The following is a 71,969-nucleotide window of genomic DNA, read 5'->3' on the forward strand; positions in this document are numbered from 1 at the left end:
GTCATCGTAACCTTAAGCGTGCGGACCCTACGGGTTCGAGAACAATGTAGACATGACCGAGACACGTCTCCGGTCAATAACCAATAGCGGGACCTGGATGCCCATATTGGCTCCTACATATTCTACGAAGATCTTTATCGGTCAGACCGCATAACAACATACGTTGTTCCCTTTGTCATCGGTATGTTACTTGCCCGAGATTCGATCGTCGGTATCCAATACTTAGTTCAATCTCGTTACCGGCAAGTCTCTTTACTCGTTCCGTAATACATCATCTCATAACTAACATATTAGTTGTAATGCTTGCAAGGCTTATGTGATGTGTATTACCGAGAGGGCCCAGAGATACCTCTCCGACAATCGGAGTGACAAATCCTAATCTTGAAATACGCCAACCCAACATCGACCATTGGAGACACCTGTAGTACTCCTTTATAATCACCCAGTTACGTTGTGACGTTTGGTAGTACCCAAAGTGTTCCTCCGGTAAACGGGAGTTGCATAATCTCATAGTCATAGGAACATGTATAAGTCATGAAGAAAGCAATAGCAACATACTAAACGATCGGGTGCTAAGCTAATGGAATGGGTCATGTCAATCAGATCATTCTACTAATGATGTGACCTCGTTAATCAAATAACAACTCATTGTTCATGGTTAGGAAACATAACCATCTTTGATTAACGAGCTAGTCAAGTAGAGGCATACTAGTGACACTTTGTTTGTCTATGTATTCACACATGTATTATGTTTCCGGTTAATACAATTCTAGCATGAATAATAAACATTTATCATGAAATAAGGAAATAAATAATAACTTTATTATTGTCTCTAGGGCATATTTCCTTCACCGGCCACCTCTCCTAGTCCTAATAGGACTAGGGGAAGGGGGGGCGCGCAGCCCATCTAGGGCAGCCCCTTCTCTTTTCCACTAAGGCCCACTATGGCCCAAATAGCTCCCGGGGGGTTCCGGTAACCCTCCCGGTATTCCGGTAAAATCCCGATTTCACCCGGAACACTTCCGATATCCAAATATAGGCTTCCAATATATCAATCTTTACGTCTCGACCATTTCGAGACTCCTCGTCATGTCCGTGATCACATCCGGGACTCCGAACAACCTTCGGTACATCAAAATGCATAAACTCATAATATAACTGTCATCGTAACCTTAAGCGTGCGGACCCTACGGGTTCGAGAACAATGTAGACATGACCGAGACACGTCTCTGGTCAATAACCAATAGCGGGACCTGGATGCCCATATTGGCTCCTACATATTCTACGAAGATCTTTATCGGTCAGACCGCATAACAACATACATTGTTCCCTTTGTCATCGGTATGTTACTTGCCCGAGATTCGATCGTCGGTATCCAATACCTAGTTCAATCTCGTTACCGGCAAGTCTCTTTACTCGTTCCGTAATACATCATCTCACAACTAACATATTAGTTGCAGTGCTTGCAAGGCTTATGTGATGTGCATTACCGAGAGGGCCCAGAGATACCTCTCCGACAATCGGAGTGACAAATCCTAATCTCGAAATACGCCAACCCAACATCTACCTTTGGAGACACCTGTAATGCTCCTTTATAATCACCCAGTTACGTTGTGACGTTTGGTAGCACCCAAAGTGTTCCTCCGGCAAACGAGAGTTGCATAATCTCATAGTCATAGGAACATGTATAAGTCATGAAGAAAGCAATAGCAACATACTAAACGATCAGGTGCTAAGCTAATGGAATGGGTCATGTCAATCAGATCATTCAACTAATGATGTGACCTCGTTAATCAAATAACAACTCATTGTTCATGGTCAGGAAACATAACCATCTTTGATTAACGAGCTAGTCAAGTAGAGGCATACTAGTGACACTCTGTTTGTCTATGTATTCACACATGTATTATGTTTCCGGTTAATACAATTCTAGCATGAATAATAAACATTTATCATGATATAAGGAAATAAATAATAACTTTATTATTGCCTCTAGGGCATATTTCCTTCACGTACGTGTACGAGAGAAACGCACATTGCTCGGCCCCTGACCACCCACCGTAACCGGGAACTCCCCAAAAATTTCCTTGTCCTCGCTTCTACCATGGTTTTTTCCATCATGGACGGCCCAAAGAATGTCATGCAGCTGCGTCTCCGGCCCTCCCAGGACGAAAAGCCCATTTTCTGTCATGCTTTTTTGTCATAGAAGTAGGAGCCCACCACATCTATGATGATACCGGGTTTTGTCACAATTATCGTCGTAGAAGTGTCATAAGTATGACAGAAAAAATTTCGTTCGGCCCAAAATGTCACGGATGTGTCTTTTTTTTGTAGTGATTGCGGGGCCCACAACACCACGCGGGCGCGCATTCGGCGTCGTTCCTAGAAACATGTGGACGACAATCCTTTTTACATGAGGGGCTTCCCCTCCCAAAATGCTCTTACAACCTCTAGGGACGCGCCCGAGTTTCTCTACACAGGATAAATAATAGGGGGATACAAGATCAATCGGACATGTCGCTCATCGCATCCTCTTGGTTGCCTCCAGAGGCATCACTGGCGCCGCTGTCGCTGTCACTGACATCACCATCACCGTCATCAACGCCATCTTCACCATCGTTCACCACATCACCTTCATCCGCAGCAACTACCAGCCCGTCATCATCAGAAGCGAAGGCCCTGACAAGTGCATCCACGTTGTCCTCCACCCACCGTGCCAGGTCGCCTCGAATGACCACGGGCACCGGAGCAATGATGGCGTCGAAGTTGAAGTGGGGATCTCTATCCTGAAGATGGCTGAAGACACAGGAGAATGCACGCCCAAGCAGGCCGCGGCTCCTCTCCTCGACAAGTTGGCGAGCTCTCTCAGAGCGATTCTCCAGATGCGTCACCTCGTCAGTGAAGAACTGGAGATGACCGGCATAGTTGGTCACATGGGGTTGCAGAGCGGTTGCATCGCAGATATTGCCCAGGGCCGTGTTGGCCCTGTCCCTGAGCGCTTGGAGCATGGGGCCATGCATATGCTCCAGCGTCTGCTGCTGGAGAATTTCTTCTCTGTTCTGCCGCACAACGGACTCAGCACCATCAGCACGCCGTTGGAGAAGAAGTAGCCCGGCGTGGGAGGAGGCCAACTCAGTCTGCGCCGAGACCAGGGCGGCTGCGGTGGCCTCCGCGCACTGCGTCGCTTCGGTTAGCTTGGACCTGAGGGTAGCAGTCCTGCCTGCAGCCTCGGCTTCAATCAGCTCCAGTCTCTCGTTGTACTCACGCTCAAGACCCGCACAAACTTCCGCCACGCGGCAGTCGACCTCTTCTTGGATTCGGGCCTCCCGCACACCCACGTCGTCCTCCGCCTAGGTAACCTGGCGCTCCCCCGTCTCCAACCGCTCAAGGTCGAGATTGCGCTCAGCGGCTTCCAGCGTCAGCGCTTCTTCACGCCTCCGGAGCTCCTCCTCCTCGACGGGCGTCCCCTTCAGCGACACAAGGGCGGCCTAGCGCAACTCCACTTGTTGCTCCAGGGAAGTGCTCCAGGCTTGGAGCTCCCACGCGCGTTTCGCCGCGGTCTCGTGCCGTCGGTCTGCTTCCCGAGCCTCCTCAATAGCTCGGGAGCAGGCCTTTCGCGAGGCCACGAGGGATGCTTCGGCCTTCGTGTTGTCAAGCTCGCGCTGATGACGCGCGAGGTTGACTGCCACCTTCAGCTTGCGCCGCTCCTCAACCATCCACTGGCCTTCAGCTTCCAGGCATGCGTCCACGTCCGCGAGCTCTCCACCGAGCTGGCCCATCGCGTCCATCGCTTTTCGAACGAACTCTTGGCAAACGGCGCTGCGCTCCCGCGCTCGCTTGAGCAAGTCATCAATATCACCCTCTACCACCGGTGCTGGAGGAGGGCCCTGAAGCGACGCGCCCCCTCTCAGCGGGGGGCTGGGGGCTGGCGCCCCCACAATCGCTGGGCGGGTTCCGCAAGGGACCCTGGCCGGCACGGATCCATCCCCGGAAGAAGAGCCAAGGATCAACTTCAACCATTCGCTGTCCATGAATAGAGAGGGAGCCCGGGGCAGGCTGGTCATGCCCCGGGCGAGGTTGTGAAGGAAAAGCGGCAAGAGCATGGACTCGAGGCACCGTGCGGGCCGGCTTGCCTCTCTGGCCGAACTTGCTTCAGGGGCAGCACACAAGCTCGGGACACCCAAGGCCAGCGATGGAGGCGAGGCCGGAGGAAGTAGCTTCTCAGCAGACTCCGCGAGCTTGGCAGGAGGGATCCTGAAGGGCCACAGTCAGGAAAGGGTCCGGTGATAGAGGAATTACAAGAATGAGGTACTTACTCGTCCATTGTGAAGTACTTCCTGTGCTTCAACGGTCGACAGGGGCGCTCATTGCCACTCGAAGACTCCTTCCTCTTGCGGAGGGCGTCAAAGTCTATGCGGAACCGACCTAGGCCCTCAACGTGAGGGCCGACGTGTGGCACAGACGAATAAGCGCCTAGGCAGCCTGCCTCAGGGACGCCAAGCTGAGAGAAGCGGTCGGGCACCGCTTCTTGGTGGCCTGCCGAGGCCTCAGGGGCTTCGGCCTCGGGAGCCGCAGGTTGCGCCCCCTCATCAACGACCACCTCAGGGCGGGCTTCGCAAGCTCCGGAGGACGATGCCTTGGGAGCTCTGCGCGACATCGGCATCTCGACACCAGATCCCCCGGCCTCCAGCGATGCTTGCCTCCCTGCACCCCCTCCCGAGGGAAGATCGGTGTTGGCAACGGGGAAGGGAGCCACAACGATGGGATTCTCGTGAGGCCCCACGAGGCCAGCCGGGCGCAGCCCCCATTCTTCAAAGTGAGGCATCTGCCTCGCGAACTCGGCTCCACCCGAGCAGAGATATAGGAGGCTGCCCCCATGTTGGATATCGCCCGGTGAGGGTCGCCTGTCAAGACCTCCAACACCTTCCTCGGCATTTCAGGCGCCAGCTCCATATCCTGGAGCCTCATACGGTCCTGATGCCCAGCCAGGGTCCACATTGGTCGAGAATGGCGCTGGAGAGGAGCAACACGACACTGGAGGAACTCCTTCACCACCTGGGGAGCAGTCACGCCGAGCGCTCTCAACCTCCCCAGCCGACGCCAGACGAAGGAAAGCCGGGGGCTCACGAGCCTCTCGTGGCCCCAGCCCGGATTGGGGACAGTACGCAATGTTGGATGCAAGAGCAGGGGGCTGGGCACTCCGACATCCACATATAGCCACCGCGTCCGGAACCCATTCATAGAAGGTAAGAGGCTAAAATCAATCCCGAGGCGGCCGTCTCTGCCACGGCCTGGAAGCTCACGCACCCCGAGCACTGCAATGGGTCGGTCAGGCGCAAGGAGAAGAAGTGACGCAAGAGGGCAACGGAAGGGGCAATGCCCACCATGGCTTCGCAGACGAAGGTGAAGACAGCAAGAAGAGTAATGGATTGAGAATCAAGATGCATCATATGGATCTAGTAGTGGGAAAGCACCACATTGAAGAAAGCAGAGAAAGGGGGGACCAGGCCAGCCCACAGGGCGTCGACGGAGAATCAAACCTCTGTGACAATCCTGTCGACGGAGGCATGGGATGCAGGCCAAACTGTCGTCCTTCCGCACTCATTAAAGCTGGAGGCGAGTGCGGGGCGGATCTTCTCCAAGGCCTCTAGATTGAGCACCAGCGACCGGCCGACGGCGGGCTTGATTACCGGATATGAGCTGGATGAGGACACGGGCTTCTTCCCCTTCTCTTTGCTAGTTGGCACCATAGCGATGGAGGGGACAGAGCTCAAGTCAGATTGGATGCGGGAGCAGAGGTTCGAGGAAGAAAGGGGAACAGGAAGCACGCGGGTAGCAAGGAGGGAATAACTGTGTAAAGCTTCATGTCCGCCTAGCCAGGTGGATATTGGGGAGCGTGGGGAAGCGGAGACGCCCACATCCAATCAACCGCCACACGACGACCAAGGCCGCAGGCTGTTGGGGCCCATGGCGCTCCGCACTTGCCCTTTGGCTTCGCTGCTAAGCCAAGTCCGAGCGCGCCTTGGGCCCGGGGGCTACTGTCGGTGTTCTGGGAACATGGGTCCCCAGACTTGCCTGCCTGCGGCCTGCGGCATGGCTCAGGCAGCGGCCCAGTACGGCCCGTCTTCATCAACCCAAGTTCAAGACCCTCGTGAGGGGCCAAGCCTCACGGGGCGGACAATGCAAGGCTTCCCCAGGGGCGGCCTCGCCAGGCAGGCTCGCGAGGAGGCAGAGAGATCAAGGAAAGGAGTACCTCGCGAGGTGCTCGTGATGCAAGCCATGACAATCAAGACCAGGCGGGCGCCAGCCAGCGCAGTGTCCTCATTTCCTCTTTGGTGCAAAGGGGGCAAGCGCAGGCGCGGAGTACCGAGGCATCAATCAAAGGTTTCCCTATCGGTGCAAAGAGACCAAGACCAACACGACGGCAGGATGGGGATCACCGTGGAGCCCAGGATGGCATCATCGCCAGTGCCTTTGGCAGTCGAAGACCAACTTTAGTCAGGATAGCTTGTACTAGTTGTCCCCCTTTAAAATGGCTATTGTTGGCACCCTTCCCGCCCAATATTTGGGAAGAGGACCAGGGCCTCTATAAATAGAGATAGCCACCACAGTAGAAAGGGATCAAATCCTTCCCTAGCAGAACACCGCACCAGCTCAAGAACACCCCTCGCGAGGCTGTTCTTCCTCTGTACTGTTCATCATCAGCCCCAGAGGCAACCCACCACACCACACACTGGATTAGGGTATTACACCACAATGGTGGCCCAAACCAGTATAAATCTTGTGTCCCTTGTGTTGTTCATCGTGTAGCTTAGATTCGCAGCGAGGTTTTGGGGTGTGGATCGATAGGGAGAAGATCTTCGTGTGCACCCCAGAGTTTGAACCTTAAGGGTTTTGCCGAAACCCGACATCCGACACTATGCCAACCCAACAAACACCTTCAAAGGCACTTGTAGAGCACCTTTATAATCACCCATTTACTTTGTGATGTTTGGTAGCACACAAAGTGTTCCTCCGGTATTCTGGAGTTGCATAATCTCATAGTCTGAGGAACTTGTATAAGTCATGAAGAAAGCAGTAGCAATGAAACTGATACGATCATAATGCTAAGCTAACGGATGGGTCATGTCCATCACATCATTCTCCTAATGATGTGATCCCGTTCATCAAATTACAACACATGTCTATGGTTAGGAAACATAACCATCTTTGATAATGAGCTAGTCGAGCAGAGGCATACTAGTGACTATATGTTTTGTCTATGTATCCACACATGTACTAAGTTTCTGGTTAATACAATTCTAGCATGAATAATAAACATTTATCATGAATTAAGGAAATAAATAATAACTTTATTATTGCCTCTAGGACATATTTCCTTCATGGCCACTGTTCAGCTGCATTGGATTATTCTGATATCCTGACTGCTGCTACTGGTTACCCTGACCAGACAGTTGGTTATAAGCCCCCTGGTTACCTTGTCCTTGATATCCAGAACTTGAGCCACCGGCTCCAAAGCCGAGCCCATGTGAGCTGGGTCCTGATCCACCGTGTGGGCCATTGTTGTTATTATGATTCTGATTAAACCCGGAATTCTTGTATTCCTTCATAATAAAACAATCCTTCCATAAATGACCCGCCAGCTTATTCGAAAGACTGTGCTTCATGCAAGGCTCATTCAACATCGCCTCAAGGTTAAATCTCGGTCCTCCAAACTATTGGCTTACCCTTACGACGCTAATTGTTATGCTGGGCATTGGTGTTAGCCACAAAATCCGACCCGCCATCGGCTGATTTGTGCTTACCATCGTTGCCCTGACTATGAGCATTTTATGACTTGTCGCATTCTGCTGCTGACCTTTACCATTGCTGCCTTTCTTCCCCTTATTGGATTTTTCATCATCAGATCTGGGGTCTTTGGTGTTGTCTGAATCAGCATACTTGATAAGAGCCGCCATAAGCTCCCCCATGTCATTGCAGTGACATTTAAGCCGCCCTAGCTTCTGCTTGAGGGGTACAGAGTGGCAATTCTTCTCCAGAATGAGCACAGCGGAGCCTCCCGCAATGCTATCCGATGAGTGGATAATAGCCGAAACCCGACGGACCCAATGGTGAGCCGATTCATCCTCACGCTGCACACAGTTGTCCATGTCAATGATTGACTGAGGCTGCTTACATGTTCCTTTAAAATTTTGAATAAAGCGTGCCCTCAACTCATCCCATGAGTTAATGGAATTGGCAGGTACTCCTTTCAACCAGGTTGGAGCCGACCCATCCAACATCATGGTGAAGCATTTGGCACATACGGCATCGTTAACATCTAACATCTCCATAGCGAGCTTGTAGCTCTCAAGTGGAAGATCTTCGATGTAGTTAGGCACCTTACGAGGGCCCTTGAAATCCTTAGGCAGACGCTCATTGCGCAGAGCCGGCACTAAACACGGCACTCCAACTGACTGATACATCTCCGTCGTATCTACAATTTTTGATTGTTTCATGCCAATATTATACAACTTTTACATACTTTTGGCAACTTTTTATATGATTTATTTGGACTAACTTACTTATCCAGTGCCCAGTGCTAGTTCCTGTTTGTTGCATGTTTTTGTTTCGCAGAAAATCCATATCAAACAGAGTCCAAATGCAATAAGAATCTACGGAGAATTATTTTGGAATATTTGTGAATTTTAGGAGGTGGAATCAACATAAACGGAGGCCCGAAGCCTCCACAACCCACCAGGGCACGCCACCAGGGCCTAGGCGCGCCCTGGTGTATCGTGCCCTCCTCGAATGTCTATTGGAGCCCTTCTTCTGGCTCCAGAAAGATAATTTATGAAAAAAATCATGCAAAAATCTCAACGCAATCGGAGTTACGGATCTCCCATAATTTAAGAAACCGTGAAGGGCCAGATCTGGGGAACGCGAAATAGAAGAGAACAGAGAGGGAGATCCAATCTTGGAGGGGCTCCCACCTCTCCGCCGCCATGGAGGCCATGGACCAGAGGGGGAACTCTCCTCCCATCTAGGGGGGAGGCCAAGGAAGAAGAAGGAGGAGGGGGCTCTCTCCCCCTCTCTCCATGTGGCGCCGGAACACCGCAGGGGCTAGGATCGTGACGGCGATCTACATCAACAATATTGCTACCGTCAATACCAACTCTCTCCCCCTCTATGTTGTGGTGTAACACCCCTTCTCCCCATTGTAATCTCTACTTAAACATGGTGCTCAACTCCATATATATATATTCCCAATGATCTATGGTTATCCTATGATGTTTGAGTAGATCTGTTTTGTCCTATGGGTTAACTGTGATCTTGGTTTGTATGATTGTATATTTTATTTATGGTGTTGTCCTATGGTGCCCTACGTCTCGTGCAAATGTGAGGGGGCCCCGTTGTAGGGTGTTGCAATGTGTTCATGATTTGTTTATTGTCAGTGTTGCGGGGGATGACAGCAGCCTATACGCAGATTAGTGGGTCATGGCGTATGGGAGTAAAGAGGACTTGATACTTAATGCTATAGTTGGGTTTCACGACCTTAATGATCCTTAGTAGTTGCAGATGCTTGCTAGAGTTCCAATCATAAGTGCATATGATCCAAGTAGAGAAAGTATGTTAGCTCATGCCTCTCCCTCATATAAAATTACAAGAATGATTACCGGTACTTGTTATCGATTGCCTAGGGACAAATGACTTTCTTATTGACAAAAGCTACCTACTTTTATTACCTTGCAATTTATTCGTAGTTTTATTCTCGCAAAATACTCATAGCTTTATTCTTGCAAAGTAGTTTCATACTTGTTTTAGGTAAAGCAAATGTCCAGTGTGCGTAGAGTTGTATCGGTGGTCGATAGAACTTGAGGGAATATTTGTTCTACCTTTAGCTCCTCGTTGGGTTCGACACTATTGTTTATAGAAGAAGGCTACAAACAATCCCCTATACTTGTGGGTTATCACTGACCTGGAGGTCATCCCAGCTTCCATAGACACAGAAGGATTAAACTGAAACTGCTATTGAGCCCCCAATTGAGCTGCCAATTCTGCCTCGCGACGCACTCTAGCTTGATCCACTAGGGCCTGAGAAACATTATGATCGTGGGGCGGGCTATGTCCATGCGGCAGGTTATCAGTTCGAGGCGGGTTACGATGCCGCTCACTGCTGGAAACCGCCGGTGATTCGATACATCAGCTATAGCTGCGACTCTGACGAGGCGTTGAATGAATACTATCGCGGCTGTATGAATAAGCCGCCTGTTATCTGACCACTGTTTGAAGGAGCTCAACCGCATTATGGGTCTCCACAGCAGCCGGTGACTCTCCTTCAATAGGAATTGATGTCAATCGACTGGCTACCGCTAACATGTTGTCCACTGGATTCGAGTAATGGCCAGAAGGTGTTGGTACTCATTGAGGCGGGGTTAGATTATAATGGGGCGGGTCTGGCATATGAGGTTGATCCGCCGTCCCGGTCACAGGTGCCTCAGCAGCCCAGGTCACGCCGGGCGGGTTACTCGGTCCAGCTCCAAGTGTATGACAAAGGTTCCACCCCTTAAATTGTGAAGGTAAACGGCTATGGTGCCTCCTTCGAAGGACAACATTTGATATGTTTTGATCCAGATCTAGACAAAAAGCCTCTGCCCTTATCCGCTACGTCTCAGCATCCAAGGCGGCTCGCTCTATGACCATCCTGACATTCTCTGCCTCAAGGTCCTCCCGGGCCTTGGCCACCTCTTCCCGCAGCTTTGCAACCTCCCTATTACGTTGCACTTGATTCGCCAGAGTCACCTCCGTGACTAGCAAAGTTGCCAAAGCATCCAAGAGCTCAGATAAAACTTGAGTCGGCAGACGTGCAGGGCCGCTCGCCCCAGTCGTTGCGGCAGCAGTTGAAGAGTTTAACACCGGCTGTGTACTAGCCATGAAAATAGCGGCCCTGGTCGGTGGCTCATAGGGCTCTACAATACTCTCGCCGTTGGAATAGCCCCCAAGCCCGCCGTCTTGCAGTTGATAGATTGACTCGGTTTCGCTGGTTGAGGAGTCATCACTTGAATAGATGGTTGTCTCTCCACCAGACATAGACCCTTCCTCAAGATCCGCCCCGTGAACAAAGACAACGAAAGCATGCTTCCGGGAGGGTTGGACCTTGGTGGATCTCGCGCGCCGAGCCGTCTCAATGATGTTGGTGCGGGCGTCCGGCTCAGGCTCTGACTCGCCGATCTTGCCGATGAAGACGTGAATTCCCCCAAAGGGGACCCAGTACCCGTACTCGGTTGAGTCGGCCTCGGGACCCCAGCCAGCATCGTTGATGTAGATCTTGCCGCGCGACTCTTGGTCATCCGGCCCACGGCGTATCCTTCGATCCCTGAGAAGCTTCCCTTCAAGAACTCGAAACCACCATGCGCTGGCCCCACGATGGGCGCCAACTGTCATGGTTTTGTCACGGCAGATGCCCTTGTGAAAGGACTTAGGTGTGGAGACATTGCGATGTAGGTTAGCTCGAAGGGGTTGAACAGGACAAAAGACACAAAGGATTTACCCTGGTTTGGCCCCTCACAACGAGGTAAAAGCTACGTCCTGCTTCTAGTTGTATTGCTTGAGTTCCGATTACAAGGGAGCGAATATGCTTGACCCAGCTCTTGATTGATTGATTCTTAAGTTAACCAGCCGCCAGGTCTCGCCTTTATATACACAGGTCGAGGTCCGGCGGTTTACAAGATTCCAGGTCATATTACACATCGTAACCGACCCTATCCCTAAATTACCTTGCCTTGTTAGACAAGCTATCATCAGGCGGCTCACGCCTTCGGGTCCTGAGTCGCCTCTGGGTCACAGCCTTCAATAAGCCCACTTGTAAGCCTTACTGGGCCTTTAATTATAAGTCGCAGACGATATGACTCGGCCCCTCCTGGGCGGTCCATAGCACGGGGTTATATCCCCAACAGCCAGCGAGGGACAGAGATCTTCGTCATGGCATTGAGTAGCTGCGTGAACATGATTTGAGGCATATGTTAGTGGAGCAGTAGTTCGGGGATAGAAGGGATGAGGCTGGTAGAGTGGATTGGCAGAGTAAAGGCAAAAGTATGGCCCGGGGTGGTGATGGGAGATATGCTGCGGAGGAGGGCCGGGCAGTCCATCATGGGGAGGGTGGACTGCATGGTTTGCATGGTAGGCGAAGGGATATGTACAGGCGGCAGCATACGGATGATTTGGACAGACGCCCATGTCACGAGCCACTTGATAGGTTTGCTGGAGACAATAGGAAAAGGAGGCCGAAGCAAGTGTGGGTGGCTAAAGGGGAGCAGGATGCGTTCATTCACAAAACAAGGCAGAAGACTTCCTCGGTGTTTGGCCGTATTTTCAAGAAGCAAGAACATTCATCGGCGGACCCTGGGGCCTAGGGCCGCTGGGACCAATGAATCTTTTGGCCTGGAACTGTCAAGGCTTGGGGTTGGACTCGACAGTTGGCGAGCTGCATGACCTGATACGGTCCCATAACCCAGCGGTGGTGTTTTTGTCTGAAACAAAGAAGAAAGCAAGGGCAATGGATAAGTTGAAGTGGAATCTAGGGTTCTGATGTGTTGTGGTTGTGGATTGTCAAGGGCAAAGTGGGGGTTTGGCTCTATGGTGGAGGGATTATATCGATGTTTCAGTGAGGCCCTTCTACCGGTACTTTATTGATGCGGAGATGGTGTATGATGGGAAAATCCTTAGATTCATTGGTTTCTATGGGCAACCACGTACGGAGTTGCGAAAGAAGTCTTGGGATGCCATTAGATACTTGAGAGCCCAGGATGATCTACCTTGGATTTGTGCGGGAGATTTTAATGAAGCTTTATTCCAGTCTGATCAGCTAGGAGGGAATCTGAGGAGTTTTGGGCAAATGAAAGACTTCAGAGACTACTTGCATGATTGTGGTCTTGCTGATTTGGGCTTTTCGGGTTACCAATACACATGGGATAATAAGCGGGAGGGAGTGGATAACATCCAAGCTCGGCTGGATAGGGTGACATGCAATGATAGCTTCTGGTCCTTTTTTCCTCACACTTATGTGGAACATGTGATGACGGAGGAGTCGGATCACCAGGCTCTATTGGTTCACGCATTGGAGACGGCTACGCGTGCTGACCGCCAAGGACTGAGGCCCTTCTTCTTTGAGGAAGCTTGAACCCGCCATGCTTAGTATGATGGAATGGTGGAGACCGCTGCTACCTCTTGAGCATGTGTTGGTTTTCCCTTGAAGAGGAAAGGGTGATGCAGCAAAGTAGCCTAGGTATTTCCCTGAGTTTTTGAGAACCAAGGTATCAATCCAGTAGGAGGCTACACTCAAATGCCTCGTACCTGCACAAACAAATAAGAACCTTGCAACCAACGCGATAAAGGGGGTTGTCAATCCCTTCACGGCCACTTGCAAAAGTGAGATCTGATAGAGATAATAAGATAATTTTTTTGGTATTTTTATGACATAGATTGGAAAGTAAAGATTGCAAAATAAAATAGATCGGAAACTTATATGATGGAAAATTGACCTGGGGGCCATAGGTTTCACTAGTGGCTTCTCTCAAGATAGCATAAGTATTACGGTGAAATTACTGTCGAGCAGTTGATAGAAAAGTGCATAGTTATGAGAATATCTAGGCATGATCATGTATATAGGCATCACGTCCACGACAAGTAGATCGAAACGATTCTGCATCTACTACTATTACTCCACACATCGACCGCTATCCAGCATGCATCTAGAGTATTAAGTTCATAAGAACAGAGTAACGCATTAGGCAAGATGACATGATGTAGAGGGATAAACTCAAGCAATACGATATAAACCCCATCTTTTTATCCTCGATGGCAACAATACAATACGTGCCTTGCTGCCCCTGCTGCCACTGGGAAAGGACACCGCAAGATTGAACCCAAAGCTATGAAGGAAATATGCCCTAGACGAAATAATAAAGTTATTATATATTTCCTTATTTCATGATAAATGTTTATTATTCATGCTAGAATAGTATTAACCGGAAACTTAGTACATGTGTGAATACATAGACAAACATAATGTCACTAGTATGCCTCTACTTGACTAGCTCGTTGAATCAAAGATGGTTAAGTTTCCTAGCCATAGACATGAGTTGTCATTTGATTAACGAGATCACATCATTAGAGAATGATGTGATTGACTTGACCCATTTCGTTAGCTTAGCACTTGATCGTTTAGTATGTTGCCATTGCTTTCTCCATGACTTATACATGTTCCTATGACTATGAGATTATGCAACTCCCATTTACTGGAGGAACACTTTGTGTGCTACCAAACGTCACAACATAACTGGGTGATTATAAAGGTGCTCTACAGGTGTCTTTGAAGGTACTTGTTGAGTTCGCGTATTTCAAGATTAGTATTTGTCACTCTGATTGTCGGAGAGGTATCTCTGGGCCCTCTCGGTAATGTACATCACTATAAGCCTTGCAAGCAATGTGACTAATGAGTTAGTTGCGGGATGATGCATTACATAACGAGTGAAGAGACTTGCCGGTAACGAGATTGAACTAGGTATTGAGATACCGACGATCGAATCTTCGGCAAGTAACATACTGATGACAAATGGAACAACGTATGTTGTTATGCGGTTTGACCGATAAAGATCTTCGTAGAATATGTAGGAGCCAATATGAGCATCCAGGTTCCGCCATTGGTTATTTACCGGAGACATGTCTCGGTCATGTCTACATAGTTCTCGAACCCGTAGGGTCCGCACGCTTAACATTTAGTGACGATTTATATTATGAGTTTATGTGCTTTGATGTACCGAAGGTAGTTCGGAGTACCGGATGAGATCGGGGAGATGATGAGGAGTCTCAAAATGGTCTAGACGTAAAGACCGATATATTGGACGACTATATTCGAACATCGGAAAGGTTCCGAGTGATTCAGGTATTTTCGGAGTACCGGGGAGTTACGGGAATTCTCCGGGAGAAGTATTGAGCCTTATTGGGCCATACGGGAATAGAGGAGAGAGGCCAAAAGGAAGGAGGCGCCCCCCCCCTCTGGTCCGAATTGGACAAGGGGTGCAGCCCCCTTTTCCTTCTCCCTCTCCCCCTCTTTCCTTCTCTCCTACTCCAGAAAGGAAAGATGAATCCTACTAGGACTTGGGAGTCCTAGTAGGACTCCCCACACTTGGTGCGCCCCCTCTAGGGCCGGCCTCTCCCTCCCTCCTTTATATACGGGGGCAGGGGGCACCTCTAGACACAACAATTGATCATTGATCTCTTAGTCGTGTGTGGTGCCCCACTCCACCATATTCCACCTCAGTAATATCGTAGCGGTGCTTAGGCGAAGCCCTGCGTCGGTAGCATCATCAACACCGTCATCACGCTGTCGTGCTGACGGAACTCTCCCACAAAGCTCTGCTGGATCGGAGTTCATGGGACGTCATCGAGCTGAACATGTGCTGAACTCGGGGGTGTTGTACATTCTGTACTTGGATCGGTCGGATCATGAAGACGTACGACTACATCAACCGCGTTGTGCTAACGCTTCCGCTTTTGGTCTACGAGGGTACGTGGACAACACTCTCCCCTCTCGTTGCTATGCATCACCATGATCTTGCGTGTGCGTAGGAAATCTTTTGAAATTACTACATTCCCCAACAGTGGCATCTGAGCCTGGTTTTATGCGTAGATGTTATATGCACGAGTAGAACACAAGTGAGCTGTGGGCGATACAAGTCATACTGCTTACCAGCATGTCATACTTTGGTTCAGCGATATTGTTGGATGAAGCGGCCCGGACCAACATTACGTGTACGCTTATGCGAGACTGGTTCTACCGATGTGCTTTGCACATAGGTGGCTGGCGGGTGTCAGTTTCTCCAACTTTAGTTGAATCAAGTGTGGCTACGCCCGGTCCTTGAGAAGGTTAAAACAGCACTAACTTGATGAACTATCATTGTGGTTTTGATGTGTAGGTAAGAACGGTTCTTGCTCAGCCTGTAGCAGCCACGTAAAACTTGCAACAACAAAGTAGAGGACGTCTAACTTGTTTTTGCAGGGCATGTTGTGATGTGATATGGTCAAGACATGATGCTAAATTTTATTCTATGAAATGATCATGTTTTGTAACAGAGTTATCGGCAACTGGCAGGAGCCATATGGTTGTCGCTTTATTGTATGCAATGCAGTCGCACTGTAATTGCTTTACTTTATCACTAAGCGGTAGCGATAGTCGTAGAAGCAATAGTTGGTGAGACGACAACGATGCTACGATGGAGATCAAGGTGTCGCGCCGATGACAATGGTGATCATGACGGTGCTTTGGAGATGGAGATCACAAGCACAAGATGATGATGGCCATATCATATCACTTATATTGATTGCATGTGATGTTTATCCTTTATGCATCTTATTTTGCTTTGATTTACGGTAGCATTATAAGATGATCTCTTACTAAATTTCAAGGTATAAGTGTTCTCCCAGAGTATGCACCATTGGGAAAGTTCTTCGTGCTGAGACACCACGTGATGATCGAGTGTGATAGGCTCTACGTTCAAATACAACGGGAGCAAAACAGTTGCACATGCAGAATACTCAGGTTAAACTTGATGAGCCTAGCATATACAGATATGGCCTCGGAACACTAAGACCGAAAGGTCGAGCGTGAATCATATAGTAGATATGATCAACATAGTGATGTTCACCATTGAAAACTACTCCATCTCACGTGATGATCAGACATGGTTTAGTTGATTTGGATCACGTGATCACTTAGATGATTAAAGGGATGTATATCTAAGTGGGAGTTCTTAAGTAATATGATTAATTGAACTTTAATTTATCATGAACTTAGTCTTGATAGTATTTTGCAAATTATGTTGTAGATCAATAGCTCACGTTGTTGCTTCCCTATGTTTATTTTTTATATGTTCCTAGAGAAAAACTATGTTGAAAGATATTAGTAGCAATGATGCGGATTAGATCCGTGATCTGAGGTTTATTCTCATTGCTGCGCAGAAGAATTATGTCCTTAATGAACCGCTAGGTGACAGACGTATTGCAGGAGCAGATGCAGACGTTATGAATGTTTGGCTAGCTCAATATGATGACTACTTGATAGTTTAGTGCACCATGCTTAACGGCTTAGAATCAGGACTTCAAAGATGTTTTGAACGTCATGGACCATATGAGATGTTCCAGGAGTTGAAGTTAATATTATAAGCAAATACCAGAGTTGACATATATGAAGTCTCCAACAAGTTCTATTGCTAAAAGATGGAGGAGAATTGCTCAACTAGTGAGCATGTGCTCAGATTGTCTGGGTACTACAATCGCTTGAATCAAGTGGGATTTAATCTTCCAGATAAGATAGTGATTGACAGAGTTCTCTAGTCACCATCACCAAGTTACTAGAACTTCATGATGAACTATAGTATGCAAGGGATGAGAAAACGATTCTCGAGATCTTCGTGATGTTGAAATCAACGAAGGTAGAAATCAAGAAAAGAGCATCAAGTGTTGATGATTGACAAGACCAATAGTTTCAAGAAAAGTGCAAAGGGAAAGAAATGGAACTTCAAGTAGAATGACAAGCAAGTTGTCACTCCCGCGAAGATTCCCAAAGCTGGACCAAAGCCTGAAACTGAGTGCTTACACTGCAAAGGAAATGGTCATTGGAAGTGGAAATGCCCTGAATATTTGGTTGATAAGAAGGATGGCAAAGTGAACAAGGGTATATTTGATATACAGGTTATTGATGTGTGCCTTACTAGTGTTTATAGTAGCCCCTAAGTATTTTATACTTGTTCGGTTTCTAAGATTAGTAACTCAAAACAGGAGTTACAAAATAAACAGAGACTAGTTGAAGGAGAAGTGACGATGAGTGTTGGAAGTAGTTCCAAGATTGATATGATCATCATCACACACTCCCTATACTTTCGGGATTAGTGTTAAACCTAAATAAATGTTATTTGGCATTTGCGTTGAGCATGAATATGATTTGATCATTTTATTGCAATACAATTATTAATTTAAAGTCAGAGAATAATTGTTGTTCTGTTTACATGAATAAAACCTTCAATGGTCATACACCCAATGAAAATAGTTTGTTGGATCTCGATCATAGTGATACACATATTCATAATATTGATGCCAAAAGATGCAAAGTTAATAATGATAGTGCAACTTATTTGTGGCACTGCGTTTGGGTCATATCAGTGTAAAGCGCATGAAGAAACTCCATAAAGATGGATTTTCTGAATCACTTGGTTATGAATCATTTGATGCTTGCAAACTGTGCCTTTTGGGCAAGATGACTAAAACTCCGTTCCCCGGAACAATGGAACGAGCTACTGACTTGTTGGAAATAATACATACTGATGTATGCAGACCAATGAGTATTAAGGCTCATGGCGGGTATCGTTATTTTCTGACCTTCACACATGATTTGAGCATATATGGGTATATCTACTTGATGAAACATAAGTCTGAAACAGTTGAAAGGTTCAAAGAATTTCAGAGTGAAGTGGAAAATCATCGTAACAAAAAATAAAGTTTCTACGATCTGATCGTGGAGATGAATATTTGAGTTACGAGTTTGGCCTTCAGTTAAAATAATTATGAATAGTTTCACAAACTCATGCCACCTGGAACACCACGGCGTAACGGTGTGTCCGAACGTCATAACCGCACTTTATTTGATATGGTGCTATCAATGATGTCTCTTACCGATTTACCAATATCGTTTTGGGGTTATGCATTAGACATAGCTGCATTCATGTTAAAATAGGGCACCATCTAAATCCGTTGAGACGACACCATATGAACTATGGTTTAGCAATAAACCTAAGCTGTCGTTTCTTAAAGTTTGGAGTTGCGATGCTTATGTGAAAAAGTTTCACCTGATAAGCTCGAACCCAAATCGGAGAAATGTGTCTTCATAGGATTCCCAAAGGAGACTGTTGGGTACACCTTCTAATCACATATCCGAAGGCAAAATATTCATTGCTAAGAATGGATCCATTCTAGAGAAGGAGTTTTTCTCGAAAGAAGTGAGTGGGAGAAAAGTAGAACTTGATGAGGTAATAGTACCTTCTCCCGAATTGGAAAATAGTTCATCACTGAAATAATTTCCAGTGATGCCTACGCCAATTAGTGAGGAAGCTAATGATGATGATCATGAAACTTCAAATCAAGTTACTACAGAACCTCGTAGGTCTTCCAGAGTACGGTCTGCACCAGAGTGGTATGGTAATCCTATTCTAGAAGTCATGTTACTGGACCATGATAAACCTACGAACTATCAGGAAGCGATGATGAGCCCAGATTCCGCTTAATGGTTTGAGGCCATGAAATCTGAGATGGGATCCATGTATGAGAACAAAGTGTGGACTTTGGTGGACTTGCCCGATGATCGGTAAGCCATAGATAATAAATGGATCTTCAAGAGGAAGACGGACACTGATAGTAGTGTTACTATATACAAAGCTCGACTTGTTGCGAAAGGTTTTCGACAAGTTCAAGGGGTTGACTACAATGAGACCTTCTCACCCGTAGCGATTAGTCTCTCCGAATCATGTTAGCAATTGCCGCATTTTATGATTATGAAATTTGGAAAATGGATGTCAAAATTGCATTCCTGAATGGATTTCTGGAAGAAGAGTTGTATATGATGCAACCAGAAGGTTTTGTCGATCCGAAAGGTGCTAACAAAGTGTGCAAGCTCCAGCGATCCATTTATGGACTGGTGCAAGCCTCTCGGAGTTGGAATAAACACTTTGATAGTGTGATCAAAGCATATGGTTTTATACAGACTTCTGGAGAAGCCTGTATTTACAAGAAAGTGGGTGGGAGCTCTGTAGCATTTCTGATATTATATGTGGACGACATATTGTTGATTGGAAATGATATATAATTTCTGGATAGCATAAAAGGATACTTGAATAAAAGTTTTTCAATGAAAGACCTCGGTGAAGCTGCTTACACATTGAGCATCAAGATCTATAGAGATAGATCAAGACGCTTGATAAGATTTTTCAATGAGTACATACCTTGATAAGTTTTTGAAGTAGTTCAAAATGGAACAGTCAAAGAAGAAGTTCTTGCCTGTGTTGCGAGGTGTGAAGTTGAGTAAGACTCAACACCCGACCATGGCAGAAAATAGAAAGAGAATGGAAAGTCATTCCATATGCCTCAGTCATAGGTTCTATAAAGTATGCTATGCTGTGTACCAAACCCATTGTATACTTTGTTCTGAGTTTCGCAAGGGAGTGCAATTTTGATGTAAGAGTAGATCACTAGACAGCGGTCAAGAATATCCTTAGTGAGGACTAAGGAAATATTTCTCGATTGCGGAGGTGATAAAAGAGCCCATCGTAGAGAGTTACATCGTTGTAAACTTTTACACCGATCTAGATGACTCTAAGTCTCAGTCTGGATACATATTGAAAGTGGGAGCAATTAGCTAGAGTAGCTCCGTGCAGAGCATTGTAGACATAGAATATTTACAAAATACATACGGCTCTAAATGTGACAGACCCGTTGACTAAACTTCTCTCACGAGCAAAACATGATCATACCTTAGTACTCTTTGGTGTTAATCACATAGCGATGTGAACTAGATTATTGACTCTAGTAAACCCTTTGGGTGTTGATCACACGACGATGTGAACTATGGGTATTAATCACATACAGATGTGAATATTGGTGTTAAATCACATGGTGATGTGAACTAGATTATTGACTCTAGTGTAGTGGGAGACTGAAGGAAATATGCCCTAGAGGGAATAATAAAGTTATTATTTATTTCCTTATTTCATGATAAATGTTTATTATTCATGCTAGAATTGTATTAACTGGAAACTTAGTACATGTGTGAATACATAGACAAACATAATGTCACTAGTATGCCTCTACTTGACTAGCTCGTTGAATCAAGGATGGTTAAGTTTCCTAGCCATAGACATGAGTTGTCATTTGATTAACAGGATCACATCATTAGAGAATGATGTGATTGACTTGACCCATTCAGTTAGCTTAGCACTTGATCATTTAGTATGTTGCTATTGCTTTCTTCATGACTTATACATGTTCCTATGACTATGAGATTATGCAACTCCCATTTACCGGAGTTACACTTTGTGTGCTACCAAACGTCACAACGTAACTGGGTGATTATAAAGGTGCTCTACAGGTGTCTCTGAAGGTACTTGTTGAGTTGGCGTATTTCAAGATTAGGATTTGTCACTCCGATTGTCGGAGAGGTATCTCTGGGCCCTCTCGGTAATGTACATCACTATAAGCCTTGCAAGCAATGTGACTAATGAGTTAGTTGCGGGATGATGCATTACAAAACGAGTAAAGAGACTTGCCGGTAACGAGATTGAACTAGGTATTGAGATACCGACGATCGAATCTCGGGCAAGTAATATACCGATGACAAAGGGAACAACGTATGTTGTTATGCGGTTTGACCGATAAAGATCTTCGTAGAATATGTAGGAGCCAATATGAACATCCAGGTTCCGCTATTGGTTATTGACCAGAGACGTGTCTCGGTCATGTCTACATAGTTCTCGAATCCGTAGGGTCCGCACGCTTAACGTTTGGTGACGATCTATATTATAAGTTTATGTGTTTTCATGTAGCGAAGATAGTTCAGAGTCCCGGATGAGATCGGGGACATGACGAGGAGTCTCAAAATGGTCGAGACGTAAAGATCTATATATTGGACGACTATATTCGGACATCGAAAAGGTTCTGAGTGATTCGGGTATTTTCGGAGTACCGAGGAGTTACGGGAATTCAGCAGGAGAAGTATTGGGCCTTATTGGGCCATACGGGAATAGAGGAGAGAGGCCAAAAGGAAGGAGGCGCGCGCCCCCCCCTCTGGTACGAATTGGACAAGGGGTGCATCCCCCTTTTCCTTCTCCCTCTCCCCCTCTTTCCTTCTCTCCTACTCCGGAAAGGAAAGGGGAATCCTACTAGGACTTGGGAGTCCTAGTAGGACTCCCCACAATTGGCGCGCCCCCTCTAGGGCTGGCCTCTCCCTCCCTCCTTTATATATGGGGGTAGGGGGGCACCTCTAGACACAATAATTGATCATCAATCTCTTAGTCATGTGTGGTGCCCCCCTCCACCATATTCCACCTCGGTAATATCATAGTGGTGCTTAGGCGAAGCCCTGCGTCGGTAGCATCATCAACACCATCATCACGCCGTCGTGCTGACGGAACTCTCCTGCAAAGCTCTGCTGGATCGGAGTTCGTGGGAAGTCATCGAGCTGAACGTGTGCTGAACTCGGAGGTGTCATACGTTCGATACTTGGATCGGTCGGATTGTGAAGACGTACGACTACATCAACCGCATTGTGCTAATGCTTCCGCTTTCAGTCTACGAGGGTACGTGGACAACACTCTCCCCTCTCGTTGCTATGCATCACCATGATCTTGCGTGTGCGTAGGAATTTTTTTGAAATTACTACGTTCCCCAACAAGCTAAGCACTTCTCCCATTGCAAGAAAGATCAATCTTGTAGGCCAAACCAAACTGATAATTCGAAGAGACTTGCAAAGATAACAAATCATACATAAAGGAATTTAGAAGAGACTCAAATATTGTTCATAGATAATCTTGATCATAAACCCACAATTCATCGGATCTCGACAAACACACCGCAAAAAGTAATATCAAATAGATCTCCAAGAAGATCGAGGAGAACTTTGTATTGAGAACAAAACAGAGAGAAGAAGCCATCTAGCTAATAACTATGGACCCGAAGGTCTGAGGTAAATTACTCACACTTCATCGGAGAGGCTATGGTGTTGATGTAGAAGCCCTTCGTAATCGATTCCCCCTCCAGTGGAGCACCGGAAAAGGCCCCAAGATGGGATCTCACGGGTACAGAAGGTTGCAGTGGTGGAAATAGAGTTTCGTCGTGCTCTTGGATGTTTTTAGGGTGTATGAGTATATATATAGGCGAAAGAAGTCGGTCAGGGGAGCCACGAGGGGCCCACGAGGGTGGGGGCGCGTCTACCCCCTGGGCGCGCCTCCCTACCTCGTGGCCGCCTCGTTGCTTCCTTGACGTCCACTCCAAGTCTCCTGGATTGTGTTTGTTCCAAAACGACTCTCCCGAAGGTTTCATTCCGTTTGGACTCCGTTTGATATTCCTTTTCTACGAAACACTGAAATAGGCAAAAAAAACAGCAATTTGGACTGGGCCTCCAGTTAATAGGCTAGTCCCAAAAATAGTATAAAAGTGTATAATAAAGCCCATTAAACATCCAAAACAGATAATATAATAGCATGGAGCAATCAAAAATTATAGATATGTTGGAGACGTATCAAGCATCCCCAAGCTTAATTTCTGCTCGTCCTCGAGTAGGTAAATGATAAAAACAGAATTTTTGATGTGGAATGCCCCCTACCATAATTCTCAATGTAATTTTCTTTATTGTGGTATCAATGTTCAGATCCGAAATATTCAAGACAAAAGTTTAATATTGACATAAGAGTACTAATACTTCAAGCATACTAACAAAGTAATCATGTCTTCTCAAAATAACATGACCAAAGAAAGTTATCCCTACAAAATCATATAGTCTGGCTATGTTCTATCTTCATCACACAAAATATTTAAATCATGCACAACCCCAGTTTTAGCCAAGCAATTGTTTCATACTTTAGTATTCTCAAACTTTTCAATCTTCACGCAATACATGAGCGTGAGCCATGGACATAGCACTATAGGTGGAATAGGATGGTGGTTGTGGAGAATACAAAAAGGAGAAGATAGTCTCACATTAACTAGGCGTATCAATGGTCTCTGGAGATGCCCATTAATAAATATCAATGTGAGTGAGTAGGTATTGTCATGCAACGGATGCACTAGAGCTATAAGTGTATAAAAGCTCATCAAAAGAAACTAAGTGGGTGTGCATCCAACTTTCTTGCTCACGAAAACCTAGGGCAATTGGAGGAAGCCCATCATTGGAATATACAAGCCAAGTTCTATAATTAAGAATTCCCACTAGCATATGAAGGTGACAACATAGGAGACTCTCTATCATGAAGATCATGGTGCTACTTTGAAGCACAAGTGTGGTAAAAGGATAGTAACATTGTCCCTTCTCTCTTTTTCTCTCTTTTTTTGGTGGGCTTCTTTGGCCTCTTTTTTATTTGGGCTTCTTTGGCCTCTTTTCTTTTTCATAAAGTCTGGAGACTCATCCCAACTTGTGAGGGAATCATTGCTTCCATCATCCTTTCCTCACATGGGACAATGCTCTAATAATGAAGATCATCACACTTTTATCTACTTACAACTCAAGAATCTTAGAACAAAATATGACTCTATGTGGATGCCTCCGACGGTGTACCGGGATAATGAATCAAGAGTGGCATGTATGAAAGAATTATGGATGGTGGCTTTGCCACAAATACGATGTCAACTACATGATCATGCAAAGCAATATGACAATGGTGGAACGTGTCATAATAAACGTAATGGTGGAAAGTTGCATGGCAATATATCTCGGAATGGCTATGGAAATGTCATAATAGGTAGGTATGGTGGCTGTTTTGAGGAAGGTATATGGTGGGTGTATGATACCGGCGAAAGTTGCGCGGCACAAGAGAGGCTAGCAACGATGGAAGGGTGAGAGTGCTTATAATCCATGGACTCAACATTAGTCATGAAGAACTCACATACTTACTGCAAAAATCACAAGTTATCAAAACAAAGTACTACACGCATGCTCCAAGGGGAGGGTTGGTAGGAGTTAACCATCGCGCGATCCCGACCTCCACACATAAGGAAGACAATCAATAAATAAATCATGCTCCAACTTCATCACATAACGGTTCACCATACGTGCATGCTACGGGAATCACAAACATTTAACACAAGTATTCCTCAAATTCAAAACTACTCCACTAGCATGACCCTAATATTACCATCCTCATATCTCAAAACAATGATCAAGTATCAAACTTCTCATAGTATTCAATGCACTTTATATGATAGTTTTCATTATACCTATCTTGGATGCTCATCATATTAGGACTAAAATTTTAACCAAAGAAATTGCCATGCTGTTCTAACGGACTCTGAAAATAATATAAGTGAAGCATGATAGATCAATAATTTCTATAAAATAAAACCATTGCCATGCTCTAAAAAGATATAGGTGAAGTACTAGAGCAAAATTATCTAGCTCAAAAGATATAAGTGAAGCACATAGAGTATTCTAATAAATTCCGATTCATGTGTGTATCTCCAAAAAGGTGTGTACATCAAGGATGATTGTGGTAAACTAAAAAGTAAAGACACAAATCATACAAGACGCTCCAAGCAAAACACATATCATGTGGTGAATAAAAATATAGCATCTAGTAAAGTTACCGATGGACGAAGACGAAAGAGGGGATGCCTTCCGGGGCATCCCCAAGCTTAGGCTTTTGGTTGTCCTTGAATTTTACCTTGGGGTGCCTTGGGTATCCCCAAACTTAGGCTCTTTCCACTCCTTATTCCATAATCCATCAAATCTTTACCCAAAAACTTGAAAACTTCACAACACAAAACTCAACAGAAAATCTCATGAGCTCCGGTAGCGAAATAAAACAAACCACCACTTTAAGGTACTGTAATGAACTCATTATTTATTTATATTGGTGTTAAACCTACTGTATTACAACTTCTGTATGGTTCATACCCCCCCCCCCCGATACTAGCCATAGATTCATCAAAATAAGCAAACAACACACGAAAAACAGAATCTGTCAAAAACAGAATAGCCTGTAGCAATCTATAACTTTCGAATACTTCTGGAACCCCAACAATTCTACCAAAATAGGAAGTCCTAAATAATTTGTTTATTAATCTTCTACAAAAAGAATCGACTGGTAATCACGTTTCTGTGATTCATGAAAATTATTCTTGTGCGTGCAAAAGTTTTTGTTTTTCAGCAAGATCAAATTAACTATCACCCAAGAAGATCCTACAGGTTTTACTTGGCACAAACACTAATTAAAACATAAAACCACATCTAACCAGAGTCTAGATTATTTATTTATTACGAAACAGGAACAAAAATCAAAGAACAAAAATAAAATTGGGTTGTCTCCCAACAAGCGCTATCGTTTAACGCCCCTAGCTAGGCATTGAGATTTCGATGATGCTCACATGAAAGACAAGAACTAAAGAGCAAAGAGAGCATCATGAAACATGTGGTGAACACATCTAATTCTAACATACTTCCTATGCATAGGCATCTTATAGGCAAATAAATTATCATTGCAAGCAAAAACTAGCATATGTAAAGAAGCGGAAAGAAACAATAGCAATCTCAACATAACGAGAGGTAATTTAGTAGCATGAAAATTTTCACAACCATATTTTCCTCTCTCATAATAATTACATGTGGGATCATAAGCAAATTCAAAAAAATAGCTATCAGATAAAATATTCTCAACACGATCCACATGCATGCAAAGTTGACACTCTTCCAAAATAGTGGGATTAACATTAACTAAAGTCATGATCTCTCCAAACCCACTTTTCTCAAAAATTTCATAAGATTGAACATTCTCCAAATATGTGGGATCTAAAGTTGACACACTTCCAAACCCACTTTCAATAGTATTGCAAACACTATTATCAATCTCATATTCATCATGGGCCTTAAATAAATTTTCAAGATCATAAAAAGAGTCATACCAATCATCATCATTGCAACAAATAGTAGACATAGAAAAACTAGCAACCCCAAGCTTAGGGTTTTTCATATTACTAGCACAATTCACATTAATAAAATTTATAATAACATCATTGCAATTATGCTTTTCATCGAAGGAACTACCAAGTTTGGGTGCAATAGCAACAATCTCATGTTTAACATGAGGGACTATAGCAAATTCATCTTCATAAATATTGGCATCATGGCCACAAGAATAGCAAGCATCATGTTCATCAAGGGATATTTCAATCAAATCATCAAAATCATAATTATCTATAGATTCATGCATATCATTATTTTCTTCCAAAGCAACGGGCATTCTCTCAATAAATTCTTTGACATGGACATTATGAGCATAGTTTTCATAGCAATATTTAAGTATGCCAAAATTTTCAGATTTGTAGAAAGTAATATCATACTTTTCAATCAAAGAAGCAACTTCATAAGCACCCTTAAAAGCAACGAATTCTTCAATTAGTTCGATATCATAGTAACTATAAACACCCTTTGCATAAGAAGATAAGATTTCATTATCATTAAACTCACATAGGTAGGGAAGGTGTTTTTTAGGGTTCTTAGAGCAACAAGTAAAATCATAAATTTCACAAAGATTGCAAGCATAACACAGCAATTTGTTTATTTGATCCCATAAGAGTCTCCCCTTTTTAGACAAACGGTGACGCACAAAATGAGCATGCTCATCTAAATAATTACCATCAACTAGGCTAGTTGGGGTTTCAGCACGAGCGCACAAGGAACGAAGATGATCCAAGTAGAACACTTTAAGTGGATCCATATCAATAGATTTTTAGCAAGCAAAGATGCAAGAAAATAGAAGGCACATGGAAAAACAAACAAACATACATACGGGAAGAAGGCGAAGAAAAGGTAAAGGTGAAGTGGGGGAGAGGAAAACGAGAGGCAAATGGCAAATAATGTAATGTGAGGGATAAGAGTTTGTGATGGGTACTTGGTATGTCTTGACTTGTGCGTAGACTCCCCGGCAACGGCGCCAAAAATCCTTCTTGCTACCTCTTGAGCATGTGTTGGTTTTCCCTTGAAGAGTAAAGGGTGATGCGGCAAAGTAGCGTAAGTATTTCCCTGAGTTTTTGAGAACCAAGGTATCAATCCACTAGTAGGCTACACTCAAATCCCTCGTACCTGCACAAACAAATAAGAATCTTGCAACCAAAGGGATAAAGGGGTTGTCAATCCCTTCATGGCCACATGCAAAAGTGAGATCTGATAGAGATAATAAGATAAATATTTTTGGTATTTTTATGATATAGATTGGAAAGTAAAGATTGCAAAATAAGATAGATCAGAAACTTATATGATGGAAAATAGACCCGGGGGCCATAGGTTTCACTAGTGGCTTCTCTCAAGATAGCATAAGTATTACGGTGGGTGAACAAATTACTGTCGAGCAATTGATAGAAAAGTGCATAGTTATGAGAATATCTAGGCATGATCATGTATATAGGCATCACGTCCGCGACAAATAGATTGAAACGATTCTGCATCTACTACTATTACTCCACACATCGACCGCTATCTAGCATGCATCTAGAGTATTAAGTTCATAAGAACATAGTAACGCATTAGGCAAGATGACATGATGTAGAGGGATAAACCCAAGCAATATGATATAAACCCCATCTTTTTATCCTCGATGACAACAATACAGTACGTGCCTTGCTGCCCCTGCTGCCACTGGGAAAGGACAACGCAAGATTGAACCCAAAGCAAAGCACTTCTCCCATTGCAAGAAAGATTAATCTAGTAGGCCAAACCAAACTGATAATTCGAAGAGACTTGCAAAGATAACAAATCATACATAAAAGAATTCAGAGGAGACTCAAATATTGTTCATAGATAATCTTGATCGTAAACCCATAATTCATCGGATCTCGACAAACACACCGCAAAAAGTATTACATCGAATATATCTCCAAGAAGATCAAGGAGAACTTTGTATTGAGATCAAAACAGAGAGAAGAAGCCATCTAGCTAATAACTATGGACCCGAAGGTCTGAGGTAAACTACTCACACTTCAATGGAGAGGCTATGGTGTTGATGTAGAAGTCCTTCGTGATCGATTCCCCCTCCGATGGAGCGCCGGAAAAGGCCCCAAGATGGGATCTCGCGGGTACAGAAGGTTGCAGCGGTGGAAATAGGGTTTCGTCTTGCTCTCGGATGTTTTCACGGTGTATGAGTATCTATAGGCGAAAGAAGTCGGTCAGGGGAGCCACGAGGGTGGGGGCGCTCCTACCCCCCTAGGCGCGCCTCCCTGCCTCGTGGCCGCCTCATTGCTTCCTTGACGTCCACTCCAAGTCTCATGGATTGCGTTTGTTCCAAAACCGACTCTCTCGAAGGTTTCGTTCCATTTGGACTCTGTTTGATATTCCTTTTCTACGAAACACTGAAATAGGCAAAAAAACAGCAATTTGGACTAGGCCTCTGGTTAATAGGCTAGTCCCAAAAATAGTATAAAAGTGTATAATAAAGCCCATTAAACATCCAAAACAGATAATATAATAGCATGGAGCAATCAAAAAACATAGATATGTTGGAGATGTATCAAGCATCCCCAAGCTTAATTCCTGCTCGTCCTTGAGTAGGTAAATGATAAAAATAGAATTTTTGATGTGGAATGCCACCTAGCATAATTCTCAATGTAATTTTCTTTATTGTGGCATGAATGTTCAGATCCGAAATATTGAAGACAAAAGTTTAATATTGACATAAGAGTAATAATACTTCAAGCATACTAACAAAGTAATCATGTCTTCTCAAAATAACATGGCCAAAGAAAGTTATCCCTACAAAATCATATAGTCTGGCTATGCTCTATCTTCATCACACAAAATATTTAAATCTTGCACAACCCCGGTTTTAACCAAGCAATTGTTTCATACTTTAGTATTCTCAAACTTTTCAATCTTCACGCAATACATGAGCGTGAGCCATGGACATAGCACTATAGGTGGAATAGGATGGTGGTTGTGGATAAGACAAAAAGGAGAAGATAGTCTCACATTAACTAGGCGTATCAACGGGCTATGGAGATGCCCATTAATAAATATCAATGTGAGTGAGTACGGATTGCCATGCAACGGATGCACTAGAGCTCTAAGTGTATGAAAGGTCATCAAAAGAAACTAAGTGGGTGTGCATCCAACTTGCTTGCTCACGAAGACCTAGGGCAATTTGAGGAAGCCCATCATTGGAATATACAAGCCAAGTTCTATAATTAAGAATTCCCACTAGCATATGAAGGTGATAACATAGGAGACTCTCTATCATGAAGATCATGGTGCTACTTTGAAGCACAAGTGTGGTAAAAGGATAGTAACATTGTCCCTTCTCTCTTTTTCTCTCTTTTTTTGGTGGGCTTCTTTGGCCTCTTTTCTTTTTCATAAAGTCTAGAGACTCATCCCAACTTGTGAGGGAATCATTGCTTCCATCATCCTTTCCTCACATGGGACAATGCTCTAATAATGAAGATCATCATACGTTTATCGACTTACAACTCAAGAATCTTAGAACAAAATATGACTCTATGTGGATGCCTCCGACGGTATACCGGGATAATGAATCAAGAGTGGCATGTATGAAAGAATTATGGATGGTGGCTTTGCCACAAATACGATGTCAACTACATGATCATGCAAAGCAATATGAGAATGGTGGAACGTGTCATAATAAACGTAACGGTGGAAAGTTGCATGGCAATATATCTTGGAATGGCTATGGAAATGCCATAATAGGTAGGTATGGTGGCTGTTTTGAGGAAGGTATATGGTGGGTGTATGATACCGGCGAAAGTTGCGCGGCACAAGAGAGGCTAGCAACGGTGGAAGGGTGAGAGTGCTTATAATCCATGGACTCAACATTAGTCATGAAGAACTCACATACTTACTGCAAAAATCTACAAGTTATCAAAACAAAGTACTACACGCATGCTCCAAGGGGAGGGTTGGTAGGAGTTAACCATCGCGCGATCCCGACCTCCACACATAAGGAAGACAATCAATAAATAAATCATGCTCCAACTTCATCACATAACGGTTCACCATACGTGCATGCTACGGGAATCACAAACTTTTAACACAAGTATTCCTCAAATTCAAAACTACTCCACTAGCATGACCATAATATTACCATCCTCATATCTCAAAACAATCATCAAGTATCAAACTTCTCATAGTATTCAATGCACTTTATATGATAGTTTTCATTATACCTATCTTGGATGCTCATCATATTAGGACTAAAATTTTAACCAAAGCAATTGCCATGTTGTTCTAACAGACTCTGAAAATAATATAAGTGAAGCATGATAGATCAATAGTTTCTATAAAATAAAACCACTGCCATGCTCTAAAAAGATATAAGTGAAGTACTAGAGCGAAATTATCTAGATCAAAAGATATAAGTGAAGCACATAGAGTATTCTAATAAATTCCGATTCATGTGTGTGTCTCCCAAAAGGTGTGTACATCTAGGATGGTTGTGGTAAACTAAAAATTAAAGACACAAATCATACAAGACGCTCCAAGCAAAACACATATCATGTGGTGAATAAAATTATAGCATCAAGTAAAGTTACTGACAGATGAAGACGAAAGAGGGGATGCCTTCCGGGGCATCCCCAAGCTTAGGATTTTGGTAGTCTTTGAATTTTACCTTGGGGTGCCTTGGGCATCCCCAAGCTTAGGCTCTTTCCACTCCTTATTCCATAATCCATCAAATCTTTACCCAAAAACTTGAAAACTTCACAACACAAAACTCAACAGAAAATCTCATGAGCTCCGGTAGCGAAATAAAACAAACCACCACTTTAAGGTACTGTAATTAACTCATTATTTATTTATATTTGTGTTAAACCTACTGTATTCCAACTTCTCTATGGTTCATACCCCCCGATACTAGCCATAGATTCATCAAAATAAGCAAACAACACACGAAAAACAGAATCTGTCAAAAACAGAACAGTCTATAGCAATCTGTAACTTTCGAATACTTCTAGAACCCCAACAATTCTACAAAAATAGGAAGTCCTAAATAATTTGTTTATTAATCTTCTACAAAAATAATCAACTGATAATCACGTTTCTGTGATTTATGAAAATTATTCTTGTGCGTGCAAAAGTTTGTGTTTTTTAGCAAGATCAAATTAACTATCACCCAAGAAGATCCTACATGTTTTACTTGGAACAAACACTTATTAAAACATAAAACCATATCGAACCAGAGTCTAGATGAATTATTTATTACGAAACAGGAACAAAAATTAAAGAACAAAAATAAAATTGGGTTGCCTCCCAACAAGCGCTATCGTTTAACGCCCCTAGCTAGGCATTGAGATTTCGATGATGCTCACATGAAAGACAAGAATTAAAGCACAAAGAGAGCATCATGAAACACGTGGTGAACACATCTAAGTCTAACATACTTCCTATGCATAGGCATCTTATAGGCAAAAAAATTATCATAGCAAGCAAAAACTAGCATATGTAAGGAAGCGGAAAGAAACAATAGCAATCTCAACATAACGAGAGGTAATTTAGTAGCATGAAAATTTCCACAACCATATTTTCCTATCTCATAATAATTACATGTGGAATCATAAGCAAATTCAACAAAATAGCTATCACATAAAATATTCTCAACACGATCCACATGCATGCAAAGTTGACACTCTTCCAAAATAGTGGGATTAACATTAACTAAAGTCATGATCTCTCCAAACCCACTTTTCTCAAAAATTTCATAAGATTGAACATTCTCCAAATATGTGGGATCTAAAGTTGACACTCTTCCAAACACACTTTCAATAATATTGCAAACACTATTATCCATCTCATATTCATCATGGGGCTTAAATAAATTTTCAAGATCATAAAAAGAGTCACCCCAATCATGATCATTGCAACAAATAGTAGACATAGCAAAACTAGCATCCCCAAGCTTAGTGTTTTGCATATTACTAGCACAATTGACATTAATATAATTTATAATAACATCATTGAAATTATGCTTTTCATCGAAGGAACTACCAAGTATGGGTGCAATAGCAACAATCTCATGTTTAACATAAGGGACTATAGCAAATTCATCTTCATAAATATTGGCATCATGGCCACAAGAATACCAAGCATCATGTTCATCAAGGGATATTTCAATCAAATCATCGGAATCATAATTATCTATAGATTCATGCATATCATTATTTTCTTCCAAAGCAACAAGCATTCTCTCAATAAATTCTTTGGCATAGACATTATGAGCATAGTTTTCATAGCAATATTTAAGTATGCCAAAAATTTCAGATTTGTAGAGAGTAATATCATACTTTTCAATCAAATAAGCAACTTCATAAGCACCCGTAAAAGCAACAAATTCTTCAATTTGATCGATGTCATAGTAACTATAAACACCCTTTGCATAAGAAGATAAGATTTCATTATCATTAAACTCACATAGGTAGGGAAGGTGTTTTTTAGGGTTCTTAGAGCAACAAGTAAAATCATAAATTTCACAAAGATTCCAAGCATAACATAGCAATCTGTTTATTTGATCCCATAAGAGTCTCCCTTTTTCAGACAAACAGTGACGCACAAAATGAGCATGCTCATCTAAATATTTCCCATCAACTAGGCTAGTTGGGGTTTCAGCACGAGCGCATAAGGATCGAAGTTGATCCAAGTAGAACACTTTAAGTGGATCCATATCAATAGATTTTTAGCAAGCAAAGATGTAAGCAAATAGAAGGCACATGGAAACACAAACAAACATACATACGGGAAGAAGGCGAAGAAAAGGCAAAGGTGAAGTGGGGGGAGGAAAACGAGAGGCAAATGGCAAATAATGCAATGCGAGGGATAAGAGTTTGTGATGGGTACTTGGTATGTCTTGACTTGTGCGTAGACTCCCAAGCAACAGTGCCAAAAATCCTTCTTGCTACCTCTTGAGCATGCGTTGGTTTTCCCTTGAAGAGGAAAGGGTTGTTGGAAATATGCCCTAGAGGCAATAATAAAATGGTTATTATTATATTTCCTTGTTCATGATAATTGTCTATTGTTCATGCTATAATTGTGTTATCCAGAAATCGTAATACATGTGTGAATACATAGACCACAACATGTCCCTAGTGAGCCTCTAGTTGACTAGCTCGTTGATCAATGGATGGTTAGGTTTCCTGACCATGGACATTGGATGTCATTGATAACGGGATCACATCATTGGGAGAATGATGTGATGGACAAGACCCAATCCTAAGCATAGCACAAGATCGTGTAGTTCGTTTGCTAGAGCTTTTCTAATGTCAAGTATCATTTCCTTAGACCATGAGATCGTGTAACTCTCGGATACCGTAGGAGTGCTTTGGGTGTACCAAACGTCACAACGTAACTGGGTGGCTATAAAGGTATACTACAGGTATCTCCGAAAGTGTCTATTGGGTTGACATGGATCGAGACTGGGATTTGTCACTCCGTATGACGGAGAGGTATCTCTGGGCCCACTCGGTAATGCATCATCATAATGAGCTCAATGTGACCAAGTGGTTGGTCACGGGATCATGCATTACGGTACGAGTAAAGTGACTTGTCGGTAACGAGATTGAACGAGGTATTGGGATACCTACGATCGAATCTCGGGGAAGTAACGTACCGATTGACAAAGGGAATTGTATACGGGATTACTTGAATCCTTGACATCGTGGTTCATCTGATGAGACCATCGTGGAACATGTGGGAGCCAACATGGGTATCCAGAAACCGTTGTTGGTTATTGGCCGGAGAGCTGTCTCGGTCATGTCCGCATGATTCATGAACCCGTAGGGTCTACACACTTAAGGTTCGGTGACGCTAGGGTTATTAGGAAGACTTGTAAGTGATTACCGAATGTTGTTCGGAGTCCCGGATGAGATCCCGGACGTCACGAGGAGTTCCGGAATGGTCCGGAGGTGAAGATTTATATATGGGAAGTTATCATACGGTCACCGGAAAAGTTCGGGGGCATATCGGTATTGTACCGGGGCCACCGGAGGGGTTCCGGGGGTCCACCAGGAGGGGCCACCTTTCTCGGAGGGCCTCATGGGACGTAGTGGGCAGGGAACCAGCCTCTGGAGGGATGGGCGCACCTCCCCCCTTTGGGCCCATGCGCCTAGGGTTTGGGGGGGAACCCTAAAGGGGGCGCCCCCCTGCTTCGGGGGCAAGTTCCCCCCTTGCCCCCCCCCCTCTAGATCTCATCTAGAGGGGGTCGGCCCCCTTCCCCCTCCCCCTATAAATAGAGGGGCGAGGGGAGGGCTTCACACACACCTCCAAGGCGCAGCCCCTCCCCTCCCCAACACCTCTCCTCCTCCGATAAGAGCTTGGCGAAGCCGTGCCGGAGTGTTGCCGCTCCATCACCACCACGCCGTCGTGCTGCTGTTGAAGCCCTCTTCCTCAACCTCTCCCTCCTCCTTGCTGGATCAAGGCGTGGGAGACATCACCGCTCCATACGTGTGTTGAACGCGGAGGTGCCGTCCGTTTGGCGCTAGGATCATCGGTGATTTGGATCACGACGAGTACGACTCCATCAACCCCGTTCTCTTGAACGCTTCCGCTCGCAATCTACAAGGGTATGTAGATGCACTCCTCTCTCTCTCATTGCTAGATAACTCCATAGATTGATCTTGGTGATGCGTAGAAAATTTTAAATTTCTGCTATGTTCCCCAACAGTGGCATCATGAGCTAGGTCTATGCGTAGTTTCTATGCACGAGTAGAACACAATTTTGTTGTGGGCGTAGATGTTGTCAATTTACTTGCCACTACTAGTATTATCTTGTTTCGGCAGCATCGTGGGATGAAGCGGCCCTGACCGACCTTACACGTACGCTTACGTGAGACAGGTTCCACCGACTGACATGCACTAGTTGCATAAGGTGGCTAGAGGGTGTCTGTGTCTCCCACTTTAGTCGGATCGGATTCGATGAAAAGGGTCCTTATGAAGGGTAAATAGAAATTGGCATATCACGTTGTGGTTTTGACGTAGGTAAGAAACGTTCTTGCTAGAACCCTATTGCAGCCACGTAAAAACATGCGACGACAATTAGAGGACGTCTAACTTGTTTTTGCAGCATATGTCTTGTGATGTGATATGGCCAAAAGGATGTGATGAATGATATATATGTGATGTATGAGATTGATCATGTTCTTGTAATAGGAATCACGACTTGCATGTCGATGAGTATGACAACCGGCAGGAGCCATAGGAGTTGTCTTAATTATTGTATGACCTGCGTGTCATTGAATAACGCCATGTAATTACTTTACTTTATTGCTAAACCGTTAGCCATAGTAGTAGAAGTAATCGTTGGCGTGACAACTTCATGAAGACACGATGATGGAGATCATGGTGTCATGCTGGTGCCGATGATGATCATGGCGCCCCGAAGATGGAGATCAAAAGGAGCAAAATGATATTGGCCATATCATGTCACTATTTGATTGCATGTGATGTTTATCATGTTTTTGCATCTTATTTGCTTAGAACGACGGTAGTAAATAAGATGATCCCTCATAATAATTTCAAGAAAGTGTTCCCCCTAACTATGCGCCGTTGTGAAAGTTCGTTGTTTCGAAGCACCACATGATGATCGGGTGTGATAGATTCTAACGTTCACATACAACGGGTGTAAGATAGATTTACACATGCAAAAACACTTAGGTTGACTTGACGAGCCTAGCATGTACAGACATGGCCTCGGAACACAAGAGACCGAAAGGTCGAACATGAGTCGTATAGAAGATACGATCAACATGAAGATGTTCACCGATGATGACTAGTCCGTCTCACGTGATGATCGGACACGGCTTAGTTGACTCGGATCATGGATCACTTAGATGACTAGAGGGATGTCTATCTGAGTGGGAGTTCATTGAATAATTTGATTAGATGAACTTAATTATCATGAACTTAGTCTAAAACTTTTGCAATATGTCTTGTAGATCAAATGGCCCACGCTAACGTTGCCCTCAACTTCAACGTGTTCCTAGATAAAACCAAGCTAAAAGACGATGGCAGCAACTATACGGACTGGGTCCGGAACTTGAGAACTCATAGCTGCCAAGAAAGCATATGTCCTAGATGCACCGCTAGGTGAAGCACCCGTTTTCCCAGCAACTCAAGACGTTATGAACGCCTGGCAGTAGCGTAGTGATGATTACTCCCTGGTTCAGTGCGGCATGCTTTACAGCTTAGAACCGGGGCTCCAAAAGTGTTTTGAGCAGCACAGAGCATATGAGATGTTCCAAGAGCTGAAAATGGTTTTCCAAGCTCATGCCCGGGTTGAGAGATATGAAGTCTCCGACAAGTCCTACAGCTGTAAGATGGAGGAGAATGGTTCTTTCAGCAAGCACATACTCAAAATGTCTGGGTTGCACAACCGCTTGTCTCAGCTGGGAGTTAATCTCCCGGATGATGTGGTCATTGACAGAATCCTCCAGTCGCTCCCACCTAGCTACAAGAGCTTTGTGATGAACTACAATATGCAGGGGATGGTGAAAACCATTCCTGAGGTATTTTCAATGCTGAAATCAACGAAGGTGGAGATCAAAAAGGAACATCAAGTGTTGATGGTCAATAAAACCACTAGTTTCAAGAAAAGCAAGGGTAAGAAGAACTTCAAGAAGGACGACAAGGGAGTTGTCGCGCCCGGTAAGCCAGTTGCCGGGAAGAAGTCAAAGCATGGACCCAAACCTGAGACTGAGTGCTTTTATTGCAAGGGAAGCAGGAACTGGAAGCGGAACTGTCCCAAGTACTTAGCGGACAAGAAGGCCGGCAACACCAAAGGTATATGTGATATACATGTAACTGATGTGTACAGTACTCGTAGTAGCTCTTGGGTATTTGATACCGGTGCGGTTGCTCATATTTGTAACTCAAAACAGGAGCTGCGGAATAAGCGGAGACTGGCGAAGGACGAGGTGACGATGCGCGTCGGGAATGGTTACAAGGTCGATATGATCGCCGTCGGCATGCTACCTCTACATTTACCTACGGGATTAGTTTTAAACCTCAATAATTGTTATTTAGTGCCAGCTTTGAACATGAACATTGTATCTGGATCTCGTTTAATACGAGATGGCTACTCATTTAAATCCAAGAATAATGGTTGTTCTATTTATATGAGAGATATGTTTTATGGTCATGCCCCGCTGGTCAATGGTTTATTCTTAATGAATCTCGAACGTGATGTTACACACATTCATAGTGTGAATACCAAAAGATGTAAGGTTGATAACGATAGTCCCACATACTTGTGGCACTGTCGCCTTCGTCACATTGGTGTCAAACGCATGAAGAAGCTCCATGCTGATGGACTTTTGGAGTCTCTTGATTACGAATCATTTGACACGTGCGAACCATGCCTCATGGGCAAAATGACCAAGACTCCGTTCTCCGGAACAATGGAGCTAGCAACCAACTTATTGGAAATCATACATATTGATGTGTGCGGTCCAATGAGCGTTGAGGCTCGCGGAGGATATCATTATGTTCTCACTCTCACTGATGACTTAAGTAGATATGGGTATGTCTACTTGATGAAACACAAGTCTGAGACCTTTCAAAAGTTCAAGGAATTTCAGAATGAGGTAGAGAATCAACGTGACCGAAAAATAAAGTTCTTACGATCAGATCATGGGGGAGAATATTTAAGTCGTGAATTTGGTACGCACTTAAGGAAATGTGGAATCATTTCACAACTCACGCCGCCTGGAACACCTCAGTGTAACGGTGTGTTCGAACGTCGTAATCGCACTCTATTGGATATGGTGCGATCTATGATGTCACTCACCGATTTATCGCTATCATTTTGGGGATACGCTCTAGAGACAGCTACATTCACTTTAAATAGGGCACCATCTAAATCCGTTGAGACGACACCATATGAATTATGGTTTGGGAAGAAACCTAAGCTGTCGTTTCTAAAAGTTTGGGGATGCGATGCTTATGTCAAGAAACTTCAACCCGAAAAGCTCGAACCCAAGTCGGAAAAATGTGTCTTCATAGGATACCCTAAGGAAACCATTGGGTATACCTTCTACCTTATATCCGAAGGCAAGATCTTTGTTGCCAAGAACGGGTCCTTTCTGGAGAAAGAGTTTCTCTCGAAAGAAATAAGTGGGAGGAAAGTAGAACTCGATGAAGTACTGCCTCTTGAACCGGAAAGTAGCGCAGCTCACGAAGATGTTCCTGTGGTGCCTGCACTGACTAGAGAGGAAGTTAATGATGATGATCAAGGTACTTCAGATCAAGTTGCTACTGAACTTCGAAGGTCCACAAGGACACGTTCCTCACCAGAATGGTATGGCAACCCTGTCCTGGAAATCATGTTGTTAGACAATGGTGAACCTTCGAACTATGAAGAAGCGATGGCGGGCCCAGATTCCAACAAATGGCTTGAAGCCATGCAATCCGAGATAGGATCCATGTATGAAAACAAAGTATGGACTTTGACAGACTTGCCCGATGATCGGTGAGCGATAGAAAATAAATGGATCTTTAAGAAGAAGACGAACGCGGATGGTAATGTTACCATCTATAAGGCTCGACTTGTCGCTAAGGATTATCGACAAGTTCAAGGGGTTGACTACGATGAGACTTTCTCTCCCGTGGCGAAGCTGAAGTCCGTCTGAATCATGTTAGCAATTGCCGCATACTATGATTATGAGATATGGCAAATGGACGTCAAAACGGCATTCCTTAACAGCTATCTTAAGGAAGAATTGTATATGATGCAGCCGGAAGGTTTTGTCGATCCTAAGAATGCTAACAAGGTATGCAAGCTCCAACGCTCCATCTATGGGTTGGTGCAAGCATCTCGGAGTTGGAACATTTGCTTTGATGAAATGATCAAAGTGTTTGGGTTTATGCAGACTTATGGAGAAGCCTGCATTTACAAGAAAGTGAGTGGGAGCTCTGTAGCATTTCTCATATTATATGTAGATGACATACTTTTGACGGGAAATGATATAGAACTTTTGGACAGCATTAAGGCCTACTTGAATAAGTGTTTTTCAATGAAGGACCTTGGAGAAGCTGCTTACATATTAGGCATCAAGATCTATAGAGATAGATCAAGATGCCTCATAGATCTTTCACAAAGCACATACCTTGATAAGATATTGAATAAGTTCAATATGGATCAGTCCAAGAAGGGGTTCTTGCATGTGTTGCAAGGTGTGAAATTGAGCTCGGCTCAATGCCCGACCACGACAGAAGATAGAGAAAAGATGAGTGTCATCCCCTATGCCTCGGCTATAGGGTCTATTATGTATGCCATGTTGTGTACCAAACCTGATGTAAACCTTGCCGTAAGTTTGGTAGGAAGGTACCAAAGTAATCCCGGCATGGAACACTGGACAGCGGTCAAGAATATCCTAAAGTACCTGAAAAGGACTAAGGATATGTTTCTCGTTTATGGAGGTGACGAAGAGCTCGTCGTAAAGGGTTACGTCGATGCTAGCTTCCACACAGATCTGGATGACTCTAAGTCACAAACTGGATACGTGTATATTTTGAATGGTGGGGCAGTAAGCCGGTGCAGTTGCAAGCAAAGCGTCGTGGCGGGATCTACATGTGAAGTGGAGTACATAGCAGCCTCGGAGGCAGCACATGAAGCAATCTGGGTGAAGGAGTTCATTACCGACCTAGGAGTTATTCCCAATGCGTCGGGGCCGATGACTCTCTTCTGTGACAACACTGGAGCCATTGCCCTTGCCAAGGAGCCCAGGATTCACAAAAAGACCAGGCACATCAAGCGTCGCTTCAACTCCATCCATGAAAATGTTCAAGATGGAGACATAGATATTTGCAAAGTGCATACGGATCTGAATGTCGCAGATCCGTTGACTAAACCTCTTCTGCGAGCAAAACATGATCAACACCAGAACTCTATGGGTGTTAAATTCATCACAATGTAACTAGATTATTGACTCTAGTGCAAGTGGGAGACTGTTGGAAATATGCCCTAGAAGCAATAATAAAATGGTTATTATTATATTTTCTTGTTCATGATAATTGTTTATTGTTCATGCTATAATTGTGTTATCCGGAAATCGTAATACATGTGTGAATACATAGACCACAACATGTCCCTAGTGAGCCTCTAGTTGACTAGCTCGTTGATCAATGGATGGTTACGGTTTCCTGACCATGGACATTGGATGTCATTGATAACGGGATCACATCATTGGGAGAATGATGTAATGGACAAGACCCAATCCTAAGCATAGCACAAAATCGTGTAGTTCGTTTGCTATAGCTTTTCTAATGTCAAGTATCATTTCCTTAGACCATGAGATCATGTAACTCCCGGATACCGTAGGAGTGCTTTGGGTGTACCAAACGTCACAACGTAACTAGGTGGCTATAAAGGTATACTACAGGTATCTCCGAAAGTGTCTGTTGGGTTGACACGGATCGAGACTGGGATTTGTCACTCCGTATGATGGAGAGTTATCTCTGGGCCCACTCGGTAATGCATCATCATAATAACCTCGATGTGACCAAGTGGTTGGTCACGGGATCATGCATTATGGTACGAGTAAAGTGACTTGTCGATAACGAGATTGAATGAGGTATTGGGATACCGACGATCAAATCTCGGGCAAGTAACGTACCGATTGACAAAGGAAATTGTATACGGGATTACTTGAATCCTTGACATCGTGGTTCATCCGATGAGATCATCTTGGAACATGTGGGAGCCAACATGGGTATCCAGATCCCGCTGTTGGTTATTGGCCGGAGAGCTGTCTCGGTCATGTCTGCATGATTCCCGAACCCGTAGGGTCTACACACTTAAGGTTCGGTGACGCTAGGGTTATTAGGAGGACTTGTAAGTGATTATCGAATGTTGTTCGGAGTCCCGGATGAGATCCCGGTCGTCACGAGGAGTTCCGGAATGGTCCGGAGGTGAAGATTTATATATGGGAAGTTATCATACGGTCACCGGAAAAGTTCGGGGGCATATCAGTATTGTACCGGGGCCACCGGAGGGGTTCCGGGGGTCCACCGGGAGGGGCCACCTCTCTTGGAGGGCCTCATGGGCCATAGTGGGCAGGGAACCAGCCCCTGGAGGGCTGGGCGCACCCCCCCCCTTTGGGCCCATGCGCCTAGGGTTTGGGGGGAACCCTAAAGGGGGCACCCCCTCCCTTGCTTGGGGGGCAAGTTCCCCCCTTGGCCACCCCCCCCCCCTCTAGATCTCTCTAGAGGGGGCCGGCCCCCTTCCCCCTCCCCCTATAAATAGAGGGGAGAGGGGAGGGATGCACACACACCTCCAAGGCGCAGCCCCTCCCCTCCCCAACACCTCTCCTCCTCCGATAAGAGCTTGGTGAAGCCCTGCCGGAGTACTGCCACTCCATCACCATCACGCCGTCGTGCTGCTGTTGGAGCCCTCTTCCTCAACCTCTCCCTCCTCCTTGCTGGATCAAGGTGCGGGAGACGTCACCGCTCCATACGTGTGTTGAACGCGGAGGTGCCGTCCGTTCGGCGCTAGGATCGTCGGTGATTTGGATCACGACGAGTATGACTCCATCAACCTCGTTCTCTTGAACGCTTCCGCTCGTGATCTACAAGGGTATGTAGATGCACTCCTCTCTCTCTCGTTGCTAGATAACTCCATACATTGATCTTGGTGATGCATAGAAAATTTTAAATTTCTGCTACGTTCCCCAACAAGGGTGATGCAACAAAGTAGCATAAGTATTTCCCTTAGTTTTTGAGAACCAAGGTATCAATCCAGTAGGAGGCTACACTCAAATCCCTCATACCTGCACAAACAAATAAGAACCTTGCAACCAACGCGATAAAGGGGTTGTCAATCCCTTCACGACCACTTGCAAAAGTGAGATCTGATAGAGATAATAAGATAAATATTTTTGGTATTTTTATGATATAGATTGGAAAGTAAAGATTGCAAAATAAAATAGATCGGAAACTTATATGATGGAAAATAGACCCGGGGCCATAGGTTTTAGTGGCTTCTCTCAAGATAGCATAAGTATTACGGTGGGTGAACAAATTACTGTCGAGCAATTGATAGAAAAGTGCATAGTTATGAGAATATCTAGGCATGATCATGTATATAGGCATCACGTCCACGACAAGTAGATCGAAGCGATTCTGCATCTACTACTATTACTCCACACATTGACCGCTATCCAGCATGCATCTAGAGTATTAAGTTCATAAGAACAGAGTAACGCATTAGGCAAGATGACATGATGTAGAGGGATAAACTCAAGCAATATGATATAAACCCTATCTTTTTATCCTCGATGGCAACAATACAATACATGCCTTGCTTCTCCTGCTGTCACTGGGAAAGGACACCGCAAGATTGAACCCAAAGCTAAGCACTTTTTCCATTACAAGAAAGATCAATCTAGTAGGCCAAACCAAAATGATGATTCGAAGAGACTTGCAAAGATAACAAATCATACATAAAAGAATTCAGAGGAGATTCAAATATTGTTCATAGATAATCTTGATCATAAACCAACAATTCATCGGATCTCGACAAACACACCGCAAAAAGTATTACATCGAATAGATCTCCAAGAAGATCGAGGAGAACTTTGTATTGAGATCCAAAGAGAGAGAAGAAGCCATCTAGCTAATAACTACGGACCCAAAGGTCTGAGGTAAACTACTCACACTTCATCGAAGAGGCTATGGTGTTGATGTAGAAGCCCTCCGTGATCGATTCCCCCTCCGGCGGAGCGCCGGAAAAGACCCCAAGATGGGATCTCATGGGTACAGAAGGTTGCGGCGGTGGAAATAGGGTTTCGTCATGCTCTCAGATGTTTTCAGGGTATATGAGTATATATAGGTGAAAGAAGTCGGTCAGGGGAGCCACGAGGGTCGTCGCCTACCCCCCTGGGCGCGCCTCCCTGCCTCCTGGCCGCCTCGTTGCTTCCTTGACGTCCACTCCAAGTCTCCTGGATTGCGATTGTTCCAAAAACGACTCTCCCGAAGGTTTCATTCCGTTTGGACTCTGTTTGATATTCTTTTTCTGTGAAACACTGAAATAGGCAAAAAAAATAGCAATTTGGACTGGGCCTCCGGTAAATAGGTTAGTCCCAAAAATAGTATAGAAGTGTATAATAAAGCCCATTAAACATCCAAAACAGATAATATAATAGCATGGAACAATCAAAAATTATAGATACGTTGGAGACGTATCAACCGCCTAGTTGGAGGCTGATACTGGAGGTCGAAGCTTGCAGGCGCTTTGCCAGCATTTGGCGAAGACATCGACTAGTATGCAGACCTGGGGCGAGATATGTTTGGATCAATAAGGAGGCAAATAAAAGACCTGAAGGCTCGGCTAACGGATGCCAAGACTAGGGCGACGACCACTGGGTACTCGCCCGGAGATCAAGGAGATTGAAGACCAAAATTGGGAGGTTTTCGAGTGGGAAGAGATCTTCTACAGGCAGCGCTCATGCATAGACTGGCTAACAGCTGGGGATCAAAACACAAAGTACTTCCAAAATAGAGCTTCACATAGGAGGTGGAAGAATATTGTTCGGGTGCTCAAAAAGACGATGGTTCTAGATGTACGGTTGATGAGGAAATGCGGGAGACGGCGGCATAATTTTATGCGCACCTTTTTGCCTCAGAGGGTTCGTCGGGTTCTGAAGCACTTCTTAGCATCATTGCTCAGCTCGTAAATGAGGAAATGAATTCAAAGTTGACCTCCCAGATCTCAGATAGGGAAATAGAAGAGGCCCTTTTTCAGATGGGCCCGACAAAGTCGCCGGGACCGGATGGTTTTCCGACTTTATTCTACCAACGACATTGGTTGTTGGTTAGTGAAGATGTGTGTGGTGCTGTTCGTGGCTTTCTCTTGGGTGAGGCCACTCCAAAATCTTTTAATTCTACGGTGATAGTGATGATTCCGAAGGTTAACTCACCGGAGTTGCTTTCGCAGTTTCGACCGATCACTCTATGTAATGTGTTGTACAAGATTGCTACTAAAGTGCTTGCTAATTGGCTCAAGACCATTCTTCCTTTCTTGATCTTGGAGGAGCGGAGTGCGTTTGTTCCGAGGACGCTAGTTACGGATAATGTTTTGGTGGCCTACGAGTGTGTGTCATCAAGCTTGATATGATGAAGGCTTATGACCGGGTGGAGTGGATTTTCTTGGAGCAAGTCATGAGCAAATTTGGCTTTGCTTCCGAGTGGATTAGGATGGTTATGAGATGTGTTACTTCAGCAAGTTTTAGTGTTAAACTTAATGGTGGTCTCTCAAGGAAATGTGTTCCCTCCAGAGGACTCAGGCAGGGGGACCCTCTTTCCCCATACTTGTTTCTTTTCTGTGTGGAGGGTTTCTCGACGCTGCTTAAGCGAGCTCAAGAGGAGGCATCCATCTGTGGAGTGTATTTTGGTGGCACTAGCCCCCAAGTGACTCATCTCTTATTCGTAGATGCCATCATAGTGTTCTTGGAGGGGACCCAATCGAGCATCGAGGTGTTGAAGAATATTCTGGAGAGATATGAGGCTACCTCTAGACAGAAAATGAACTTACAGAAATCATCCATTTTCTTTGGGAAAGGTTGTCAAGAGGAAACTAAGATGATGCTCAAGCAGATTAGTGGGATCTCATCGGAGGCGCTGAGTGAGAAATATTTGGGATTACCCACACGGGTGGGGAGGTCTAAGGAGGGGGCTTTTAAACATGTCGTGGAGAGCTCTAAAGGGAAGGTGGGTGGTTGGAAGGGTCAGGGGCTCTCGAAGAAGGCTAGGGAAGTTTTGGTGAAATCTTCACTTCAAGCCACACCGACCCACACCATGAGTTGCTTCTAGGTCACCAAGAAGATGTGCCAGAACCTGACATCAATCTCGTCAAAATTCTAGTGGGGAGCAGTAAATGGTGAGAGGAAGGTACATTGAATCTCATGGAATAAGATGTGCGAGTCTAAGAAGGAAGGAGGACTTCGGTTTCGGGACCCGGAGGCTTTCAACCAAGCCTTGTTGGCAAAGCAAGCTTGGTGTTTGCATCAATACCCATCTTCCCTGTGTGCTAGGGTCTTGAAGGCTCGGTATTACCCGGAGTGCTCTATTCTGAAGCCACTTGTCCCGCCACTGGCTCCTTCACTTTCAAAAGCATCCTACATGGGAGAGAGTCACGGAGAGAGGGCTCTATATGGCGTATTGGTGATGGGTCTACAGTTAACATTCATCATAATAATTTGATTCCGAGGTCTGGGTGCATGCGGCCACTGGGCCAGCTGTTTGTCCCGAGGATTACTAGAGTGGTTGATTTGCTGTTGTCGGATGGCTCTGCTTGGGACGAAGCTAAGGTGGACTCTATGTTCTTAGAGGATGATGCACATGATATAAAGCAAATTGATGTGGGCGGGCCTGGGACGGAGGACTACCTTGTCTGGAACTTCACAAGAAATGGAATGTTTACTGTCCGTTCGGCGTATCATCTGTGTATGGAGAGGAAAAAGCTACGCTCTGGTCGACTAGAAGCCTCCAATTCTGTTGTTAAGCACAAAGGGTATATGGTGTTGTGGGAGTCAGATGCCCCGGCTAAGAAGATACATGTGTGGCAGGTGGTTCGGAATGGCCTTGTTGTGGGCCATGAGCTGCTTCGACGAAGGATCAAGGCTGGCGTGTTCTGTACGATGTGCGGCGGGGAAGAGACTTTGTTCCACCATTTCTGGGGCTGTCATCATTCTGCTCAGTTTTGGAGGTTCATGCGATCGGAAAAGGGGGTTGAGGCGGCATCCCCCCCCCCTTGCCTTGTCAGTTGGATTCCCAAAGAGCATTGGCTGACTGGATTGTGGTTGGCACGGAACGAGGAGAAGGAGGCACTGATTCATGGCACCTATGGATTGTGGTTGGCACGGAACGATGCGAGAGATGGTAAGAGAATAGTGTCCCCTCATGAGGTGCTGGACCGGGTTTCTGCTTCCATGTCGCATTGGAGAGAGGCTCATGTTGCGCCGATGCGGCCAACGACGACGAGGACGGTTCCGAGATGGGAAGTGCCTGAGGAAGAGTGGGTCAAGGCTAATGCGGATGGAGCTTTGGCGAAACAGCGGGGTAAAGGTGGTGGTGGGGCAGTCCTGCGTGACCACAATGGTGGTTTCGTGGCAGCGGCCTGCTATTTCTTCCCTAAATGTGAGGATCCAGAACGGGCTGAGGTTTTGGCTTGTCCGAAGCTAATCCAGACGGAGAGGAAGCGGAACATAGAAAAGATTCATGTGGAGCTCGACAGCCAGGCTATGGTGAAGAACTTGTCGTCCGTTGGCCCATGGGTTGAGGAAATTAAGACCTTGCTGCGGGAATTCATGGACTTCAAAGTGGTATGGGCTCAACGCTCGGCAAATTCGGTCGCTCGTAAGTTGGCTAGGGTTTGGGGTTGGGGAAGAACGCTGTCAGGTGTGGGTTCGTGTGCCGCTTGAGTTCATTCTTGATGTTGTATCTGATGATATTCCGCTTTATGTTTAAATAAAATGATTGTGCTTTCAAAAAAAACACCAAGCTAGCAATCTGGAACACAACTGCCGCCATTGCTTGTTCTATCCGTCTCGACGCAGAGGCGTTCTCTCCGCTGCTATTTTACCTGGGCGCGGCTGAGGTTTTTGGGCGCGGTCGTCCAACACCCCAACCAAAAGCTACACTGATCCAAGCAAAGCCTTTTTTTTTCTGAACTGTCCTGCAGCAATTCGTCAGCTGAAAAACAATTGGCGGCCAACTGGAGTTATACGTGACAAGCAGCTAGCATGGTTCAGCTGTTCGAACTGCAGCAGCAAACAACATTTGAATGCAAAAGCACACAACATTGCACCCACTCAGATACAGTGCAGAGGAACACTTTCAAAAAGAGTACCGAGTTACTACTTTCCCCCCATCCCCCGCTTCTATTTGTTAGATCAAAAGTTATTGAAATCCATCAATTCCATACCCACCAAGCTCTACAAGTTACATTCTTGACCAGCAAGCAAGACCTTCTCTCTCATAAGTTACCATCGAACGCAACTCTACACGGCCGCCCCCGAGTCCTCGATCCTATAGCATCTAGAAAGTGCAAAAGCAAAGTGTGGACGAAACAGCATGAGGCCAACCAAGCTGCACCAACAGTAATCTTCAACCAAACTTTAAAAAGAACACGGTCCTCTCAAGGAACATGATCAGTACTAGAACAAGCATATAGCTGCTTTAATGCCCATTTTCACGGGCCTCCTCTTCCTCCGCATCCTCGAAACGCTGGTCATTGATTTGAAGCTGCGGGTATAAATAACACCGATATTAGTTGGATGCCAATCACTGGCACAAAGATAGTTATAGGCTCATCTTTACGAGAAAGGCGTTTTGGAGGCCGAGCTCCATGGAGGCCTTTATTTTTAAAAAATTCTAATTCAAACTTTTATGGTTCAAAAAATTCTGAAAAAAAATATGCGTGTATGTAAGGATGTAACTCACATGTGTGTAAAAATTCATGATGAAATACCTTGAGTTGCGACCTGTACAAAAAAGACAAATCCATGGCCTGGGAGGATGAATAGTATCATGTGTTAAACAGCCCCATATTTGTCTTTTTTGCACAGCCCTCATTTCAATGTATTTTGAACTGAAAATTTACACACATGTGTATTATGCCTTCATGTATATCTGTGATTTTTTTCAGAATTTTTTGAAATGTAAAAATACGAATTTCAATGAAATTTCAAATCTGAATCTGGAGGCCTCACTGGAGCCCGAGCTCCAAAAGGGATTTCCGCATCTTTACTCTTATACAAAACTCTGGAGTAGGTGGCAGTATGTTCACCCAGATTACCTATTAAGTTGTCAGCAAATCAATTGCCACAATTATCATACATTCTTAGTAGACAGATGTACCACGATTTTTTCATTTTAGTTGATTCAATTAATCTATATTTCAAGATAATTTTTATTTGCGCCAAGGACTAAGATGAACCATAAACAACTCATGCAATAATTTTTTTTTGTAGCAATGCAAGTATTTTTCGACTTCCATAGCAACACAGGTATTTGGCTAGTAATTTCATAGAACTGATGTGGATCATACAATATATGCCGGTCTTCCCAATCAACAACGAACTATAGTTCCATATAAACAAGTGATTCTAATTAAACACAAGTGCTCAGAACCATGTAACTTGAGCTTTATATAATTATGCTACTAATTGTCTTCGCAACCAACTAAACTGAGATATAGCACTGTAATGCGGACCATGGTCAACTGTTGGTTTATTTATATACTCGTCTGAAATATTGGCCATTAAAAACATAACAGTATCAATCCAGTCAAAGCATACCTCAAGTACTGAAGAACTGAGGCCATCTCCACCATTTTGACCTATCGGGGTGGGAATAAAAAACTCAGGGTCGATTCCTGCATGAAAGGTAAGAGAAGTCAGAGCTATGCTCAGACAATAGACGAAAATGTACATAAAATGTACTGTGAAAACTTACCATCAACCATGTGTTCATCTTCATCACCATGAATCCAACCACCATTGGTCATACCCTCACCATCTTCATTTTCTTCTGGAGTTTGAAAGAACACACACATTTTAGTACAGTTCTTCTGAACATCAGTTTTCAAGTATTAACTGCAGTTCAAATTACTTACCAGCAGTAGGATCAGGGTTCAGCTCAGCACAATGGCAGAAGGCATCAAAAAGTGAATCTACTGAACTTCTATCAAGGATATCAAGCATGAATTTTTAACGAGAAGGTGAACGCTGCTTTTATAATTCAGCAAAAATGTACAGGGAGTTAAATAAAGTGTCGAGCCTACAAGTTATTCTCCTGGGGCACTATGGCATTCAGTTACAAGAATAGTGTTTGCCTGCTCGAGTGATTTGAACTGAATGAAGTTATCCAAAGAAACATCCAAGATTTAGTGTTAGTTGGGCTTGCTAGTGTATGTCGGGTGATGCTTATTTTAAAAGCTGTTGTGGAGCTAATTATGTTATCTAATGCTCGTTCCTCATATTCACACTGCATTTTCTGTTATCCGGAACATACATATAACAGTTTGCAGCTTAGTTCAGAAAAAAAATACCAAACACCAAAATATCAAAACCAATGAGATTGTCATAACCACTCCATTGCAAAACAGAGCTCTTATTATTAATTTGCACTGCATGATGCACCTAGGAACTGATTATCTTGCATAACTGCTTTCAAAATTATAAGAGATTTATCTATATGACTTGTTCACTACATAGTTTTATCTATATTACTACTTGGTTACATTCATGTCTTGATTTCCCAAAAATAGGAAATGATGGAAACAAAGTCAGAATGCAGTGCTCCTCATCAATGCAAATGAACTTAAAACATAACTGTCAAACTTCAGTGGCAAAAACAGAAAGATTTGAATTCCATATTTCTGCTCTACAACTAATTGCTTAACTTGACAAGTCATTAGAAAAATAGAAAATCAAAGCGTCACTGTTACAGTAAACAGTGGAAAAACGAAAATTCACTGCAAAGAAAAAAATGGGCAGCCTAAAGCTGTCCACTGGTTTTTATATTAAGAATGAAATCAGAAGAAAATGGCATTGTTGCAAGATAAAAGCATCAGCCATAATGGGCAAAAATATATAAAAATTTTAGAAGGATACGTTGGGCAGCATCTGCCAGTATAATACGCATCTCAGAGATTTTTGGTAGCTGTGAGTCACCATTTGCTTCAGAGTCAAAATCACCATCCTCTTCATCAGAGTCAGCTTTGGCTTCAATCTATAAACATAAGAGGGGAATCACACATTAGAGCAAATAACGCTCAAACAAAGGAGATTATTGCTAGCTAGCCACTGAACATGGCCACAAAGAGCAAATTCAGAACAGACCAAAAGTCAGTATAAATGTAGTAACAAACTTAGGTTTTTACCAACACTAGATTTATTTTGCATACAGACAAAACTAGTTTTCTTTTCAAAACTTCAATCATCCACACGCTAGGGCTGATGCAAGTCCTAAGACACTAGCAGCAGAATAACAAACGGGCTGCAAATGGCAAAGTGAATGAGAGATAACACAGGTCACTGCTAACTATCAAGAAAAGAGACACAAAGGCTGCAAATAGCAAAGTCAACGAGATATAACACAGGTCACTGCTAGCTATCAAGAGAAGAGACACAAAGGCTGCAAATAGCAAAGTCAATGAGAGATAACACAGGTCACTGCTGGCTATCGAGAAGAGACACAAAGGCTGCATCCAGCGGTCCATGTGCATATTGCAGAGAGTAAATCCTAGTAAAGAACCGTGTGATGTGGAATTTAGTCCACTCGAACCACAGAACTATACGAGCTTGGCTACGTTTTAAGTAACTGATTTGATCAACCACAGGATTCAGCCCAATCAGATATCTCATGTTTAACATCCCACTGAACCAAGTGACATTCCAAAGGCATAATGGTGCCAAACAATGCTTTATGTTACATCTAGATATGTTACTATAATTATCGAATATCAAAACAAATATGCTGCATGAGCACAAATCTTACACTAAATGACTTATCTTCCACATTAAATTGCGCACAACCCAAATCTCCTTGTTCCTCCAAGCTACATGGCACTAATATAAAAGAAACGGCAACAGAAAGCTTTGTATGCTCAAATGATCCCCCTGGCATGGGTGTTGTGTGCTGAGACGAACTAACAATACAACCACCAAAACAAACTACAGCAAAAAAAATACCAACAGAACATCAGGACCAGAAGACTGAACCAGGTCAGTGCAAGTACAGCCCCAACTTCAAACAGGCCACAAATGTTAAAACATGAAATGCAACTGATCAACTGTTTTCCAAATTAGTCACCAATACCACAAAATTCAAACGGGTGGGTTGTACCCTCAATCACCTGAGTGTAGAGGCACGGCGAGGGGTACGCCTCCGGGTCGCGCGACACTGCGTGGAGCGTGATGTCCAGGAAGTCCACCGCGTATCCTTTGCCCTTCTCCGCCTCGCTGAGCCAAATCACCCTCCTGGGAACAGAAACGCAGACGGGCAAGAAAAGTAAGGTGTCGGAAGAGACGGCCGCGGTGCGGCTGGAGGGCGCGAAATCCATCAGCTCGCTCTCTACCTGGTGGTGATGAAGAGGGTTCCCGGGGGCTCCGGCGCGCGGCTGCCGAGGGCGACCGAGGCGGCGCGCTCCACGCACATGAGCTCCTCGCCGGCGGCGTCGTCGAGGCGGGGCGTGCCGTCTCCGGCGACGTCGGTGAAGCGTTTGAGCCCTGGCGCCATGGGGACGGTGGCGGGGATGAAAGCAGGGAGCTAGGGTTTCGGGCCTTTGGAGCGTGCGAGATTTGGGGATTCTTTCGTTTCGAGAGGGTTTAGCGGTTGCTCCAGTGGAAGACAGCTTTGTATCCTGACTGCGCCATACGCGGGTCTCCTACGCATAAACTCTGCGGGCAAGTAGCAGTAGCATGGCCCAAGCAGTCCGTTATAAAGGCCCGCAGAACGGACCAGAATGCAGTTTCCGAATTTTACTTGCAAGACATCACTCCTTGTTAAAAACTTTGCAAACATCAAATTTTGTTTGTCTCAAAAAAAAACCAAATTTTGCAAACATCAAATTTTCTAAGGATCCGTAATGAATTTTGAAAAAACAAATCATTACACATAATTATGCTTGCAAAAACCAAAAAAAAATCATTACACAGAATCTGCATTACCTTTGTACTACCTTCGTCCTGGTTTATTAGTCCCCTTTGTAATTTGTGCTAAATTTTGGCCAAAGATTTGACTGATAAAATGTTAGTGCATGTCAACAAAAATTATGTCGTTGGATTCGTATTTGAACATAGTTTTCAGTGATATAATATTAATGATATGCATGAACATTTTGTTAATTAAATTTGTGATCAAAATTTGTCACAGATTACAATAAAGACCAATAAACCAGGACGGAGGTAGTACCTTGTCAAGCGTTACACATGAATATAGCCGCATCAGATCCATACACACAAACTACATATGATAAAAAAAGCTACATATGATCAAATGAACTCATCATCTCAATATGCTAAAAGACAAGTATTGGATCAAGCCTCGAGCCTGCATTTCTATTTTTGTGATCAAAGATCACATTGAATCCATAAATATGTCAATACTATCAAAAGGGTATGGCGTTGAGATGTTGAGTTCATTTGTCAAGTGCTCAAACTCCAAAAGCCTTAGACAAATTATACTTTCAAAAGGGTATGACGATGAGATGTTGAATTCATTGCTCAAATGCTGAAACTCCAAAAACCTTAGACGAATTCCCAAAATTTCATTATATCACAAACCAAATGTTCAACTCAGACTCAACGAACCCTAGACTTCCGGTCTCACCAATTCGACCATTCGATCTCACTGAACAACTCTTGCCAATCTTCTGTTGCCTACTAAAATTTGTTTGGAATGTACGACAGTCTCAGTCGGTGATATTGAAGTTTGGAAAGTGCTTAGGTGATCACAACTAGGAGCCACTGAACAGTTTCATCCGGAGTCACCGAAGTGTCTTAAATTTGAATCTTCTGTATTGTTCGATCTGACTAAGTGTTTCAGTCCATCTCACCAAGATGTGCTAAAAGGTGAGCGACGATCATATTTTTTTGTTGCCTATATATACCTCCACCCGCTTCGACATTGCCTCTCGAAGCAAACACATTACACATCCATATTGCTGAGAGAGAGTTCTCACTCCTTGTGTTGATTTCAAAGGGATTCCACTCCAAAGATTAATTCTTTATTTCCAGTCACCTCATTATTTTCCACCCAGATCCTCTTATACCAAAAAGCCAAAATATGTGAGAGAGCGTTTGACTGTTGAGGAGATTATCTTTTGAAGTACAAGAGTAAGGAGTTTATCATCAGCAAACACCATCTATTACCGTTTAAAGGGTGATGCTTCCTAGTTTGGATAGGTGTGCTTGAGAGTCTCGAAGTCGTGTGCAGAAACCAAGAAGTTTGTTAAGGCAAGAAGATTGCATGTTTTGTGAAGATCTACTCGAGTAAGGCTAGCCCTTCGTGGGGGTAAACCATGGCTGGGATAGAAAGTAACTTGTTCATGGACCCTTTGTAGGTGTGAGCCAGGGTGGAATAGTCAACGTTGTTGGAAATATGCCCTACATGCAATAATAAAATGGTTATTATTATACTTTCTTGTTCACGATAATTGTCTATTGTTCATGCTATAATTGTATTAACCGGAAACCGTAATACATGTGAATACATAGACCACAACATGTCCCTAGTGAGCCTCTAGTTGACTAGCTCGTTGATCAATAGATGGTTATAGTTTCCTGACCATGGACATTGGATGTCATTGATAACGAGATCACATCATTAGGAGAATGATGTGATGGACAAGACCCAATAAGCATAGCACAAGATCGTGTAGTTCGTTTGCTAGAGCTTTTATAATGTCAAGTATCTTTCCTTAGACCATGAAATTGTCCAACTCCCGGATACCGTAGGAATGCTTTGAGTGTGTCAAACGTCACAACGTAACTGGGTGACTATAAAGGTGCACTATAGGTATCTCCGAAAGTGTCTATTGGGTTGGCACGAATCAAGACTGGGATTTTGTCACTCCGTATGAAGGAGAGGTATCTCTGGGCCCACTCGGTAATGCATCATCATAATGAGCTCAATGTGACTAAGGAGTTAGTCACGGGTGAAAGTACATGTAGTCCCCATGTGTGGTTTTGGTAATTAATGATAATCCTTATGGACTAATGTTTGCATTGAGATATATATTTGAAGGTTAGTCCCATTGGAATATGATTGAAGAATAATGGAAGACAACTCCTTTGAAGCAACAATTACATTGAGATGATCAAAATGAAGTTCATTGGAGTATCTTAAGGAGTGGCTCAGAGATATGATCATAATGGACTCATGTGTGAGTCATGATTGATCAAGTATTCAAGCAAGCTATTCAAGTGAAGAATTCAATATACCCTTCAAGACGTCAAGATTAAACATGGATTAGAGATATAGGTTGACCAAGATGAAGCTCGAAGATCAAACTCTAAATGGTCAACACACGAGCGAAAGGTTAGGTGATTCTCATGGGCTCGCATCGAGAAAGAGATTTCAAGTGTCTATGAGAGGATGACATCAAGTATTGGTGATCATGGTTGACAAGGGCAAGTTCAAGATAACCATCCCAAAGGATTACATGCTTGAAGCTTGTGGATGATCACATGATGGACAAGTGAAGATGAATACAAAGCAAAGCTTCCCCACATTGTGTATGGGGGAGAGACTTGAAGACTTCACCAATGTCTTGCCTTCATCTTGAGCCAAGAAGAAACATCAATATCAAGCTCAAGTGAACGGCTCGTGTCAAAGGTATTAGTTCCTTTGACGTTAGTGTTGTGGAGTGATGACCACCAAAAAGAAACATATACACTCAAGAATGGATTCTCGATAGCTATGTAGTGTAGCTCTTTATGATTCTTGAGTTATAGGGACCCCGCACTATTAAGAGGGGATCAAAGGGGTTTGTGATGGATTTTCTCAAGTCAACATCTTCTTTACACAATTCCACTCCTATCCTATATACCAAACAAAATCCAAAGCCAAATAGGTTTCCCAAATATATGATAACACCTTTGCATATTTGGCATCCTCCATTTTGGTTGATATTGGATGGTTCTCTATGTGAGGACCTGGGGTTTTTCCATAGCTTCAAAACGAGCCCAAGATCATCAAAATCGGAGTTCGTATGAAAAAGTTATGCATGTTTTACTTTCGGTATGTTGGCTGTTTTCTGCGGGGACGGAAGTTCCGGGCAGCCCGGAAGTTCCGGGGAAAGTTCCGGGTTAACCAGAGAGTTTGCACATATCTAGTCCAAAGGGAGCCCAGAAGTTCCGGGACTCCCGGAAGTTTCGGGGGCCAGAAGTTCCGGGCAAATTCCGGGCCAAGTTCCGGGCTAACCAGAAAGTTTGCACATATGTGTCTAATAGGGGGCCCGGAAGTTCCGGGCTTGCCCAGAAGTTCCGGGCTGCATTTCTCTGTGTGTAACGGGCAGATTTGGTGGGGCACTATATAAGGCACCCTTCTTCCCCATCGAGTTAGGGCTTTTGGATCTGAGATTTCCCCATTCTTTTGAGCTCTATCCTCATCCCCCAAGCCTCAAAACTCCAATCCATTTGGGGGGAAACTATCCCATGGATTTAGGGTTCATTGGTTGACCTCCTCCATTGTTCCTCTCCTCTCCCATCCCTCCATAGCATTAGTTGCTTTTGGTGGGATTTGAGAGAGACGGATTTGAGCCTTCTCGTGCTACACCCCGAAGAGATTTGTGAGAGTTCTTGAGAGAGATTTCATCCAAGCATAGAACCACTCCTCCTCTCTCTTTTGACCAAAGCAATTTGTGATTTGAGCAAGTCTTGAGTATTTCCCCCTTGATCTTGTTACTCTTGGAGGTTGGAGACTCCTAGGCGGTAGGAGTGCTCCGGTGAGGAATCAACTTGTGATTTGTCCCCCGGAAAGTTTGTGAAGGTTTGGAGGCCGCCTCAAGGTCTATCACTAGTGGTTGGGAATCGCCTTCGTGGTGAAATCTCAAGAAGAATAGGGTGAGCCTTCGTGGCGTTGGTGTGCCTTTGTGGTAACATCCACCTCTCTAACGGCGACTAGCTTCCCTCCAAGGAAGTGAACATCGGGATACATCCTCGTCTCCGTGACTTTGGTTATCCCTAACCCTAACTCCTTACTTGTGGTTTACTTTGGTCATTTGACCATGCATTCACTATATCTTGTTGTCCTCATTATATTGTGGTGGTTCATTATATTGTGTTGGCCATTTCCTTGTAGAGATTATTTAGGCCTACACTTCATAATCCACAATTCATACTTGCTACTACATATACTTTGTGATTAGTGTGAATTGCTAACTTGTGTCATACACTTCCATATATTGCGATATTGCTCAAGTAAGTTTGTGTAACTTAATTGAGTTTGCTTGTATCATTCAATCCCATATATTGTGATACAATTTGTGTAAGCTTGTATTGCTTACTTGTGGTTGTGTGTATTATTCATTTCCATATCACGTGATATACATTGAGTAAGTTTGTGTGCTTACTTGTGCTTACTCATATCCTCGTTGTTCCCATCTTGTTTATGCTAAGTTGTTGGTGCACTTAGTGAGCCTAGTATATTTAGGATTTGTGATTGAAAAGTATCCGCTTAGTTTATTTCCGCATTAGGATATAGCCAAATCCGTAAAAGATTTTAAAACGCCTATTCACCCCCGCTCTAGGCAACATCGTGGTCCTTTCAACGGGACCATGTGTTACGGAACAGTAAAAAGGCTTGCCGATAACAAGATTGAACAAGGTATGTGAATACCGATGATCGAATCTCGGACAAGTAACATACCGATGGACAAAGGGAATTGTATACGGGATTGATTGAATCCCCGACACTGTGGTTCATTCGATGAGATCATCGTGGAACATGTGGGAGCCAATATGGGTATCCAGATCCCGCTATTGGTTACTGGCCGAAGAGGTATCTCGATCATGTCTGCATGGTTCCTGAACCCGTAGGGTCTACACACGGAAGGTTCGGTGACGCTAGAGTTGTGACGTGAATAGTATGTGGTTACCTAATGTTGTTCGGAGTCCCGGATGAGATCCCGGACATGACGAGGAACTCCAGAATGGTCCGGAGGTGAAGATCGATATATTGGACAAAGGGTATTGGAGTCCGGAATTGTTCTGGAGGTACCGGGTGACGACCAGCATGACCGAAAGGAGTTTCGGAGGCCCCGGCAAGCGTTTGGGGGCCTTATGGGCCAAGGGGAGGGAGCACACCAGCCCAATAAGCGGCTGTGCGCCCCTCCCACCCTATCTCACGTAACCTGGGGAGGTGGGGGGGGGGCTCCCCTAGGGCAGCCGCCCCTCCCGGCTTGGGGGCCAAGTTTCCTAGGGGTGGGGGAGCCCAAACCCATCCAGGGTTTCCCTTGTGGCTGCTGCCCCTCCCCTAGGGAAACCCTAGGACGCCTTCTCCTCCCCCCTCCCCCTATATATAGTGAGGGAGAGAGAGGGCTGCAACACCCCTTCCCATGGCGCAGCCCTGCTCCCTCATACACCTCCTGCCGGAGAACCACGAGCTCCACCACCACGCCATCTTGCTGCCGGAGTTCTTCCTCAACTTCTCCTCTCTCCTTGCTGGATCAAGAAGGAGGAGACGTTCCCGGGTTGTACGTGTATTGAACGCGGAGGCGCCGTCCGTTCGGCGCTAGATCGAATCTTCCGCGATTTGAATCGCCGCGAGTACGACTCCATCAACCGCGTTCCTTGCAACGCTTCCGCTTAGCGATCTTCAAGGTTATGAAGATGCACTCCCTCTCTCTCGTTGCTAGCATCTCCTAGATTGATCTTGGTGACACGTAGGAATTTTTTTGAATTCTGCGTTCCCCAACAAACGTTACTTCTTCATGTGCCCTTCATGGATTTGATTCCTCCGTGGAATCTGCAATCGTAATCCTTGTGATTGAAGCCCCCATCAACGTTGACATACTATAGCGCCGGAACCATGGGTCAAAAATCATCTGTATCAACCATTGTTTGTTATTGTCCTAAAATCTACTCCTTACTTTCTTGCACGTGATCTTTTACTTCCAGCTGTCAATACTCTAAAAATGCATCTATAGGGTGTACTTGTTGCTATCTAGCTTGTGCCAAAATCTGCTCAAATGTCAAAAATGTTAAAATTGATCATTGGCTTGTGCTAGTTGTCTATTCACCCTACTCTAGATACTCCTTTCGATTCTACACGACCCCTACTTGTCCGCGTACCAGTCCGCATGTCCAAACCCCTACAAACTGGAAGCAAACTTGAGGAAGGTTTTGAGGGAGTCTGGCCGATCAAAAGGCACCATGTACCCCTCTCCCCTCCATCCGGATGGTGGAAGACCGTTGTTGAGATGCTATTTGGGTTTGGCGGGTTTTCTTGCCTAGAGTCATGGAGTCACTATATACCTTAATTCTATTAAGGATTTTTCGCGGTCTTATTTTCTTTCACTCTTGCTCGAGATCCATACTGATGCAACGCGACCAGGTGAAGAAAACTGGCGCCTACTAAAATAAGGGGGTGATTACATGTCTGGCATTTGCGGATAACATGCTTGATCATTGGCGGAAGCAACTAATCGCTTTGTTTCACTTTTTTTATTTCTTATTCAATGTTTCGTTTGGCTTTTCATGTGGCGAAAACCATTTGACGACTAGATTTGGCGGAAGCTACGAATTTGCCCTGATTAGTGGCCTTCCGTCAAACAAAAAACTACTAAATTATAGTTTTTTCTTAAAAAAAATAATAGAAATGGACAATTGCAGAATAAGGTTGGATGACCTGCTCCGATATCATGTCCGCAGACGGGTTCGGACACTGTCCACAGACATATAGCGTGTTCGTTTTCTAGGATAGTGTGTTCATTTTTTAGGATAGCATTGGAGATGCCCTAACCTTTGAAGCCATCAGTTGAGCGTTGGATGAAGTTTTTTCACTGAACTTTCCCTGTCATCATCAAGATAAAACATCATGGTTTTGTGGTACGTATGCCGAAACATAAAACGTTGAAATACTAGCGTCGCCGCACAGACATGTATTTCCGGACGTGGGAGCAACGGGGGGCCGCAACCCTACAGGTGTGTTTGGTAGCATGCATGGACCTAGCCTAGTTGTTCTCCTCTTATACATGCTAAGTGTAGATATGCTGAGTCCATGCAGTTGCTGTTGTTTGGCAACGATGTATGCGCCGAGACATGCTGAGCTGAGACTTTGTTTGGCAGCCTGCATGTGTTTAGACACGCTGAACAATTTCGAATTTCGAACAATTGTTTTTGAATGATGAACAAAACTGGAAAAATATGAACACAAATTTAAACATATTTTGAATTATTTTATTTGAAATTTTAAACATTTTTTGGAAAATTAAAATAAATTTTGAAATTCTAAACTTTTTGAAAATTTGAACATATTTGAAATTCCAAGCTTTTTTGGAAAACTTAAACAAATTTTGAATATTTTATAAAAAATAAATAAAATTTGAATTTCTGATATTTTTTCAAAATTCAAACAATATTTGATTTTATCTTGAAATTCCTAACATTGTTGATTTAAAAAAAATGAAATTCTGAACATTTATTGAAAATTCAAATAAAATTTGAAATTATGAACATTTTTTGAAAATTTAAACAATTTTGAAATCCTAAACTTTTTCAAAAATTTAAAGAAATTTTGAAATTCTAAACTTTTTCAAAAATTTAAACAAAGTTTTAAATTCTAAACAATTTTTGAAAATATAAACATATCTGGACGTGGTCTGGTGGGTGGGGACGAGTGTCAGGGTCAGCATGGCTGCCTCCATGCACCCTGTCTGGGGTGCATGAGATGAGCATAGCTGAGGGCCCTTTTATGCATCAGATGAGCATAGCCCATGTGAGCTCATGCACCCTACCAAACAAGCAAAAGTGGGTCGGATTGAAAACTTTTACCCTCATGCACCCTCCATGCACCCTACCAAACACACCCTACAGGACGAGGATAGGATCAGCTACAGTCCGCTGCATCAGGCCCCCGCAGTTCCATTGACCGCAGTACAGTAAACCCGCGGATGCCTCGGTGTCGGGACCCCCCCTCGATCGCGCCGGCACCGGGACCGGCCGAGGGCACGAGGTACCCTCCGTGCGCGTGACGCCTCAGCTTGGACCATGGAGCCCCTTCCCCCGCGGCTGAACCTCGCCCTTTTTTTCCACGGCCACGTCGCGTCGGCATTCAATCGGCGGAGCGGAGCGAGCGACGGGACGGGCCGTGGGGGGACAAACGGTGCGACGGGACCGGCGACCCAGCGGCCAAGCGAACTGGACGCCGGTCAGAGCGAGGCCTATTGACCCGCCACCGCCAGTCAAACAAGCTACCACCAGACCAGACCGCCACGCCGCTGCGTCTGCGCGCGTGACTCCCGGCCTCTGACGCCGGCCGGCGCGAATGACGAGGGGAGCGGCAGCGCACGCCCCACGCGTTGCTGACACGAGATGCGCTGAGCTGACCGGGCAGGCCTGACCACCGGGCGAGCTCTCCCTCTGTCGCCCATGCCGGCATGCGTCCGGGCATCTCACGTCTGACGACGGAGGCATGTACGGTTCGCCACTGTGCTCGCGCAGCGGACGCCACTACGGCACTACGCGGCCAGCGGCGCGTGGGCGTGGCACAGCTCACTAGGCCATCCATCCGTCCGTCCGTCTGAGGTCTGACGGCCTGAAGACGCCTCCGCTGTCTCGCACGACCCTGCTGCTGCTCATGGGCGGGTGTCATCAACAGCACGCTTTGTAGCTCTTGAAGGAAAGGCTGGAGCTACACGATGCTGTGTGCGATTTTTTTCCTCGTGTGGACAGTGCAGTGTCTGTGCCCATGCTACCAGGCGTGACCGTGTGGCCATCGTCAAACTGGTTTCGGTACCGCTGCATTGCATGCTGATATTTTATCTGGTTGTACTATCTCATTTTGAATTTTCGCACCAACGTGACATATTTTTATCTTAGAGTTCTGCGCACACACTGCAGTAGTAGCTTAGAGCATGATTAATACTCCCTCCATTCCCTTATCTAGTGCGTATTAGTTTTTTGCTAGAATTCCACAATGTAGTGCGCGTGAGCTACATTGGACAGCAATTACCCTCAGCTGTTCACAGGAGATGCAACCACATCCACATGCATGCGTACAGAGTGTGTGCAGGCAGGGCTATTGTGGTCCAAAAGTACAAGTCCACGTCATGCCTTGGTTTTGGAGCTGCAAACCATGCGCACTACATATTGAACCAGAGGGAGTAATAAAGTCTGCTGCTGGCTATATACCAATGCCATATCACTTGAAGCCTTCATAATAGTCTGCTAGTATAATAGGTGGGTTGTAAACTAGTTACCACGGAACGGAGGGAGTAGTAGTTAATGCTTGCATGTGAAAGAAGGGAGGAAGACACACGCTCATTGGTGGAAAGGAGATGAGGGTTGGCTCTCGGGGCTAGTCCTGGCCATGGGAAGCCCGACCCGACCCGACACTGCCCCTGGGCCGGGCTCGGGCCTAGTTTTTGAGCCCGAAGGCCGGGCCGGGCCGGTCGTTTTTGCAGCTTTCTGAAGGTCGGGCCGGGCCGGCCCAAAGCCCGACGGGCTTTTAGGTGTTTGGGCTGGGCTCGGGCCCAGAAACACAGGCCCGATGGCCGGCCCCGGGCCTGGGTTTTTTGTGTCGGGCTTGGCTAGGCCCGGCCCGAGCCGAAGCCCGGCCCGGCTCGGCTCGAGGTTTGGCCAAGTATACTCGGGGCTGCATGCGGGCTGCATGCAAGCTGCATGTCTTGTTTCTTGCGCTGTAGCCGGCGCTAGCTCAAGCGCCCGCTGCCTTGTTTTCCCTTCTTTCTTTCTCTTCCAGCTATGATTTTGATGACATGCAGCTGCTTATAGCCTGCTGACTGGATACTATTATACTTGCTCTTATAGCAGTACCACTATGCTAATGGCAAAAATATCGATGTGCACAGCGCTCACAGGACGCGGCATGATTCTAGAATTGGTAGAGTTTATTTGTTTAGCTTTCTTATACGGTGCAACCAACCAATCATCAGTATTCAAGTTTTAGATTTGACACTGATGCTCGTATTTTTTTCCAGATTTTTCGATGATGTTCGTTCACTCGGAGAAGACACTCCCGTCAAATATGGCGGCGCCTATGTTGACTTCGTCGATCTCAAGATATTGTTCCGACTCTGTATCTCAGAGGTGTTTATAGAGGTAAGGCGTGCATGCATGCGTTTATTAGGGTGAGTGTATGTGCATGTTTGTGAGCATCTATGTTTATACCGTGTTCAGACAAAACTGGTGGATGACTGTTAGAGCATGACCAACCTCATCGGGCAAAAGTGAGCCCCTAAAAATCTACGGGGGCACACGTGGAGAGTGACCAGTCCCCCTCAAATGCCCGCGTCCACAACTGTCTTCCTCGTAACAAACCTTCAAATCCTTATACTCAAATTGACATGTCCTAAAAAGTAGAGCTATGGAGAAAGTTCACCCTTAGCTGCCCTTCCCTTGCCGTCTTCATCGCGTAAGTGGCGGTCAAAGACGGAATATGGATCGAACCCGATTTGTTCATTTACGGAGCTGTCCAGGCAGTCTGACAAGGGCATGGACCGCCCGAGTTTGCTCCTTTGGACGACACGCACCATCCGGGGTTGCCGCTTCGCAAGGATGATGGCACGTATGGTATCCTCTGTCGACACGTGCGCCTCTGCCTCCGGGACCGCCCTTGCCTTCTCCGTCGCAGGACGGGTATCCCGGTCCTCGGCGCATCCATGGTTGTGTCTGTGGCGTCTGACGGCGTTGACCTCGAACTCAAAGCTCGACGTGCGGGGATGAGGCTCGACCGTAGGGGTTGCGCTGCCATCCCGAGGCCATCCGGTTGGGCGTAGCGGCACGTCCAGCCGATGCTCGCCACCTCCCGCTCCACCATGGTAATGCACCTCGAGTCGTCGGCGCCATCGGAACTTGCGCGGATGCAATGAATTCCCGCCAGAGCGACTTCAATTGCAGAGCTGAGGTTTCCTCCCGGAACGGTGGAGACTCATCGGGACAATTAACTCCTCGTCCTCTCATGGGACGAGGTCCCAGTTGACGGATCCGGAGTTGCCAGACTCGGATCCGCTGCCTGGCATGCCAAAGAAGGTCGGAGATCGCCAAAGAGGACTTGGGGACAGAGTAGTGCAGAGTGGAGCCTGAGTGGAGTGGCTAGGGTTTGGTTGGAGATACAGAAAGGGACGCATATTTGTGGGGTTATGATGGGCCGGCATGGGCCAGATCCGACGTGACGAACGCAGTTGGGTGTCCCCATACCCACCCCACATATGGTCTAGGTACGGGAAGTACCGATTAACCCAGACGTCTGCACTAACTATGCGAGATCCGATTGGATGACAATTTACTATCCTAGCAGTAACCAGCCAGACTCTAAGACATTGAGGAAGGATACGAAATATTTGGTTGTAGATGCTCTTAGGATGCGTTTGGTTATCTACATACCCTCAAATAGGCCCGGTGGGTGCAAAAAACACGTTTAGAAGCATACATGGGGGCCTGGCTCTCACGTGCAACAACCTTAAAGCAGCCCACAACCTGTCTCGCTAGGAATGCTCAAATCGGCTGTTTCTAGTGAGCCAGATTGGATCGGGCGCAAAATGCCGAACAGTGTGCGCGGCGGTGCAGGGGGATCCGACGCGGAGATGGTGGGAGGCCGAAATCTGCCGGTGTGGGATGGTACGAAATCTAGGCTCACCCCCATTAACTCGTTCACATCTTGCTCTAGGACTAACCCCTCCTCAGTTCTTGGCACCAGTGAGAGTACATGTAGTCCCCATGTGTGGTTTTGATAATCCTCCATAATACCATACTCCCTAGTTTTAAAGAGCCCACATTCAATTGAGTCTCCAATTGGGATTGGGTCACCCGATTTTGACCGGGCCAATAATTTCTCAAAGTTATCTTATTCAATTCTTGGGTCACCCAATTTTGACCGGGCTAACAATTTCTCAAAGTTATCTTATTCAATTCTTCTATACTATCCACTATGCTTTCTAATTTTTAAGGCCTTACAATTAATTGATGTATTTAATTTAGAATTGGGTATGCCCAATTTTCACCCGGTCAACAATTTCGCAAGGGCTCTCCCATTCAATTCTGTTAGAGCATCTACAGTCGGACTCCTCAAATTGACCGGGTGGGCACGGGAACCACTGACCGGACATGAGAGAGAAGCAAAAAGTAGCAACAAGTTGACCCAACCGGACCCCTCAAAGCCTCCTTAAATGTCCGAGCTGTCCGGCAGCCCTCATATTCATCTCATGTATGGGAGAGTATGAGGAGTGCCCGGGCGTGCCCGGTCAGTGGTCTTGCATCCGCCACATAGGATTGGGCCCGCCATAGAGCATCTTTTTTCTTTATTTATTATTTCTTTTTGTTCTCTCTCTCCTTCTCCACCTATCACATGCATGTGACCGGACATATAAGGAAAAACCAAGAGACATGACTGCGTGAACGGAAAAATAGGGAGTCAAAGCGGACACGCCCGAATGCTGACTGGGCGCGTCCGCCGGCGTCTGAGGGGCCAAATTTGTACATTGTGGCTGAAGCTCCTCTTAATTCCCTATGTTCGCATTTTGAAGCTCTTTTATTCAATTAATGTATTCAATTCTGAATTTGGTTTACGATTTTGACCAAGCCTATAAAAACATATCAATCTCGCGCACCCTCACACCACCTAGAATAAAGAAGTATCACTATGTGGTACTGTAGTAGCAATATAGTACATGTACCCACCAACACAACTCACATTCAATTGAGGTCTCCAATTGGGATTGGGTCACCCGAGTTTGACTAGGTCAACAATTTCTCAAAGCTATCTCATTCAATTCTTCTATACAATACATTATGCTTCCTATTTCTTAAGGCCTCACACTTAATTGAGGCCTTCAATTTAGAATTGGGACTGCCCGATTTTGACCGGATCAAAAATTTCTCAAGGACTCTCCACTCAATTCTTTTAAATCCATATGTTGCCATTTTGAAGATCTTTCATTCAACTAAGGTATTCAATTTTGGATTTCATTTACGATTTTGACCAAGCCAACGGTTTTCAAGTCAATCAGCAGCAACATGCCTATACAAAAAGAAATCAATCTCGCGCACCTATAGCACCAATATAGTACATGCAGCCACCGACGCAGAAATTTCCCCACATAAATATACATTGGTTAGCGAATAACACAGAACCAGACCACAAAAGGCCCATTAAATCACCGCATTATAAATAAAAATAAAACATACTCCATCATCCCCCCACCCGCCAAACTAAATATTCCATTAGTTCCAAAATATAAGGGGCATTAGTTTTTTGAAAAGTCAAAATTTTACAACTTTGACCAAGTTCAGAGCAAAAATATCGACATCCACAATATTAAACTAAAAAAATATGGAAATTCATTTCATGATGAATCTAACCATACCAATTTGATATTATAAATTTTGATATATTTCTCTATAAATTTGATCGAACTTAAAAGGTTTAACTTTTCAAAAACCTTGTATTTTGAAACAGAGTGAGTAATGTTTTTTAAGAAACCCAACAACACCAACAGTGCAGCAAAGTGTGCCCAACCCTTCTAGTTAATGGCAATCCTAATGGACTAATGTTTGCATTGACTTATACATTTGAAGGAAAGTTTAATTTGCAATGCATGAAGAATATTGGATGAATTGAAGGATGTTTGTTCCATGGTGATGTAAGAAGAAGATCAAATGGATTCAGAATGAATGTCGTATACATATTGTTGTGCATCAAGCTTGAGCTCAATGATTGAATCAAATACGATCAAGATGAATTCCATGTGATGAACAAGATGTGATCTATATGAAGTTCATTAAGAATCTCAGACGTTCTCATGTTTAGGCTTATGGGTTGAAACATAATGGATCAAGATCTTGAGAGAATGATTAAAGAGAAGAATTCTAGACATGTCTTGAACATAGGATCATGATGAGCTCATATGTTGAGTCATGGATGATTATGCCTTGAAGCAAGTAACTCAAGTGAAGAATTAATTGTGCCTCTCAAGAGATTATGTTGGAGCATGAAAACAAGCAAGTTATAACCAATATGAGATTCATGGAGAAACTTGATATGATCATAGTAAATTGAGATATTGGTGATCATGTCTTGAAGCAATGAAGCACAGTGAAAAGATCAATAGGGCCTTCAAGACAACAAGATTAATCATGGAGCAAAGATAAATGTTGACCAAGATGAAGATCAAAGAATGAACTCAAAGATGGCCATCACACAAGCGCAAATGATGTACCACACGTGATCTTGTGGTATGGTAAGTAATTGTCAATTACGCGTTGTGCACTAATCCATACTATGTGTTTTCTATATCTACACGGGTTAGGTGATTCTCATGGGCTTGTATCAAGAGAAAGATTCCAAGTTTCCATGAGAGTATGACATCAAGCGATGATGGTCATGGTTGACAAGGGTTACATGCTTGGAGCTTGTGGATGATCACATGATGGACATGTGAAGGTAGAATGCAATGAAATGATCCAAGAGTAAATGTCAACATCAAGCTTAAGTCAAAGGCATTAGTTCCTTTGGTTAGTTGCATGGATCAACAACCATCGAAAAAGATATATGCCCAAGAATGGATTTCCGGAGGCTATCTAGTGTAGCTATTTTATGGTTCTTGACTTATAGGGACCCCTGAAAGTGCAACTATCCCTGGGTGGTTTTGGTAATTCCTAACAACATATAGCTCATTGAGCTAATGCTATTTGAAGATAAATATTTCAGGAAAGCTCAATGATTGGCATGGCATGGATGAGAAAAGTGGATCCCTCAAAATGCTAAGGACAAAAGGATTGGCTCAAGCTCAAAGCTCAAGACTCTATATTTTTCTATTTTAGTGATCCAAGATCACATTGAGTCTATAGGAAAAGCCAATACTATCAAGGAGGGATGAGGTGCTGCTTAATGAGGCTCTTGCTCAAAATTCTTAGTGATATGCTCCAAAGCCCTCAACTACTTTCTCACATCCACATATGACCCAAACCAAAAGTCAAACTCGGCCCCACCGGTTCTTTCTATCCGGCGCCACCGAGTTCAGATGTCATAGCCACTGCCACAAACCCTAGTCAAATCGGTCTCACCGATAGGGATCTCGGTCTCACCGAGATGGGATTGTAATCTCTCTGTTTCCCTTCGTAACGTTTTGGTACAACCGAGATGAGCGATCGGTCCCACCGAGATTGCAATGCAAACTCTTGGTTTCCTTTTCGTAACGTTTCGGTCTCACCGAGATGAGCGAATCGGTCCCACCGAGTTTGCCCGACCAACTCTCTGGTTAGCTTATTACCAAAATCGGACCCATCGAGTTTGTGTAATTGGTCTCACCAAGATTACGTTATGCCCTAACCCTAACCATATCGGTCCCACCGAGTTGACATGTCGGTCCCACCAAAAATCCTAACGGTAACATTATTTGCTAAATCAGTCCGACCGAGTTTCATGATTCGGTCCCACCGAGATTGGTAAGTTGTGTGTAATGGTTAGATTTTGTGTGGAGGCTATATATACCCCTCCACCCACTCTTCATTTTTGGAGATAGCCATCAAAACATGCCTAAACTTCCAACCTACATTTTCTGAGAGAGAACCACCTACACTTGTGTTGAGGTCAAGATATTCCATTCCTACCATATGAATCTTGATCTCTAGCCTTCCCCAAGTTGCTTTCCACTCAAATCTTCTTTCCACCAAATCCAAATCCTGTGAGAGAGAGTTGAGTGTTGGGGAGACTATCATTTGAAGCACAAGAGCAAGGAGTTCATCATCAACACACCATTTGTTACTTCTTGGAGAGTGGTGTCTCCTAGATTGGCTAGGTGTCACTTGGGAGCCTCCGACAAGATTGTGGAGTTGAACCAAGGAGTTTGTAAGGGCAAGGATATCGCCTACTTCGTGAAGATCTACCCTAGTGAGGCAAGTCCTTCATGGGCGACGGCCATGGTGGGATAGACAAGGTTGCTTCTTCGTGGACCCTTCGTGGGTGGAGCCCTCCATGGACTCGCGCAGCCGTTACCCTTCGTGGGTTGAAGTCTCCATCAACATGGATGTACGATAGCACCACCTATCAGAACCACGGCAAAAACATCCGTGTCTCCAATTGCGTTTGCCTTCTCAAACTCCTCCTCTTTACCTTCATATGCAATTGTTTTACATTCCGCTGCTACACTCTTAGAATTGCATGTGTAGGTTGATTGCTTGACTTGTGCTAAATTGCTAAAATCTGCCAAGAACTAAAATTGGGAAAAGGCTAGATTTTTATTTGGTCAAGTAGTCTAATCACCCCCCTCTAGACATACTTTCGATCCTACAAGTGGTATCAGAGCTTTGGTCTCCATTTACTTTGATTTCCATAGCTTTTGGTAGTCATAGCCTTGGTTTCACAACCTAGGAGAGTATGGCGTCTAGCGAGGAAAATTACCACCGTAGAGGTCCTTACTTTGATGGTACTAACTTTGCTAGTTCGAAGCATAAGATGAAAATGCATATTCTTGGACATAACCCCGCCGTTTGGGCTATTGTGTGTATTGGCTTGCAAGGTGAATTCTTTGATGGGAGAGAACCGAACCGTGAAGCTACCGCGGAAGAGTTGAAGATGCTGCAATACAATGCTCAAGCTTGTGATATCCTCTTCAATGGATTGTGCCCTGAAGAATTCAACAAAATCAGCCGTCTTGAGAATGCGAAGGAAATTTGGGATACTTTGATTGACATGCACGAAGGTACTGACTCCGTCAAGGAATCCAAATTGGATGTGCTTCAAAGTCAACTTGACAAGTTCAAAATGAAGGATGGTGAAGGCGTCGCCGAGATGTACTCTAGGCTTGCTCTTATCACAAATGAGATTGTCGGCTTAGGAAGTGAAGAGATGACCGGCAAATTCATCATCAAGAAGATCCTAAGATCTTTGGATGGAAATATGATACCGTGTGCACATTGATCCAAATGATGCCCAATTACAAAGATCTCAAGCCAACGGAAGTCATTGGAAGAATTGTAGCTCATGAGATGTCACTCAAGGATAAGGAGGAGCTCCACAAAAAGTCAAGTGGTGCTTACAAAGCCTCATGTGAAGCTCCCACATCATCAAGTGAGAAACAAACCTTCAATGAAGAATTGAGCCTAATGGTGAAGAACTTGAACAAGTTCTACAAGAGTAGGAGCAAGGAAAGAAGTTCCAAGTCAAGGTCCTACAATGACAAAAGATCTTCTAGTTGTGAGTATAATTGCTACAGTTGTGGAAGACCCGGACACTATTCCAATGAGTGTACGACTCCCTACAAAAGAAGAGAACATTCTCCAAAAAGAAGAAGTAGAAGAGAAGAATCACCATCAAGAGAAAGAAGGAGTAGAGATGATCGTTATGAACGAAGAACATCCCAGAGAAGCAAGGATTCAGAAAGGAAGGACAAGTCATCAAGGAGCTACACAAAATGAAGACATCAAGCTCATGTCGGTGAATGGGTATCCGGCTCCGACTCCGACAATCACTCCGAGAGAAGCTATCACTCCGACTCCGGATATACTCAAGATGAAGGTGTTGCCGGTCTAGCACTTGTGTCAACCAACTCGTACGACATATTTGACTCACCAAATGAAGGACTTGGAAGATGCTTCATGGCTAAAGGCCCAAAGGTAACACACCCCGAGTATGTTGATTTCAATAGTGATGAAGATGACTTGTTAGGTGATGATGATTTACTTGTTGACAACTCTAGTGATGAATACTACGATGAAACGTCAAATAATCATGCTAATCAAGATAAAATGAATGACAATGATAAGGAGAAGATTGAGCTCCTAACTAAAGAACTAAACACTCTGAAGTTAGCTCATGAAACTATCTTAGGAGATCGTCGAGAACTTTTAAGGACTCATGAGAAGTTACGCTTTGAAAAGCTCAACCTTGAGCAAGAACATGAGCTTTTAAAGGCAATCAATGGTGATCTTCGCAAGAAAAGTTCTTACATTGCCAAGCGTTTACTCTTATCTACTTACATTCCTCAAGTCAAGTCTAGTAACAAGAACAAGAAAGATTCTTCCTATAGTAGTAACAATAATCATGCTAAATCCAATGTTGTTGCTTCTAGTAGTTCTCTTGATTCCACTAATGTTTCTCTTAGCCAAGTTACACTTGAGGAAGAAAATAGCTTATTGAAGGGAATTATAGAGAAAGGTGTTTACAAGAGCCTTGCCGGGAGTAAGCAATTCGAGGAAATTGTACGCAAGCAAGGAAGGCACCGGAAGAACCAAGGTGTTGGTTTTGAACGAAAGTTCAATGCCAATGGAGTTGAGTGGGAAGAAGATCAATACCCCAAGACGAAGTTTGTTCCTCAACAAGAGAAGTATGATCCTACTTCTTTCAAAGGAACACAAGCTCAAGATGATCTTCCACCACAAGACCACAAGCAAAAAGGCAAGGACAATCTTTAAGAGGAGATTGATGCATTTGAAGAATCTCCTAAGGCCTTGGTCAAGTGGGTTCCCAAGACTACATCAAGTTCTACTTCATCAAGTACGACTACAACTCCAAGGATTCCCATCAAGATGATGTGGATCCCAAAGAAGAAGAACTAGAGAGTTCTTGAGGGTGACTCCGCCAACATACTTCACTCATATCATTTTGGCAAGAACAAGTGCAATCAACTTCCACATCTTGCACTAGTTCAAGGAGTCACAAACCCTCTTGTTAGTAAGACAAGGGACAAGGTAACCTAATGCTTTCATGGACATCATCTTGTGTGTGCATCACTCTATATCTATGGATATCCTTGTTTGTTCCTTGTGGGACTAACCCGTGTAGGTATTGAAAGTGCAATTCACTCCAAAGGATTGCTCCAAATGATCTACATCAACATTGTGAGCGGGTGTCCTCCGGCGTCCCCCTGTTGTCTCTCATTGTGAGCGGGTGTTAAACTTTCTCGGAATGGCCCGAGGTTTGCCAAGCGGCCTTGGTATAGCACCGGTAGACCGCCTGTCAAGTTTCGTGCCATTTGGAGTTCGTTTGGTACTCCAACGGTTAACCCGGTAACCGCAAAGCCCCTTTTGTCTTGCATCCCAACACCCCTACAAAGTGGCCCAATAACCCATCCAAACCCCCTCCATGCTCTTGGCCGTTCAATCACGATCGTGTGGGTGAAAACCGTGCCTCATTTGGAGCCTCCTAGCTCCCTCTACCTACAAATATGTGATCCCCTCCGAATTCTTCGCAGTCCAAACCCTAGCCCCGCTCCCTCTCCGCCGTCGGACACATCCGGGCGGAGCCAGACACGTCCGCCGCCGCGCCCCAGCCACTCCGGAGCCGCCACGTGTCCCCCGCGGCCCTCCTCTCTCTCCCGCGCCGCCGGCCCACCGGGGCCCATCCGGGGCCCGCCCGGCCCGACCGCGCGCCGCCTCCTGCCCGCGGGTGCCCCCGCGCCCAGCCGTCGCCTCTTCCCGCTGGCAACCCCGCCGCCAGTGCCATCCTCCCGCCGGCGTGCCCCGCCGCCTCCGCCGCTCGCCGCCCGGTGGCTGCAACCAGGCCCGCGCGCCGCCCG

At 44.7% G+C, this 71,969-nt stretch overlaps 1 protein-coding gene across 1 annotated transcript; it reads right to left on the reverse strand.

Annotated features, from left to right (window-relative positions):
- Positions 1 to 47,547: 47,547 nt before the first annotated feature.
- Positions 47,548 to 52,176, reverse strand: LOC119290989 (chloride conductance regulatory protein ICln-like). Its single transcript, XM_037569674.1, has 7 exons — positions 51,852 to 52,176; positions 51,630 to 51,753; positions 50,386 to 50,503; positions 49,386 to 49,445; positions 49,226 to 49,300; positions 49,069 to 49,145; positions 47,548 to 48,013 (listed from the first exon to the last, which is right to left on the reverse strand). The coding sequence occupies exons 1-7, from the start codon at positions 52,010 to 52,012 to the stop codon at positions 47,948 to 47,950; spliced, it is 681 nt and encodes a 226-aa protein (XP_037425571.1). The 5' UTR covers positions 52,013 to 52,176; the 3' UTR covers positions 47,548 to 47,947.
- Positions 52,177 to 71,969: the final 19,793 nt, after the last annotated feature.

The sequence above is a fragment of the Triticum dicoccoides genome, chromosome 4B (genome assembly GCF_002162155.2).
Source record: "Triticum dicoccoides isolate Atlit2015 ecotype Zavitan chromosome 4B, WEW_v2.0, whole genome shotgun sequence".
In the NCBI taxonomy this organism is placed as follows: Eukaryota; Viridiplantae; Streptophyta; class Magnoliopsida; order Poales; family Poaceae; genus Triticum; species Triticum dicoccoides.

Bases quoted from the DNA above. Each gene is read 5' to 3' on its own strand.
- LOC119290989 (XM_037569674.1), bottom strand. From the start codon at position 52,012: ATGGCGCCAGGGCTCAAACGCTTCACCGACGTCGCCGGAGACGGCACG. The intron at 51,754-51,851 runs GTAGAGAGCGAG...TTCTGTTCCCAG, and splicing joins ACCCTCTTCATCACCACCAG to GAGGGTGATTTGGCTCAGCG. The intron at 50,504-51,629 runs GTGATTGAGGGT...TTATGTTTATAG, and splicing joins CGCCGTGCCTCTACACTCAG to ATTGAAGCCAAAGCTGACTC.